This window comes from Loxodonta africana, chromosome 5, assembly GCF_030014295.1.
Source record: "Loxodonta africana isolate mLoxAfr1 chromosome 5, mLoxAfr1.hap2, whole genome shotgun sequence".
Taxonomy (NCBI): domain Eukaryota; kingdom Metazoa; phylum Chordata; class Mammalia; order Proboscidea; family Elephantidae; genus Loxodonta; species Loxodonta africana.
In genome coordinates, this window is record NC_087346.1 from 52108854 (window position 1) to 52180942 (window position 72089).

The 72089-nt window shown below is 37.1% G+C and overlaps 1 protein-coding gene across 1 annotated transcript; it reads left to right on the forward strand.

Moving 5' to 3' along the window:
* Positions 1 to 7291: 7291 nt before the first annotated feature.
* Positions 7292 to 52406, forward strand: EIF4E (eukaryotic translation initiation factor 4E). Its single transcript, XM_010590459.3, has 7 exons — positions 7292 to 7384; positions 33639 to 33745; positions 40494 to 40589; positions 45757 to 45820; positions 46734 to 46847; positions 47747 to 47886; positions 50147 to 52406. The coding sequence occupies exons 1-7, from the start codon at positions 7367 to 7369 to the stop codon at positions 50259 to 50261; spliced, it is 654 nt and encodes a 217-aa protein (XP_010588761.1). The 5' UTR covers positions 7292 to 7366; the 3' UTR covers positions 50262 to 52406.
* Positions 52407 to 72089: the final 19683 nt, after the last annotated feature.

Here is a 72089-nt window from a genome sequence, read left to right on the forward strand (position 1 = left end):
TTACAATGATTACTGATATTTTCCAAGTTCCTATGTGTTTCCAAAATTCTCTTTCGAATGCTCTCATTAAAGACTATATTTAGTCACCCGGCCATCTTATTTTACTGTAAAATGAAACAGCTACCATATTTAACTCATCTGAATATTCTCTTGACTTTCAAGACTATAGGGCCGAACTATTAAGTGAGTTTTTTTTTTAAGGTGACATTTCTATAAATTGCCTTGCATTTAAACCAACAGTTTGTTTCATAAGCCTGCCCAGCATTGTTTTTCAACCTATTTCAAAAGTCCATTTTTATAAGCTAAACACACCCAGTCTGATAATATACATATCTGAATCAAATCCTTCCCCCTTTTCCAAGCCAATTATGTATAATCTCCGGTGTCGATATGATAAAGTATGGACCCTGACTCCTAATTTTACATTTCAGACCTTTGAATGCTGTTGGTTCATTTCAACTTAATACATCCAAGAGCTGACAAACGTTCTCACCAGATTGCAAGTCTTTAATACAGATATCTCATTATTCTCAAAAGATGTAAGTAGCTCTCTTGGAGTATTATTACCATTACTTTATTATCTATTTTTTATAAAACAATACCATGGTTTTTCATTACCTATCTGTTACGGATTAAACTCTGTCCCCCCAAAATCTGTGTTATAAATTCCAATCCTTGTGGTTATAGTTCCATTTGGGAATGGGTTTTCTTTGTTATGTTAGTGTTGCAGTATTGGTGTAGGGTGTGCTTAAATCAATCTCTTTTGAGATATAAAGGAAGAGATTAAGCCAGCAAGCAATCAAGCAAGCCAGGTTCAGGGAAGACTGATGCCAAGCCGCATGAGATCTCCAAGGAACCAAGAAACAAGATGAAAAGAGATAAGGACCTTCTCCCAGAGCCTACAGATAGAAAGTCTTCTCTTAGAGCTAGTGCCCTGAATTCAGACCTCTAGCCTCCTGAACTGTGAGAAAACGAATTTCTGTTTGTTAAAGCTATCCACTTTTGGTATTTGTTACAGCAGCACTAGATAATTAAGACATTACCGAATCCTCTTTTCTCTCTGAAACACATAGGGTCATATCTGAGAATTTTTGTGCATCCCATGTTTTTAAGCAATGTGCTGAATAGACACATGAGGGCTGGTGTCTCTTCAAACTCTAAAATTAAAATAAGGGATTAGAGACTGATGAATCAAGAATTTCTAATTCACAGGTCTCCAACAATGCAGTAGAAATAGAAAGGCATCTGACAAGTCCTGGAGGAAGCTGATTGGCCACACAGACAATCTCTACCACATGGCATTTCCTCAGAGAATCACCATAATCTGAGGCCACAGAGAAAATCCAGTCCTCAGGGGTTTCCCTTAGCCAAACTCATAGAGGATAACTGACACAAACAAAAATGCCTAATGCCATTTTAAAAACTGATGCTGAGTAATATAACCACTGTGGTTTAGATATTCATGTTTCCCGATCAGACTTATATACAAATCAATCTGAAAAGATACATTTCTCATATGTTTGCTTGGTAAGCCTGGAATCAAAATGAGGAAAGTAAGGCATCAATAATTCGTGTCCTCAAGCCACCATCCCCAATTAGGGCCAATGGATCACAAATTCCTATTTTTGTGTTAGGACATCTTGTCCTCTGAACAATGCTGGAAATACATCACCAAATATAGCCATTCTGGATTTCTCTTTTATAAATGGCAAGTAGGCCAACTCCCACACATTAACATATTAACAACATAGGCACTTCCTCATGTATGTAGCAATCAAAATCCAGTCTGAAGTTACACCCAAACCTCTGACATCTGGGTGTCTACAATCCTGTGAGTTATTTCTAAAGACTATTTATCATATCTCATACATTTTAATTTTTTCCTAATTTCAATTTTACAAGGTAAATTTAGTTGGAAAATGTCTTATTGTTGGCCCAGCATACTACTTACATGGATTTTTCACATACTCTTATCAGATTATTACTGACTCTCTCATTGTTTTGGACAATGACATTCCTTATTTGGCTACACCACTTATAATCTTGTTACTGTTGTTGTTAGTTACTCTTGAGTAGATTCCAATTCATGAGACCCCATGAGTGCCAGAGTAGAACACTGATCCATAGAGTTTTCAAGGTTGTTACCGTTCAGAAACGGAGCAACAGGCCTGTCTTCAGAGCAGGGTTTTCAACCGGTTCATTTTTGTTCGAACTCCTGCTGAGAATCTGTATTTCCACCAAATGTAGTGAATCAGAACCTACATTTTAATAAGATCCCCTGGTGATTCTTATGCATGATAAATTTTGAGAATCACTGCTCAACTAGTAGGTCTCAGAATTGGTCCCTAACCAGCTGTATTAGCACTGTCTGGGAACTTATTAGAAACGCAAATTCTTAGCAGGGGTTGGAACCAATGAACCAGGTTTGAGTTTCAGGCACCTCTACAAACAACAACAACCCATTGCATTCAAGTTGATTCTGACTCATAGCAACCCTAAAGGACAGAGTAGAACTGCCCCATACTGTTTCCAAGGAGCATCTGGTGGATTCGAACTTCTGACCTTTTGGTTAGCACCCATAGCTCTTAATCACTACACCACCAGGGCTTCCTAGGCACCTCTGAGTGGTTTCAAACTAACGGCCTTTTGGCTAGTCGAGTAGTCGAGTGCTTAACCATTTGCACCCCCTGGGTACTCCATACTTACAGTCTAGTCAATATCATATAAAGGTTAAGAGCCCTGAAACCAGATTTGGTTCTGTGTTTACTAGTTGAGAGATCTTGGGTAAATTGTTTAACCTAAGCCTTAATTTCCTTATCTGAAAAATGGGGATACCTACCCCACAATGGTGTATTGAAAATAAAATGAGATACTATAAATACATGTAAACTGCTTAACACAGTGCCTGGCATGTAGTAAATTCTTCCCATTAGTTACATTATTATTCCTCAAGTTAGAGCTTAGTTATTGTGCTTAGACTTTGGGCTTTTCCAAATATCCACAATCTACCTACAAATCATCAAGGAGGTAATATTTTAATGATGGAGACAATACACAATTAATTAAATAATGTTTAATACATCATCAGATTTAGAGCTAAGACTATAAAGTGGTCCAAAGAAAAATAAAGCCAGGAAAGAGGACAGAGAGTAGCTGGAATACTAATTTAGACAGGGTGGGCAAGGAAGGCTTCCCTCAGAAGATTACATTTGAGTGGAGACCTGAGTGGAATAAGGGAAGCTAGAACTATGTGACTGTCTCATTATGTGAATGAGTACTCATTATGGTGCTTGCTTAGATGCATCCTTTTGGTTCTTAGTCACGCTTCTTTATATGGGTACTGAACTATTTATATTTCTATGACTTAGTAAGCCAACCAGATTTTACAGTCCAACAGGGAAGTGCCTGTGCTTCCTGTGTCCTTTAAATATCCTTCAGTGACCACACGTTTGCCATTAGTAACTTAATATTTCTTGAACGGTTTCTTGTCAGTTTTGAAGACGAACTTAGAATTAAAAGTCCTTTGAGGAGAAAGAGGAGTTCTGCAAGAACCTATCAGAGGGAAGCAACTATGGTATGGAGGAAGGAAGGAATCTTGGAATCAAGAGAATTGTGTTTGAATGCAGACTTGGATGTCTCTTCTAACTTTACTAAATCTGTTTCTTTATGTATAAAGTGGGGATGATAGTGATTAATTCACATAATTGCTATAAAGATCAGATGAGGTAATTAATACAGAAAATACTTGGTATGTTATCATCAATAAAAGTTAGTTGACTTTCAACATTTGAAAGCCTGGAATACCCTCAAAGATCATGAGTTGGTGTTAGTTCTCAGAATAAAAGAATCCATAATTATATTCCACTGTATTAAAAAACAGAGATAAGAAATCTGTGTCAACATAATAGTTGTTGCTGTTAGATGCCGTTCAGTCAGTTCTATACAATAGTACATCATACTAATGAAATAGGTAATATTCAATATTTACTATGTGTTAAGAACCATTCTAAGCATGTTATATGAATTAACTCATTTATTTCTTACACTAGCCATCTAAGATTGGTACAATTATTGTGCCCCTCTAACTCATTAAGAAAAAGCAGACAAACAACAATAACAAAAAAGAGGTACAAAGAGAGTAAGTAACATGCCTAAAGTCATACAGTAAATGTGGAGTTGGCATTATGAACCAAGATAGGCTGACACCAGAGCTCATGCTCTTAACCACTAAACTATACAATTGTAATTTAAAACACTATTTATCCTATTAGAGTCCATTATGTTGGGTCTTTCTGAGTGATTTTCCTATAAAAATAATAATTAAAAAAATAGAACATGAAATAAAGTAGCAAGTTTGACCAATTTAGAAAAAAAGCTGAACAAGGTTTAAAGAAAGGAATGTCAGATTAGTGTTAACTAAGGGTTGGTTTAGACTATCTCTAAAGTTACTAACATTACAGTAATAACGTTCACTTATTTATTACGTAATTTCATATTTTCTATCTCAAAATCCACTCATTTTAAGAAAAATGACGGCTCTGTACTGTTCATAGACTAAGAAAGGTATTTAATCTAAACAGAATGTCTAAAATTACAAAGTCTGTCTTTAAAAGGAAAAAAGCCCTAGACAGTGCAGCAATAATATTTCTGAGGGACATACTGTAGTAATTTGAAACACAGTTGAAAAGCCTAGCAAAACAGTGACTTCGGTTATCTGCCAACCCTAAATAAAGCTCCAATGACAAAAAGGTAAATACGTAATAAAAACAACTGATGTGTTCCATCAAATTATTTAAAGGCATTTCCTATGAGTTAAATCTATTAAGACAAGTTATATACCAGTTTGAGAAACATATTATGCAGAAAAAAGATCATGATTATTTACAGATGCTAATTGATAACCGATCATCCCAGGCTTATGAATAATAGTTACCATGATACTATGTTGGGAAATAAGTAGTTATGTATAAGCTAGATAATTTGATCAAATAGAATAGTATTCTAATATTATATTCTATTTCATAAATCTAAGCTTCGATTAACCTTTCTTTTCCCTAACTCTAATCATAAATAGGGTAGTAAGGTAACAAATGTAATTTGTTACGGATTAATAGACAAAGTATAAAAGTTCTTCTCTGTATATTTCACATCAGCAAAAACAACACAAAACTTCCACATACACATACTCTTACATAAAAACCTAATCACAATGATAGGGTAGAATGAACGTGCCGTAAAACCCATGAATAAAGCATATACAAAATGAAGAGAAATTACGTTATAAAATATAGGAGCACAAGTAAGTGTTCTAAAAGATCTAGGATGTTTACTAAGAGTGGGGAGTTTTGGGCCAAAGTTTGGGAGCCATTGTTCTAAAAAAAAGAAAAAAAAAGTTTTAAAACATCACTGGCTTTCATTTCCATCTGGGTACTTCCTTGTCAGCCTCCTTGATTCTTTTGTTATCTAGCACATCTATGCCTTCTCTTCGAAGAAGATAACCAGATACTACTTTTAACCAACAGAAAACGCCATTAAGATCAACTGAAAATACTTAAGACAGTTTAAATAACAGAAGGTAGTCTTTAAGTAGGAATTCATTTAGACTTTTATTTTTTAGATTCTATCTACTTTAGGACCTACTTGAGCGAACCTGACTGTACAAAAGTTTTCATGAATCATTTCTGACATCCAGGTAAACCAAAACATACTAACAGGCAATGACTTTGAGTTCTTAAACATCCTCAATTATGTTAGTCAACTCAAGCATCCATTATGTACTCAACAATAGGTGTGACACAGCTCTGGACATCAGCAACACTACAAGCAGGCAGACACTGGCAGCTTGCTTACACTGATTTTCCTGGTGTTAACATTCTTAAGAAGCCTGGGAAATAGTCACGAGATAGTGTCTTTCTCATTAAAGCCTTACGGTAACTAGATTTATTTCTTTGTAGTAAGAGCCAGGCTGTGCAGAACAACACCATCTTGAGAATTAACAGCTGGGAAAGTTACCTTAGAAGGAAAGGAAATGTAGGATGCTAGTGCGGGGACAAATTTCTAATCGCCAGTGATTGTTGTGAACATCATAATATTTTCCTGAACATCAAAGCCTCCATCAAAGGCACTACAGTTACAAGGAAAAAAACATTCTTCAAACTTTAAAACTGCATTGATGTACATCACAATGTAATAAAGTAAACAAAAAAAAAAAGAAAAACGTTAAAAAAAAAAACAACAGGGGAAGCAGCTGATCCTTAGAAAGTCACGCGGCTGCTTATTCTGAGGCGTTTATAGTCTGATGCCTTTTCAAAGCTGGTTATAGTCATTACCATAGCATACTCTTGTGAGGTAAGTGTATTACCACCTTTGGTTCATAAATGAAAAAGCCGAGGCACTCAATGCTTAAGTCACTAGCCTAAGGAGAAACCAGTCAATGTCAAGAGTTAAGAGTTGACCCGCCTAACGACTCCTGACGGTCAGTCCAGGGCTTAGTCAGCGGGGCCCAGAGTGGTTCCCTGGCTGGCACCTGGACTAGGCTATTTTCATTCACGTTCAAGCAGAATAGTGGAACCGAAAGGGCAGAGCTTCCAAATAATTTTTTACTTCCTGGAAGGATTTAGCCCTGAAGTCTTAATCTCAGGATTTGGGACAGGAAAAGCTGTAGGGTCCACTCCACCTCCCCCCCAATCAGTAGCAAGTGGGTATTGCGGGCGGTTCCGTCCATCCCTTTTCGCAATGATGGCAAAGAATGCTCACCAGCGTTAGCGGAGCGGGGGACAGGAGAGGATTGATTGCTTAAACAACGACTTTCCATCGCCGCCTCTTTTTGAAACTAAGAGAGAAAATGGTGGGAGGTCAAAAGAAAACGAAATAAACACACAGGCCAACTTGTCCTAGGACCTCACCTAAGCAAATGAAGCCTTATTGTGCGTATTGAGTCTGCAGTTCCAACCTTCAGGGGAAGATGGGAGGAAAGGGCGACAAAGGGTACTGCAGGAATGCCTAGCAGTGAGTGCGACAGCAACTATCCAGGCGGAAGAACAGAAGACTGAAAACGACACACTAGCACGCTAGTGTCCGCGGCGCAAAGAACAGCGCACCCACCCATAGACCACGTGACCAGCCTTTTTTTTTTCCCTTAAATGCTTCTTTGCCCTTAAAAAAAAAAGGGCGGGGGGGGGAGGAGGGAAGACTCCACTTCCCAGAAGCCTCTCGTTACACACGCAGCCGCAGTCTTGCGCAGGCGCCGCCGGGGCCAAACGGACACGTTCGTCACGTGGACAGTAGCCGGCCAATCCGGTTTGAACCTCATTTTTTTCCTCTCACCCCCCCTTCAGGAGCGGTTGTGCGATCAGATCGATCTAAGATGGCGACTGTGGAACCGGTGAGTATTGCCTTTGGCCCCCACCCCCACCGGTCCCCGCGCTCCGTCTCCCCTCCGACTGGGGGACCCCGCGGGACGACGTTCCCGGCGCGCTCGCTACCCCTTACCGCCCCCTCCCCCTCTCCTTGGGCTTGACCTCCCCGCGGGCAACTTGGGGGCGCCCCGGAGACTGGCCGCGGCAGCGTGTAGCTCACACGTTCTGGTGGGGGCCAGAGCGCTGGGGGAGAGAACTGGGGGAGGGGCGGCGCGGCGCCTCCTGTGGAGCCGCGAGGTGTCTGCAAAGGTGGAGGGTGATCCAGGTCCTGGGATAGGTGTGTAGGGATTGTGTCCTCGGGTTAGGAGGGCCGGCTTCGAGCAGGCGTCGGAATCGCGGGGAGGGTGGGCGGCGAGCCGGCCTGGAATGAGGTGGAGGAGGGAGCCCCGGGGCAGCCTTTTCCTCTCTCTCTCGAGCCTTGGGTCGGGGGCGCGCGCGAGTCTTCCTTCACTAGACCGGTGGGCTTGGGAAGCCGGTGGGCGTGCGTTGCCGGTGAGTGGGTTGGGCGGGAGTGGTGCCGCGGCACGCGCGGGGTAGGTTCGATTTCGCCGGGGGTAGTGCAGAGGGGCGAGCGCGTGTTCTCTGGCGTGCCCGAGAGTTGCCAGGCTTGGTGGCTGGGGAGGAGAGACGGATTTGGGGTGGGGAGGAAAGCCTGGTGCCGCGCGGTGGAGCCTTCCTAATAGGATGAGGGTTTGCGGCGGTGAGAAGGGGGACCACATTGTCTTCGCCCCTCCATGCTTGAGACTGGGCTGTCATGGAGGAGGGAAAGGGGAGGAGCGAGGCCTAGTGATGGTTGCTGCTGATCCAGTTGCCGGCCGGACCTGCTGCATTTCACACGCGCCTCACTTCCATTCATTCATCCTTTCCGCGCAGAGCGCACGCCTCAAGAGAATGCGGATGAGTTTAGATCCGTCTGCTGTCCCGAGTCTTTATCGTCTGGAATATTTCTAAGGAACAACTTACTGGGAATAGGAACTTAGCTTTTCAAGTTAATTTTCCATTTGGTACTTTTAAGCGTTCACAAAGGCTCTCTGCTTAATTTAGGCACCATTTTAAACTTAGTCGAAGCAAGCTGATTCTATGGCAAAGAGTTGGTAGTTAGCCACCAAAGGAGAGGGTATCTTTATCGATTTGGGTTTGCCACCTCTAGCTCACTTGAACTTCTTAGGCCTCCGTTGCTGTCTTAGAAATGTGACACCGAAGTGAAAATGTTTTCGGGGAATAATGTGAGTATAATTAATAAACAGCTAGAAAACTTTTGACACTTGAACCAGTTCAAGACCTTGTTTGTCAAATTTTTGTTTATCTTTCATGGTAGTTAGTGATTTTGGTAATGATTTGCCAATTTGTTTTGACTTTTTAAGAATTTTTATAACTTTAAAAAATTCTAGTTGGGGAAAGGCCTATAGAATACAAAAAGGCTACTTTTCATTACATTGATGTAAACTTTTCTTGTTGCCAAAATTTAAGGCATTTCTTCTGCTTGGTTACTTGTTATTTCACTGGCACCAGTTTTCATTTCTGTTTCTGGAAATTTGGTTGACTGCGAAACTGTCCCTTAAGTTGCTAATAACGATTAATTGACTTTAGCACACTAATGTTACATAAATAAAGAAGTAGGATAAATACGTAAAATTTTAACTGAATACTCCTTTTAAGAGGCTCCCATGTCCACTTTTGACACCATCCGTTCTCATATCTGTATTATCAGTGTCCTACACAGTAAAACCCTGGTGGCATAGTGGTTAAGTGCTACAGCTGCTAACCAAAAGATCTGTAGCTTGAATCCACTAGGTGCACCCAGAAAACTCTATGGGGCAGTTCTATTCTGTTCTATAGCATCACTGTGAGTCAGAACTGACTCGATGGCAGCGGGTTTGGTTTTTTTTTTTTTGTTGTTGTTTCAACAATAAAACAATATATTCTCTGAAGTTTTAGTAGCATTTCGGTCCTTTAGACCTTGCAGCGCTAAGCAGTTTTGTTTCCACAGTGCAAAACCACAAAGTAATGGACTGTTTTGAGTCAAATGTTCATAAAAAAAAGAAAACTCTCTCTTTTTTTTTTTTTTTTTTGCCATTAATGTATTTAGTTGTATCAAGTGTACTTTAGGATACAAGGTTATACAATATGTGATTCTTCAATGTAAACTCTTAAGGAGCTTAATTCCAAGTCGTGTGGTTAGTGACACAATATAGTATTTATTCCAGTGCTGACCCTGAGGAAATTTGAATATCCATTGCCTTGGAGTCAGTTCTGACTCATAGTGACCCTGTGGGACAGAAAAGAACTGCCCCATAGGGTTTCCAAGGCTGTAAATCTTTACAGAAGCAGACTGTCACATCTTCACCTGGGGAAGTGGCTGGTGGGTTTGATCTGCAGAACTTTCCATTAGCATCCAAGCACTTAATCACTGGGCCACCAGGGCTGCTCGAAATTTGGATAGTACATTTAAATTTCGGGAGTAAACCAAAAAAAACCCAAACCCGCTGCTGTCTAGTCGATTCCGACTCATAGCGACCCTATAGGACAGAGTAGAACTGCTCCATAGAGTTTACAAGGAGCGCCTGGTGGATTTGAATTGCCACCGTCTTGGTTAGCAGCCATAGCACTTAACCACTACACCACCAGGGTTTCTTTGGGGAGTAAAGGAACCTAAAAACCTAAAGTGTGTGTGTGGAGGTAGAAGCCAGATTGAAACTACAGCAGTTAGAAAATGTATGTTGAATAGTATTGAAGGCTTCATTTTTAATGAGAAATGCAAATTTTTAGTAATCTTAAAGCACCCTTGTTCACAGCCTAGTCAATTAGAATTCTTTTGACGATTTTAAATAGTGGGTTTTTTGTTTTTTTTAATCAACTGATTAGTATTGTCTTGCAATTGAAGTAACCATGCTGAAACCTGCAAAATCTTCATTTGCTGTTTCAGCTAGCTTGTGAGTTTCATTTTTGCTCTTTTACTGGGCATTATCCTAAGCACTTCAAGAGCCATGAGTTTTCCTGTTTGTTCTACCTTTGATAGGAATTTGTGCAGTCTTATTCTATGGACATTACATAAAACAGAGTCATATTCAATTTGATATCAAGTGATTTACCCTCAAGTGTGTATGTGTGTGTGAGTGTGAGCTCGGTTACATAAGGCCATGGCTTTCATTTGTTAAGCTCGATGGGGCAGATTAAGGGAAGGGGGAGCATTTTATCTCTTTACAGGTAATATGGCAAAATTTTGAACTTTGGGGCAAATGATACTCCGTTTATCCTATTGGCATTTGAATTGTGGCTAGGTTTAAGTTAGATTTAACATCAGTTTGTGAAAGATGGCAAGGCACTTTCTTCAGGCCTTCTTACCTCCAATTGGATATGTTTGTTTGTAGCTTTATGTTCTCTGAGTCCCATGTGCATTTTGTTGGATCTTTTTTTTTTTTTAACTTGTAAGTAAATTTTGGTTTCTTTAAACTGAAGATATGTGATTTTACTTATTCTTACATTGTATCTCTTGAATTTTATAAACTGTATATAATTTCATAAGTGAAATCAACTAGGATGGTCAGCTAATGTAATTTTTCCTTTTTTATTTAGAAACATGTTTGCATTGTAAAGAGTTTATTAGAGAAAATAAGGCTCAAATGTTGACAGATATTTAACAAATATGTTGTTGCATAATTCAGGTTTTTTCTTTGTTAACCCACGGACTGATTGACACCATTCTTAGAAGTGGGTGTTTTTGCTTTAATGAGAGAACCCAATATGTTAAAGTTCACTCATAAACTAAATAAGTTTGGTTCTGGTGTTTATATTACAAATTTTATTTCATTTATACTCTGAATTAATACTATGCATGGTTATTTGACTTAGAGAAACTCAGTTTAGACCCAAACACAGTTTATACACTAGTTGCAGAGAATAATATGTAAAACGAATTATGTCAGCTTAATCCAATTTGGACAGAAAATTCTAGGCAAGAAACATTTTTATAAAATAGTCTGTTTATTTTATTCAAGGTTATTTTTGGTGAGAATATGATAAATGTACTGGCAGTCCTGGACCTGTGAATTAATAGTTATTTTAGTAGTGGGAATTTATATCTTTTCTTTCTCTGCTTCTGGAAATTTCCTTGCTCTTCTGGTAACTGTGAGTTCCCTCCATCTTTGTTACAGACTTTTTCGAAAAGTGGGAATGAGTATAGATTTTAGTCTCATTTTAGTATGTGTGGGACCCTGAAGACTGAAATTTCTAACTTTACAGTTGAAAAAATGGAATAATAAATATCTTACAGTGATTTTGATGTTCAAATGCATTATGAAAAATGATAATTTGTCATTTAACAAGTCCCACATAAAGTTACTATTCCATGAATGTGTTATGTGCAGGTGTATCCATGCATATACTCATCCTTCCCCCTCTTTTTTTGGAAAGTTCATGTGGCTGCCTTTTACCAATCCTTGGCCATCAGCAAGAAATATAAAGCTTATACTCTACAATTCTCAGATACCCTTCCTGCTCCCATCCCGATGATAAACATCAGTAGTGTTCCTTCAAAAATCCCTATTTGTGTCTAGAGAAAAAAGGATACCTTTTATAGTAAGTGGTAATTTCTAGATTTCTCCAGACCTGAGAATGTGGTTAGAAAAAGTAAGATTTTTTTCCCCAGTCGTAACTTTTGATCTTTTATTCCATAGAAACAATGGGAAGCTGTGGTTTAGCACATTGTGTTCAGTACATTTCTGTGGAGCAATGACATGTCTAAGCAGCATGAGATTTCCAGGCATATGGAACTGATTTTAGAAAATGACCTTCAAACACAATCTGTTTGTTACACAGTGCTTTTTGCTGTAGACAGTACACCTACTCCTCACTTGTTGACTATCTCGTTATCCAACATTTTGCATTTACAACAAGAGTAAAAAACCTACTATCCCTCTATTTTGCACGTTAATGACATACATCTGGCAGTAATGAAGGCAGAGGTGCAAGACAAGACTAATTCTGGCTGTGATGGTTAAGGCTATGTGTCAACTTGACTGGGCCAAGATTCTCAGTGGTTCATCAGTTATATAATGAGGTAATTTGGCAGTTGTGAATGATTTAGTCATCCTTCATTTGTGATCTGATGTGATCATCCTCCATTTTCGCATAACTGCAACTTTTGCATAATGACCCAGTCTTTGAAACCTAACTGTCGATAAGTGAGGGGTGGGTATATAGATGTTTATTTCTTAATAATAGCTAATAGTAGCACTTGCTATGTGTCAGGCACTAAACTCAGTGATTTACATATATTAATTCATTTAATCCTTACAGTGGCCCTATGAGGTAGGTATTATTCTTTTACAGATGAGGAGACCAAGGCAGACAGAGATTGAATAACTGTATGTCGCTAACTTGCCCAAGATCACACCTATTAAGTGGAGGATGGATTTCAAACCACAGCATGCACGTTTCAGTGTGTTTAATTATGACACTGTCTTTGCTATAGGCATGAAACATGCTTTCCTTGGGTAACACCAGAAGGGGGGATTAATTTTGATAAAAGTTACTAGATATTTTGTTATAATTATAAAAGAAAATGTGTGGAATTTGTTTTTAACTACTATTGTACTCTTATGCTTGATAACCAGAGTAAAGAGTCTTAAAAAAATAGTGCCTAGATACCTGAACCTGAGGACCAAATACTGGTCATGTTTTAATGACTGGTCCAGTAGTTGGTGGGTAGATTTCTAAAAAAAAAAAAGTGAACGGTCACTTATCTTCTCTCCTTTCTCCATTGATTTCTGGCATTTGTTCAGATGATTGTCAGTTATTTTGGTTGTAAAAACAGTTCTACTAGTAAGATTTTTTAATTTGTGAATAATTTTGGTGAAAAGTCTGGCAAAGAGTTATAGAGTTGCTTTGAAAAAGTTTCAGTTAAAATACGTTGCTAGTCTTCTATGAACTTTTACCTAAAGCACAGTTTAAAAAAATTTTAACTGACAGAACAGATAACATTTATTGAATGCTTCCTGGGATCTAGGTGTTGTGCTGAACATCTTACATATCAGTTAAGTCTCTTATCAGCCCTTCGTGGTTAGTACTATTACATTTCCCACATGATAATGAAGAAACGTGTAGTACGATTAAATAACTTACCCATGGTCACACATGGGAGGAGGTAGAATTCACCACTGTCTATTTAACTTTGAGCCCAATGTATTACTTTATTTTACTGCATCTCAGTTGTACACAGTTTTAGTCACTTCTGGCTCAGTGTCTAAAAGGCATTAAAGAGTTTGCCTTGAACGTTGTACTCTTTTAAAGAATCATCTATACGTGATCAGATTGACAACAGCAACTCCACAGGTTAGATATGAAGCTTCGGGGGCACTGAGTTTATGCTAAAAATGTACAATTTGAAGAATGTAATCTTGTCACTGAATTGTACATGCAGACATTGTTGAACTGGTATATGTTTTGCTGTGTATGTTTTCATCAAAAATAAATACATATGTAAAATAAAAATAATAAAAAGCATTAAAGGAAAAGATATGTTGCTACTCCTAAAAACTAAATTATTTCGGGGTTATGGTAATACGACCATAAGATTTCTCCAAGATTTATGGCTTTACAGTAATCTCTGAAGCCAAAATGCACAATTACATGTTCTTAATGGTATATTTTAAACTCATTATTATAAAGTGTTATATAAAAGCTAGTTACTATTTCCTTCTGTACTCATGGTACTATTTGTATGTTTCAACTAATTTTAGTATTATAAAAATGCAGTATTGTTATATTAGTATTGTGCCATATATCTATTATTAATATCGTTATGGGGTCTTACATGGTCACCTTAGGGCAACAGCCTATTGTAACCACAAAGTCTGGTAATTTTAGCATTAACTGATGCGAGAAAATCTGATATCTTAATGGTACAGTGTAACATACTTTTTTCCTTTAAGTTTTTCAAATCCTCATAATGTTTTGGGGTATATACATTTTATGTATACCCCATGAGGAATTAATATTTAAAGTGTTTTTTTCCCCCCATCCTATCAAGGATGCATAATTCCGAAGAGAGCTAGAACTCAAACCCAGGTCTTGGCCTCAAGTATTACAACCAAAAGTAAAAAGGCCAAATATTTTCTTTAAGTAAAGCTCCTGCCTTAGGGATAAAATTGATGCATGGGTCATTATTATACACAAATACATTGAACATAGAATCTTAACGAGTAAGTTAAATATGATGTAAGTTAAAAATTATCACTGTACACAAATAAGTTAAACATAAACCCAGATGTTTTATAGGTGGTGGGGTTAGGAGTGATATATCTTTTTTCTTCATTTTAACTAGATTTTTTTATGTTGAGGATTATAAATTCTCTTTTTGAATTTTGGTTTATAGGTAACGGTATTTGTTTTTTTCTTTAGTAAATTATTTTTTGAATTAGTAATGCTTACAGCACAGAATTCACACGGATCCCTTCGGTGGTCTGGCGAAGCCTGTGGCCTCATTCTCAGAATGTTTTAAAATGCGTTAAGTAAAATATATACGTTACCAAGGAAGTCAATTATATTGAAATACAGTAAGATTAAGTGAGTTAATGTGAAAAATATTAAGGACATTTCCTGGCACAGACTAAGTCCTCCCTCCCACTTATCTTCCCAGCCACTTAGTTCCCCTCTCTAAAACATCGTTGTTACCATTTCTTTGTGTGTGTGTGTGTGTGTGTGTGTGTGTGTGTGTGCGCATGCGCGCTTTAGGTGAAAGTTTACAGAGCAAATGAGTTTCTCATTAAACGATTAATACACAAATTGTTTTGTGACTTTGATTGCCTACCTCGAGATGTGGCAACACTCTCTCCTTTTTCCACCCTGGGTTCTCTGTTTCCATTCTTTCAGATTCTCTGTCCCTTCCTGCCTTTTCATCTTTGCTTTTGGGCTCGTGTGTCCATTTAGTCTCGTATACATGATTAAACTAGGGAGCATATTCCTTAGGTGTGTTATTGTTTGCCGTAAAGACCTATCTAATCTTTGGGTGAAGACCTATCTAATCGGGGGTGACTTCGGTTCTGGGATAAAAGGGCCTCCGCGGGGCAATACTCTTGCGGTTTCTCCAGTCTCTGTCAGACCAGCAAGCCTGGTCTTTTTCTTCTTTTTGGCGGGGGGTGGGGAGGTGGGATTTGAATTTTATTCTACATTTTTCTCCTGCTCTGTCCAGGACCCTCTACTGTGATCCCTGTCAGAGCAGTTGGTAGTGGTAGCCAGGCATCATCTAGTTGTTCTGGCTCAGGCTGGTGGAGGTTGTGGTCGTTGTGGTCCTTTAGTCGTTTGGAATAATCTTTCCCTTGTGTCTTCGGTTTTTTCATCGTCCCTTGCTCAGCCAGGATGGGAATGGGACCAGTAGATGCATCTTAGATAGCTGCTCAGGCTTTTAAGACCCCAGATGCTATTCACCACAGTCAGATGTAGAACATTTTTTTAATAAACTATGTTACGCCAGTTGAGCTGCATGTTCCCTGGGACCATGGTCACCATCCCTGAGCCCAGTAAGTCAGTCCCTCGCGGAGAGTTACCAGTTTTTTGAAGATCCTTCTAGAAAAATGCAGTCCAAGAGAGCTTTTTGTGATGAAGGAAATACTTTATATCTGTGCCGTCCAATGTGATACCACTAGCAGCATGTGCTGTGAGCACTTGAAATGTGGCTGGTGGAACCAAGGAACTGAATTTTAAATTCTGTTTAACTTTAATTAATTTATATTTAATTAGCCACATATAGCTAGTGACCACTTGATTGGACAGTGCACTTGTAAAATCTAAACATGTTCTAGCGTGTGTATATAAACGTACATATTGTATTTATCTTTGTAAGCTGCTTCTGGAAATGACCAGTTTGGGTGAATGAATTACTGTTTAATTTTAGCTTAGAAAACTTTCTCTTCTCTATATGTTATACTTTCAAAGATAATTATTTGGTCTTGTATGGAAATAAAATTGTTCTGTGGTCTTCTGTGTTTTTGCTATTTTTATTAAACATGGATATGCAGTATTGTACATGGTTCGAAACTCATCTGTTATACAAAAGAGTGTATACTGACGTCTCCTCATGCTGATTCCTCACCCAGGAAGATGGCCTCTTAAGGCATGCGGCATTGTCATTCCATAGGGATTTATGTATATACAAGGAAATACCGTATATATTCATTTGTTTTAAAATATGGTAGCCAGCTCTATACACTGTTAGGCACACTGTTTTTCATTTAATAATGTGCCTCCGAAAACATTGCATACCACTACATAAAGCTTTTACATCTTTATTTTCTCCGGTGGTTTGTATTACACGTTATGCTCCTAACATAATTACTTCTATGTTGATCAACATTTAGATTGTTTCCCACCATTAGCTGTTTCAGCCCGTGCTGGTTAAATAACCCTTTTACCTATATCATTCCGTATGTGAGCAAGTATATCTGAAAGGTGAATGTTTGGGCAACAGATTAAAAATTTAAAAATTCTCCTGGTCAGATAAAACATCTCAGTGCTCACTTCAGTAGCACATATATAGTTAAAACACTTCAGCGACTATAGTTGAGTATCAGGCTGTAATTTTCTTTTTAGAGCTTTCCATCTTTCTCTAAAATTGTGAAGTGTTTATATGTAGAAAAGAGGTATAAAGTATTTGTATAAGTAATAAATTGAAGATCCGTGTACCTGCCTATTACCAAGGTTAAGAAATAGAGTATCATCAGCACCTCAAATTTTTTTATGTTGTTTTAGTTGTTGAGTTGATGCTGATTCATGGCAACCCCACGTGTGTAGAGTAGAAGCACTCCCCAGATCACCAGGCCTGTCTCCGAGATGCCTCTGGGTGGGTTCTAACCACCAACCTTTTGGCTGGTAGTGGAGTGCTTGTTACTTTTTTGTTTACCCCACGTAGGGATCCTAGCTTTCTTTATACCTTTATACCTTCTCTTTTCTTTCGCCCCATCCCTCACCCACTATCCTGACTTTTGTGTTAATCATTCTTTTTTTTTTAACCTAATTATTTTATTGTTTAATTTAGAGTGTGTGTGTTTTTCAGCTATGGTATTGTTTAGTTTTGAAAAACTAAAAACCCAGATGATGTGTAAGGAAAGGACAGTACTGCCAGTGTTGAATGAAGACTCCTAAGAGAAGATAAACTGAACGGTTGTAAGAGTAGGTTAAAGTCGAACTCTCCTGGCATGAAATTCTTAGCTGATAACAGCAAGTATGACATGTAGGAGAGAAACATTAACACATAGTGAAGCTGAGTTAAGAATAGGTGAAAGTCTGGACCAAACATACCTGGTCATTTTGTGTGTTTTTAAAGGTAGAATAATAGGCATCTTGGTCATAACAGCAATCAAATGAAATTCACCTAAATTATACTGTTCCAGTCTGGACTGTTACTTTCTGTATATATGCATACCTGTTTTCCTCAGGGCTCTGAATGCTACCGATTCTCTCTCATCTGAGACCTTGCATATTGGACAGTATCATAACTTGGACGGGTGTAGAAGTCTTCTGGATTACTTTTTTTCAGACTTTTAAGTCATCATTCCATGGTCATCTTCTGTTACAGCTACTAGGAAGGAATTATTTGATGGCTGATTTTTTTTTTTTTAACATGTGACTGATTCCCCTCCCACTCCTACTTCTTGGAAATTTGTAGAATCATTGTATGCCCCACTTAAGAGTGACATGCTTTAGTGTGTGTATCTATATTCACCCATTTTGCTGGGTACTCATTTTTAACATGGCATCTCATATTCTTCACTTCTGGCAAATTTTTTGCTGACTTTTCTCTCTTTCCCCCTCTTTTCGTTGAAACAGTTATTATTCAGATAGCGGAGCTCCTGAACTGGTTCTATGACTTTTTTGTTTTAAATCTTTTCCACCTTTTTGCTCCGGAAAATTTCATTTATTTTCCAACCCTTCTTTTCTGCCTCATATTTTTAATTTCTTGATATTTTTTTTGGAGGGTCTTCTGAATGTTCGCTTTTATAGCTTCCTGTAATTGTCTTATGTGTGCAAAATCTTAATTTATCCCTTCGAATACTTAATGATATGTTTTTTAAAGGCATTTTCTTTTCCCTACCTGATCAGTTCCCTCCAAGTTGCTTTTTTTCCTGTTTATATTTGAACTTTCCTTCAAAGTTAAAGGCCTTTCCCATGCGTGTGGTCATCCTTAGATTTCTGCTCATGACTAAGGGCTGGAAAATATGAAGTTGATTGGAATCACTGAGCCCGCAGACGGATCCTGTTAACTGAATTTTATCTGGCTGAGCCATTTACTTAAGGCACTGCAAGTGTCCTTATTTTCAGGTTTTTCTTTTTGGCTGGTCAGATTCTAGACACTGTTTTACCTTTTCTGGAGAATAAATCACTAAGGGAGTAAGAATGGCAGCAATCCTAGTGGCTTGGGGTAGGGGAGGGTTTGAGGGATCTGGCTGCTTCTCAGACAGCTTCACTCCCAGTTCCAAAGGTTCTGCCAGCTTCTGACACCAAGGATCTTTCTGTGTCACTTGGTCACTTACCACTTGTCCATCTATTTTCCACCTTTCCTTTTTTTCCCCATGCTTGTCCCATACTTGGTGAATTTTTGGGGGGGAAGAGAGAGCAAAATTATATTAATTTGTTTATTCAAACATTTGAGTGCCTGTATGTTCCAGGCACTTTTCAGTATTTAACCTAGCACTCTTTTGACTTCTAATGTACTGAATTACTAAATGGGGGTGGGGGGGGCAAAATAACACCTTGACATCTTAAAGTGACTTATGGTGCCTTGTGATTATAAAGTACAGTGTTAAATTTTTGTATAACATTGGCAAAAATAGCGTCCTTTCTGAAGCGCCCAGTAATAAATTTAACAAGTTGCAGAATGCCTGACTAAAGCTGTACAACTCTATTGAGTAATACAAAGGAGGAATTTAATGAATGCATTATAGTTTGCTTTTGAAAAAGATTTAATAATGAAAAGATGTTAATTATCCCTGAATTTAATATGTAAATTCAGTATAAACTGAATCAAAATGTCAGAATCTTTGTGGGTAGAGTAGGAAGCTGTGCTTTATGTAAGGGTCCACAAATGGGCTTGTGCCTCTGTGTTGACTCCTAAATTAGGAATGGTTTGTATGTTTTAAAGTTTGTTAAAAATAAAATGAAACAAAGGATGTGTAACAGAGAGATGACAAATCTAAAATATTTATTACTGACACTTTATAGAGAAACTTCACCAACTACAGGTTTATAAAATGATTGTGAAGTTTGTTTGAAAGAATAAGCGAGAACTGGTGGTAAATTTTTGAAAAGGAAGAGGAAAGGATAATGGAGTGCTTATAGGGTCGCCATGAGTTGGAATCGACTTGACAGTGATGGGTTTGGGTTTGCTTTTGGTTACCTTCCCAGAAGGAAAAAAAAATATTGGGCAGAGGTAAATTTTTAAAATATGGTATTGGTATAGGAAGATACTGTCAGATCACTGGAACAGACTGAGTAGTCCAGAAATAGACTCAAGTATATATTTGGGTTTTATTATAAATCTTGTTAAAATAAATCTGGAAAAGTTAGACCGATGTAAAGAAAATAAAAATAACCTGTAATTCCAACAGCTAGATGTTCTTTGGAAATATAGTGGTTCACTTGTCTGTGGACTTCTTAAATAAATTAAAAATAAAATGTTTTTAGTATTTATAAGATTCTGTACTCTGCTTGGAAACCCTGGTGGCATAGCGGTTAAGAGCTACAGCTCCTAACCAAAAGGTTGGCAGTTCAAATCCACCAGACGCTCCTTGGAAACTCTGTGGGACAGTTCTACTCTGTCCCGTAGGGTTGCTATGAGTTGGAACTGACTCGACAGCAGTGGGTTTGGTTTTGGCTTGGTACTCTGCTTTCGCACATTTATATTAGCATTTTAAAGTAATTTTTCCAGACATTACATTCGGTGCCTGTGTAGTGGATACTATAATTTAACTACTTGTTACCTTTTTGTTGTGTCTATTGAATATCGTTTCTACTTTATTTACTAATATAAAAAAATATAAAGCTGCCAGTGTTCTGACAGTTTCTTTCAAAAACTCCTAGAAGTCTAGTTACTGGATTGAAGGATATGGATCTTTTCGTATTTGAAAGCTTGATAGTTCATTAACTTAAGCCCAGTAAGTAGAATGATGTAACCTACTCTATGAACCTGGAAATTTTCGAAACAAGTGACTATGCCTACTTTTCTAATTTTTTGAAGACATGTAGATAAATTTATTTTAAAAGGTGATTTAAATACTTCGGAGTATGAAAGGACAGGTCTTAATTTCCTTATTAAAACCACTATTTCGAAATGATAACCTTCAACTTTTAACGTTATAAAGCTGTTCTAAAAAACACATAATTTAGAAAGAATTCAGCTGCTTTTTTGTTTAAACTGTGATGTATAAATTGATTTTAAAAAGCTAACATTTAATGAGTATTATTTAATTTTAGTCACTATGCCTTTCAAAGTTTTAAAAGGTACAAACTTAAAAAGAAGCAACAGTTAAATTCTCCTCAAAAAGGTTTGCCTTACAAGTTGGAATGTAAATTTACGTTTATTGGGGCAACATAGTTTTGTACCATATGAATACGTGTCCTAATGCTATTTAGTGTTTATATATTGAAGTGTTTTTTGATTTTCTGTAATGTTGAACTTATGTAAATGTTTCCATAGTTAATTTTAGGAGTCCCTGGGTGCTGCAAACAGGCAGTTTACTGCTAACTGAAAGATTGAGAGTCCAAATGCACCCAGAGGTGCCTTGGAAGAAAGGCCTGGCCATCTGCTTGTGAAAGGTTGCAGTCTTGAAAATTCTATGGAGCGCAGTTTTACTCTGAACACACGGGGTCACCATGAGTTGGAATCAACTTGATGGCAACTGATTTTATTTTTATAATGTTCAACTTATGTAAATGTTTTCGTAGTTAACTTTAAATGTGAATCTTAATGGTAGCCTTTGGTTTAAGTAGCAGCAACATCTAAATTTTATTTTTCTCATTCTAGATCACACATCTGTTTGGCATTTATTACTGTGTTTTCGTTCTCATGTCTTTATCACATTTCCCCTCCCCCAATCTGAATTTATAATTTTGTCCTAAGGAATATAAGATGTGCAGAGTAATTTGGTTGACCGATATTAGTGTTCCCTTAGGAATTAGTTTGTTTTAAAATGTTACTGTTGTCATTAGCTGCCACTGAGTTGGCCCCTGAGCCATGGCGACCCCCCGCACAACAGAAATAAATGCTGCCTGGTACTGTACTATCCTCATGGTTGGTTGTAGATCTGACCATTGTGATCCACAGGGTTTTCATTGGCTGATTTTCAGAAGTAGATCAGCAGGCCTTTCTTCCTACTTCATCTTAGGAAGAACCGCTGAGTCCTGTTCAGCATCACAGCAACATGCAAGGGTCTACTAATAGGTGGGTGGTGGTGACAGCCGAGTGGCATTGGCTGGGAATTCAATCTGGATATCCTGCACGGAAGGCAAGATTTCTCCCACTGAACCACCACTGTTCTCTCAAAATGTAACTACCCGTAAAACCGATCGCAACTTACGCTGACCGTGTAGGACAGAGTAGAACTGCCCCATGAGGTTTCCAAGTCTATAAATCTTTACAGAAGCAGACTGCCACATCTTCCTTGTATGAAGCAGCTGGTGGGGTCATTTATGTTTATATATTGAAGTGTTTTTTGGTTAGCACCTGAGTGCTTAACCACTGTACCACTAGGGCTTCCAAAATGTAACTAGATGGCCACAAGTCTTTCTAATCATTAATAGTTAAGGTTTCGTGTATCCAAGTTCTTAAAATTGTATTCTAGAAGATCAGAAATTCAGGTGTGGGCTGCAGTGATTTTTTTTTTAATTAATGTGATTAAGTACACATGTTGACTGTCCAGAAATGTAAATTCTTAGTTATAGCCCAGCAAACTTAATAAATCCTGTTCATTTATAAATCTAGCGTTGGCCATTAATTTTGATCAGGTAATTAAATTACTGTTACTTAGATTGAACAGCTATTGGATTTTGAAATATTTTTAGACACAATACAATTTATATAAATCACAGCTTTTCCCTGCTGTACCCCCAGCTTCCATATTTTTTGTTGTTGCTTGGATGTCATTTTACATTAACTGAAAAAATATTAAAAAGTGCTATAAATTTCTCCATTTGAGTAGCCGTTTAAATTTAAAAAGACTTGTTATTTTACTTAATCTGCATTTGTTGCTTTTCTACATCAGTCTTTATAGGCTAGGGCAGGAACATAAAGGTCACAATTTTGACCCTTTATTACAGACAAGGAAGAAGACCTGCAAAGTCCACAGCCCCAGTTCCCTGATGAGTGATGCCAAAGTAGCTGATATTCCTTTACCGTGAATAAAATATTTGAAAACTAAAAACCAAAACAATTGCTTTATTTTTGGCAGGTTTTCAGAATTTACACCAGACTTTTAATTCCTTTTCAGGCAAATAGTGAGATTCTGCTTGTTGTTCTGTACTAGCTAATCCATTACACTAATTTATGTGGGCGTGCTCCTGGGGGAAATGTGCAGATTGCTAACAAGTGACCGGGGAACCTAGTGTTCGAATACTAGAAGGAAGAGGAAAGTATCATGAAGTCTATTTGCATATATGACCTATGTAATTTTCACATTAGAGTTATTTGTAAATGTAAAGGGAGGTTTTTATTTATACTTACTTAGCTGTATATACCACATAAACCAAAAAACCAAACTGCTTGCTGTTGATTCGAACCCATAGCGACCCTATATGCCACATAGGCGTGTAATATGCTATCTTGCATAGTAGTTTAAGCTCACTTAAATGTTGGCATTTGCTTGTGTTTTTTCCTAACTGTAATTTTGTGTGTGTCTGTTGGGTGGGGATGGGGTTACAGTTTAACATTCATGCCTTTTTACTGATTGGTTTTGGGCAGTGGCATGCACTTGCAAGATGAGTAAAGTTGACCCTGAGGCTCTGAAGCAAAGCAGCATACATACGGTGGGGTTATGTTGCCTGGAAAGAGCACCTTGGTAACCTTATTATGATCTATTGTGCAATCCTGGGTACTACTGAGAGCAAACGAGGATTCTAGTAATCATAATCATGTTGAAATAACAAGCTAAACAGACGACCAGGTAGAAGTAGGACATGGGGTATCCCTAGCCATAAACTGTCAGACCCGGATTTAAATGTAGACTACAACTATAACCATTGCTGTTGAGTCAACTTCAACCCACAGCCACCCTGTAGGACAGAGTAGACCTGCTCCATAGGGTTTTCCAAGGCTGTAAAGCTTTACAGAAGCAGACTGCCACATCTTTATTCCATGAAGTGGCTGGTGAGTTCGAACTGCCAACCATTTGATTGGTAGCCGAGTGCTTTGACCAGTGTGCTACCAGGGCTCCCTAGACTACACCTGTGAAGGGTTTTTTGACTTTCTAGGGCTTACATTTGTTTGTCTGAAGAGTGGAGAGAATACTAATTTCACAGTGTTGTGAAAATTGAATTTATTGACATAATGCATATAAAAATACGTAGCACATTGCCTGAAACATATTAACTGCTTTGTAAATGTTACCTGTAAATTAAAAAAATTATACTGTTTGCATAATGGTGAGAGGGTTGATGTTACCACTCACTATTTTGCCTACCCGTTATTCCATACCTTTATTTAATATAGTACCTTCAATTTGCTGAAATGTCGGGGTAGTAATCAGTAGGGATAATTACAGCTATCATTGCTATAATACCCTTTGCATTTCTGATATGGCCACGGATGGTCTTTCCAGTTCAATTAAAGAGTGATGTAAGGAAAGGAAAATTTAAGGAAGCACTACTGGAAATGGTTTACCAATCATGCTGTTATCCATCATTCGATGCTGTGACACTGAACTTGCACATTTATCATGTGTCATCAGGGAGTGTTGGTATCAGAATCAATGGAGTGTGGTAACAGATTCACCCAGTTCTTTACCTTTCTGTATCCACACATTGTGTATGTGGGGTGGGGCTGGTGGTGTTTAAGAAGTAAGTGTAAATGACAGAAGTTATTGGGTAGGCACTAATTTAGAGGGTACACTCCAGGCAGTTTAGGTTACCACTCCCTCTCCAATATATAACTTGTATATAAGTGTTACTGATAAAATTCTTATTGTTAATTTTTTTTCTCTACTATCCTTAAAATTTAGAGTGCTCAAACCTCCCCACATTCTAGCCATTCATTAATTCTTTGAGGCCAAAAATATGGGGAGCAGGACTGCTGTTACACTAGCTGATGCCTTGCCTTCAGTACAGGAAAGAGGAAATGTGATATTTGAGAGGACCTTTAGAAGTGGTGTAAATGGGCTTCCCCACTTGAATCTTCCTTCAAAATGACCTTACACTGCCATAGGTTGCAGCTCTAGGGGAAGAAGGTACCTTATATCTAACAGAAGTATCAGATAGAAATAATTTAGGGAATAGCAGTTAGGGCTGTTTATAACAAATTGTAGGGAAAAAAGTTGTTCACAGAATCAAATGGCATACCTCACACAGTGTCTGGCCATACAGTATGCCTTGAATAAATATTTTCTGAATGGGAAGCCAAGCAACTGTACAGTTAGTGTTTAGGCACTCTTTTTAAAGCCATTTATTTTGTGCTTGCCATGTGCAAGACGCAATTTTATGTAGTTTGTTTGCATTTATTTGTTTAATCTTCACAACAGTCCTGTGAAGTAGATGCTACGGTGTCTATTTTACACATAAAGAAACCGAAGCCCAGGAGAAAAATGACGGTGCCTTAGGGTCTGATATCTGACTTCACAAGGGGCAGGGGCGGGGGTGGTGGAGAAGCAGCAGCAGCCTGAGGCTGATTCGTATGAAGAGGAGGTCAGACATCTCCACTGTCCAGCCTTTTTAGCAGTTCTGACACCAGCCGTCCCTCCTATACTACTCTCTACTTCTCCTTTGGATTTGATAAGTCATTGCATTGGCTACACAGAACTCACAGACCATACTCACAGTTATGGGGTTTGTTTAGGGAGTAACAGGTTAAAACTGGACATCAGGATCAGAAAGCATGTTGGCAAAGCCTCCCTTCTTCAGTGCAGGACAGCTCTCTCAGGTCTTCTCAGCTGTGCAGGGCTACTCAAGGCTCCGTCAGGATAGGTTCCCCTCAGTCTTTTTAGGACAGGCCTCCCCTCTCTGCCTTTGGCCCTCAGCCCTTGGCTCTGCTCGGGCCTGGCTTCTGACCTGCTTGGGCAAGTGTTAAGAAGCTCTTTACATCTCCCTGTAAGTTCCCAGAGGCACTCCACTCTGCCAGAAGCCTCCTGCCTGAAGGCTTTGAGCTCTCTTGCTCTAGGTTGGCATGTCCACTATACCCGCCTTGCTCCATGGGCGGGGAAACCCACTGCGCCATCTTCTGGTTCTGCTGTTACCATTTCTCTGACACTGCTTCTTGCCGTCTCATGCCATCTCTGGTTTTACAGCTTTCTCTCTCTGTCTCCTGGGTCCAAAGGATGCACTCTACTCCTGGTTCTTTCTTGATGGCAGCGAGGTCCCCCTTTTCCTGCCTCTGTGATGGCTCATTTTAAGCCTAGCAGGATGGCAAAACTGACCAATCCCCTCATTAAGGTTCCATGCACAATGATTGTGTGGGAGTTACAATACCATGTATGGCTGAAAGGGGCATATTAAGTAATTCACTGCATTGCACCCAGAGAGGTTAAGTTGCTTGCTCAAAATTTATACAACCTGTGAATGGCAGAGCTGAGATTTCAACCTGAGTAACATAGCTCTAGAGTGTTTGGCATGAACCAATGCTTCTCATACTTTCTGTGTTGAAAAGTCTGTTTTTAAAAAGTTCTGATCTAATATGCTTGAAAAATGACAAGTGGATTACTAGAGAAATAAGATAAAAAATGCATATAAAATGTAAGCTTCATTTTCCATTTCTATGTTTATCTGATTGTAGGTCAGTAACCAGTTTGTGGACCAGTAGCAGTCTGTGGATGACACTTTGAGTTGCTGCTCTAAAACATTGTTAATACCTGATTAACTATTTATTGTTGCATACTTTAAAGGGTAGGTGATGTCTTCATATTTAGGGAGGAAAATAAAAAGCCTCGAAGTTGTGAGGAGTATTTATTGACGTAATGGAGGGTAAGGCTTATCGTTATTTCCAGAAGAGATAGTTTGTATGTGTGTTTGGATTAAGAATTGGCGAGAAATCTTGAATTCAAAATCATAGGAAAACGCACCACGGTTTTGGAATATAAGTAATGCAGATTTTGAACATGGGCGGTAGGAGAAATCTAAAATTTAGTCATATACTAGAGAAAACCCCCACAAAAATGGTACTGCATCTGGGAACTGTCTGGTTTTATAATATTAGAAATGTTCTACGTGGTTCATATTATGCCTGATACATGTTGTAGTTTACAGAGTGTGGTATAGAGCTACCTGAAATTCTTTGCATCTAATTGTTAGACTTGTCCAACCCTTGGGTGCTGTCCAGTCCATTTCGACTCATAGAGACCCTGTAGGAGAGAGTAGAACTGCCCCACAAGGTTTCCAAGGCTGTGATGTTTATGGAAGCTGGCTGATGCCACATCCTTCTCTTGTGTTGCATCCTTGCTCAGCTTTTTTTTTTCTTTCCTTTCAACTTCTATTGCTTAAAAAAAAAAAAAAAACTACTAAATTATAATAGCGTACATTTTTATTTGGATCTTATAAACTCAGCATATCCAAAACCAGGTTTAATTAAACCTAGCACTTAAACTGGTTGTCTTTTCTATTTCCTTACTTGGCATCAGTTTACCTGCCATTTAATGGCTTTCGTTGCCCACAAGATGAAAGGTTAACGCTTTTAGCCGGACCTTGGAGGCCTTTTGCAATCTCCCTCTAAACTACCATTCTAATTCTTTGGTTTTCTGAACCCTCCCTTTCAGCCACACCATCTTCTAAACACTGCACTACATCCCATAACTTTGCTTTCACCATTCTAGCCACCTGAAATGTGTTTATCTAAGGCAGATTATCTTTTAGGTTAAAAATATATTTGTTTACTTTGAGAGTAGTTAAAATCTGTTAAATTAACCTTTTCTTAATCCATGTAACATTTTTAAACCTAGAAATATTGGTAGAACGTGGATATTTAAGATATAATTTCCAATGAAATTTTGCTTATGGGGAGACCATCAGGTTGAGGGCGTAGAGAGGGAGGGATGTGGTGGAGTCTTTGTAGTAAAGCGTTTTGTTTTTAAACTGAATCCAAATTTACAACTGTTTTTTACTGTCTGCTCTTTAGGAAGGAACCATAAAAATGACAAGTTTGTGATCTTTCACAGTAGAACTTGTTCTTTGAAGTCCGTATTTTAGTTCCCATACAGATCAATAGTGATAATCATACTTGTTTGTTCAATTGCTTGCACAATTAAAACATATTTGATTAAAACAATTTTAAGACGTATCTCATTAAAATACCTGTTATGGTATTTTTAGAGAGAATTTTGTGAAATTGGTGTTTAAGCGTCACATAGCCCTGCTGTACCTATTTCATGGTTATTCCTGAATCCCAGATACCTCAGTGGTTGAATTGCTTTACAAAGAACTTTAAGAGGAGGTTCATATTTTAAAATATTTTATTTCCGCATTCAGTTCATATTAAAAACACTTGGAAATTTAAAACTAATAATACATTGGAGATTTGTTATAGTTAAATTGAAGTTTATGTTTAACTGAGTGACCTGAAAGTATTTTTACATGGTTCTTTTCAAAATACAGTTGTGTGTTTCTTTGTTCTGATATGGCATTTGCCCATAGTTACAGTTTTTTGACTGAAGAATACAGAATGGCCATCATTCTGCACTATTAGTTCTCATTGTAATAATGCCATAGAGTCCCCATAAAATTGTACCATCACTATAGAATCAGCCTGAAAGCTTTTAAAGACATTCCATATGGATATTTGTTTTAAGTTGCATATAGGCAAGGAAAAAAGTCCTGGTTGTTTGAATCCAAGTTTCAAGAGGCTTTATAGCAAAAGAAATAATAAGTCAAAATAAATTAAGAAATTAACATGATTTATAGTTAAGCATGTCTCATGGAACAGTCTCTTAAACAAAAATTTTTTTCCTTCCCAGTAATTTAGAAAATAATTGCAAATCAAGAAGCTTATGGAATGAATTATTAATATTGAGCTTTTTGGTTTAAATCGCTGCTGATTAAGAATACATTGTTGAGGTAAATAAATGGTCATAGCAAAATGTAGCCCTGAGAAAGTTTGTGCTGAGAAAAGATGTCCATTTATATATATATATATATATATGGATTTTTTTTATTAACTTTTATTAAGCTTCAAGTGAAAGTTTACAAATCCAATCAGTCTGTCACATATAAGTTTACATACATCTTACTCCGTACTCCCACTTGCTCTTCCCCTATTGAGTCAGCCCTTTCAGTCTCTCCTTTCGTGACAATTTTGCCAGCTTCCCTCTCTCTCTATCCTCCCATCCCCCCTCCAGACAAGAGTTGCCAATACACTCTCAAGTGTCCACCTGATATAATTAGCTCACTCTTCATCAGCATCTCTCTCCTACCCGCTGACCAATCCCTTTCATGTCTGATGAGTTGTCTTCGGGGATGGTTCCTGTCCTGTGCCGACAGAAGGTCTGGGGAGCATGGCCGCCAGGATTCCTCTAGTCTCAGTCAGACCATTAAGTTTGGTCTTTTTATGAGAATTTGGGGTCTGCATCCCACTGATCTCCTGTTCCCTCAGGAGTTCTCTGTTGTGCTCCCTGTCAGGGCAGTCATCGATTGTGGCCGGGCACCAACTAGTTCTTCTGTTCTCAGGATGATGTAGGTCTCTGGTTCATGTGGCCCTTTCTGTCTCTTGGGCTCTTGGTTGTCGTGTGACCTTGGTGTTCTTCATTTTCCTTTGCTCCAGGTGGGTTGAGACCAATTGATGCATCTTAGATGGCCGCTTGTTAGCGTTTAAGACCCCAGACGCCACATTTCAAAATGGGATGCAGAATGTTTTCATAATAGAATTATTTTGCCAATTGACTTAGAAGTCCCCTCAAACCATGTTCCCCAGAACCCCGCCCCTGCTCCACTGACCTTTGAAGCATTCATTTTATCCCGGAAACTTCTTTGCTTTTGGTCCAGTCCAATTGAGCTGACCTTCCATGAATTGAGTGTTGTCTTTCCCTTCACCCAAAGCAGTTCTTATCTACTGATTAATCAATAAAAAACCCTCTCCCTCCCTCCCCCCCTCGTAACCGCAAAAGTATGTGTTCTCAGTTTTTACTATTTCTCAAGATCTTATAATAGTGGTCTTATACAATATTTGTCCTTTTGCCTCTGACTAATTTCGCTCAGCATAATGCCTTCCAGGTTCCTCCATGTTATGAAATGTTTCACAGATTCGTCACTGTTCTTTATCGATGCGTAGTATTCCATTGTGTGAATATACCACAATTTATTTACCCATTCATCCGTTGACGGACACCTTGGTTGCTTCCAGCTTTCTGCTATTGTAAACAGAGCTGCAATAAACATGGGTGTGCATATATCTGTTTGTGTGAAGGCTCTTGTATCTCTAGGGTATATTCCGAGGAGTGGGATTTCTGGGTTGTATGGTAGTTATATATGGATTTTAAGATTAATGCTTTCACAAGTAATTTACACCATCAAGTGACTTCTAAATATTTTTGTTAAATTTGATCTATGCCGCGTGAACAAGTATATTGGGAGGGAATTTATGTATTTGTTTTCTGCCTTGGAAACAATTGGCTATTAAAACCACTTTTACTTTATTAAAAGGATGTCTTAGTCATCTAGTGCTGCTATAACAGAAATACCACAAGTGGATGGCTTTAACAAAGAGAAGTTTATTCTCTCACAGTCCGGTAGGCTAGAAGTCAGGATTCAGGGCTCAGGCTCCAGGGGAAGGCTTTCTTTCTTTGTCAGCTCTCGTGGAAGGTCCCTGTCATCAGCCTTCCCTTGGTCTGGGAGCATCTCAGCACAGGAACCTCAGGTCTGATGGACGTGCTCTGCTCCCGGTGCTGCTTTCTTGGTGGTATGAGGTCCCCATGTCTCCCTAATCTTCTCTCTTTTATATCTCAAAACAGATTAGCTTAAGATATTATCTAATCTTGTAGATCTAATCAATATAACTGTCACTAATCCATCTCATTACTTCATAGTGATAGGATTTACAACACAGAGGAATCACATCAGATGATAAAATGATAGACATTCACACAGTACTGGGAATCATGACCTAGTCAAGTTGACAGATATTTTCAGGGGACACAGTTCAGTCCAGAACAGAGGATAAGAGAAATTCATGTAAGCTTAAAAATTTGAACATGAGACTAATAAAATGTAGATAGTAATTTAAAAGGCTAAAGGAAGCATCAATGAAATATTTACATTTTAAAAAGTTTCAAATGCTGAAAAGATTGTTTATGGCCAGCCTTTTTTTTTTTCAGGGTATTTCAAATCTAGTGTATTTAGTTGTATAATATTAGAGGTGAATATTGAAATATTTTAAGTTAGCATGCTTGTTGACCCATACATCCACACAGATAAGTAGCTATTAAAAAAAGTAGCTATTAGTGACAGAAAAAGCCCAAAACTATGTGTTGTTTTTAGTATTAATACTAAAATGTCAATTACTTAAAATTTTTATTTTAAACCAAAAGAACTGTTTTTTTTTAATTCTAGGAGCTCAACAGATTCTCTTTCCTAAGTGATTACCTGATTTTCATGTGTCCAGAGATTTTTTGATACCATCTAAGTCTTCTATCATTCTATTAGTGAAAAGAATTGAATGACTAAAAAAAAAAAAAAGTACAGAGTGAGTTAGAGGGTGACATGTTTGTACTCCATGAAACTTCTGATTACTTAAATTGTTATTACTCAATTGTCTATTATGTGCTGCTCAGGTAAAAAGTTTAAATAAATTTTGTAGAGGTATGGTTTATAATGAGGATTTTGGATTTACGAGTGAATTTTATTTATCCTTTGTTTCTTAATGTAGATAAACAAGAAAATTTAGAGTACTTCCTAACTTTAGGGAGGATTAACTTCTACTGGCACATCCAACCTCACAAACCCACATACCATAGTAATTATTGTTAAGTACTTGTCTGCTAACTGTATTATCTGGATCATCTGTGTCTCCTTTATGGATTATTTCATCTCTTGATTATCACTCCTTTTTTTTCTTTGCATATCTAGTTCATGTTTGATTGTGTGCTAAATGTTGTAAATAATATTTATAGAGGCTCAGGATTGTGTTATCTTCCTGCAAAGAGTACTGAGTTTGGTTCTTGAGGCAGTTAATTTATAGGTGGGTTGTCTTGATCCTGTCAAGGCTTGGTTTTAGGATTTTTAGGTAGGTGTATTTCAGTTCTCCCCGTACTCCTGGGCTTAAACCTTGTTCCTAAAGGCATAATCCTTATTCCTAGGGCATGACCTTTCTAGGATTTTATGTGAAAGGTGAGAGTTTTTCACTCACCGAGTCTGGCTGGATCTGAACTCAAGTCTCCCTAATGCTATGCAGCCTGCGAAGTCTTGGCTTAGCTGTTCATTTGCACTTGGACATGCCAGTTTAGTAGTAGTCAGCCAAGGAGCTTTGGGGGAGTTTTACATAGAACTCTGGAGCTCACCTTGCAGCTCACTTTTCTGTGGTACCCTCTTTCCAAAAGCCTACCTGCCTTTTGAGTCCCAAATTCTGTTCTCTGTTTTCACTATCCATTCAGACTGCCACTCTGTTCTGGAAACCATCATTAATTTTAAGCTAGTTGGGTAAGAAATGGCATTCATAAATTATTTGTTTAAAGACAAATTGACTGATAGAAAAAAGCTGGCTAAAATGATTGGTGATTTTAAAGCATAGACTGAGTCAAACCCGTTGCAGTCAAGTTGATTCTGGCTCAGTGACCCTGTGGGACAGAATAGACCTGTCTCATAGGGTTGCCAAGGAGCGGCTGATGGATTTGAACTTCTGACCTTTTGGTTAGTGAGCTCTTAACCATTGCACCATCAGGGCTCTTGGCATAGACTACTGTGTGTAAATTTTAGAGCATTAACTATGTAGACATTTAAATTTATTCAATTAATTGAGCAAATAATAAAATCTTGTTTTGTTAAGTATTGCGATAGACATTGGCAATACAATTGTGAGCAAAATTAAGACATCGTAACCCCACCCCCCCCCACCGTGTGACTTTATAGACTAGTATAAAGAAGTTCTTGGGCATTATGTCACATGTTGATAAGAAAAATATTATTTAAAATGAATGCTATTATCCATTTTAACCTATCTCTTCCGAGGTCTTTTAGATCATATGTCTTTGATTTACTTATTATGTAAACATCTCTGAGTATTTTGTTGGTTCATTTGAAATCTGGTACCTAACTACTTGTTGCAGTGCTATCACTTTTGTTTCAGCTTTTGGTGGTTTTCCTTGGCTATATGTTTCCTTGAAACTAGTTTAATAATAGTGTGAAAAGCTACATGGAAGAATATGATGACCAGCTGCCTTAAATTATTATCCCCACACTTCTTATATTCTGACATTTTTAGATGTAAATATTCCTTATGCTTAGCCTAAAAGAAGATTTAGGTTCAAGCTAGTATCTAACCTCTTCGCTTAGGGCCAGTTGAAAATAATAGAAGTTACTGAGCTTTCAAGTTCCTGTAGGGTAAATAAATAGTATGACTTGAAGGCATTGGCTTGATTGTTTTTAAAGCTTTTTTCTCCATCATGATACGTAGTTATTATACTCTCCAGACTTTTGGTTGTACTGTTTTTTTGTTCCTCTCTAATACCATAAGCAGTACTTTAATGTAATAATAAAGATAGCTGATTTTCCCAACTTTGTTCTATGGCCTATGACTGTCTTCCTGATATAAAAAATGAGCAAGTGGGACGATAACTATCATTTCTATGTGTGTGTATGTATACACATATATGTTCATATATACATATGTATATAAAAGAATATTGTATTTATAAATTTGAGAAACCCATTGCTCTTAGAGACATACTAGAATAGTGAATCTGGTGCCTTTCCTAGAGGTTAGTCCATGGTCTATTTTGTGTAATGACTGTGCTCTAATTCCTTCCCCTTAAAAAGTTAATATTGGCATATTGGTTTAGCTTTATTTATTGTTGTCATAGTTAAGTAATTTTTTTTTTTTTTTTTAACTAGGAAACCACCCCTACCCCAAATCCCCTGCCTACAGAAGAAGAGAAGACAGAATCTAATCAGGAGGTTGCTAACCCAGAACACTATATTAAACATCCACTACAGAACAGGTAAGCCTTTATGCCCTCCCTTTTTAACCTGTTAAGGTCACCCCTTTGATTATTAATATAATAATATTATATTGGCATCGGGTCAGTTCCAACTCATAGGAACCATATAGAATAGAGTAGAACTGCCCCATAGGGCTTCCAAGGAGCAGTTGGTGGATTCGAATTGCCGACCTTTTGGTTAGCAGTCATAGCTCTTAACCACTGTGCCACCAGGGCTCTGTTATTAATACAGGGGCAAAAAGTCTTCAAGAATTTTTGGTATCTATACTTTAAAGGATAAATCAGTCACTGGCTTGCTTGATTTTCAGCTGACTTAATTATTCTTTGTTTTGCATGCATAATTTGTACCTCTGTGAGCACATACTTTACCAGTTGCTATTCCAGGTGCTAGGAACACAGTAGGTACCAAAGATACAGACCCTGCCCTAAAAAGAGCTTAATTCAGATGCGAGAGACAGCTTAATAAAAAGTGTATGATGTACTTAGAAAAGAAGTATTTAAACCAGTTAAGGTCATAGAAGAGGTGGTACAGAGGTAGATGCCAGGGCAAGTTTCCTGGAAGAGATAAGGGCTAGGCTGGACTTGTAGGACAGGTGTGGATTGACTAGGTGGATGATAAAGTGTAGGAGAGCATTTCATGTTTTCAGAGGGGAGAGTAAAGTATGGAGTGTTATGAGACTCTGTGGTTCAATATGTAAGGACCATGTTGTTGTCGCGTGCCATCGTCGAGTTGATTCTGACTCAAAGAAACCCTATGTGACAAAGTAGAACTGCCCTATAGGGTTCCCCAGGTTGTAACCTTAACTTGAAAGAAGTACAACCAGAATGCTCCTTCAAAGCAAGGATGGCGAGACTACATCTCACATACTTTGGACGTGTCAGGAGGGATCAATCCCTGCAGAAGGACATCATGCTTGATAAAGTAGAGGGTCAGCAAAAAAGGAAGACCCTCAACGAGCTGAATTGACACAGTGGCTGCAACTGTGGGCTCAAGCATAGCAACAACTGTGAGAATGGCACAGGACTGGGCAGTGTTTAGTTCTGTCGTGCATGGGGTCGCTATGAGTCGGAACCGACTCAACAGCACCTGACAACAGCACCAACCTTTATGGGAGCAGATTTGCAAGTCTGTTCTCCTACAGAGCTGCTGGGTGGGTTCAAACCTCCTACCTGTCTGTTCACACCCAAGCACTTAACCATTGTGCCACCAGGGCTCCTCATACGGACCATACAAAGAGCCAGATTTGTTGTTTCGAGTTGATTCCAGTTCATAGCGACCCTACAGATTACAGGAAATTAGAGGGAGAATGGTGAGAAGGAAGATTGTGGTATAGAAATGAGGGTGGAAATTATGCCTGGTTGGAGAGTTTGAGCCATAATTCATGATGGAATGTAGAGCCTTTGGAGTTCTATATTAATGAAGAAATTTTAGATTTTAGTTTAGAATGATCATTCTGAAAGTAGTGTGGAGAATGGATTGGGATCAGAGGAAATAGTTTGGAGGCTCTTTGAGTGTTCTAGGCAAAAGATGATGGTGATCTGAACTAAAGTGGAGATGGTAGTAGTGGAAAAAAGAAAGTTTAGAGATATTTAGGAAGGAGAAATCACTCTCTTCTTAATTTGGTGATTGAATGTGAAGGGCAAGGTATCAGAGGTGACATCTAAGTGTTCTGACTTAGGCAGCAAGATAATGGTCATAGAAAGAGGTTGGATACTAGTATTAGACAGGAAGATTGAGGATTCCGTTTGCACTTGGATGACCCATGTCTAGCAAGCAGTTGGATGTGAGTCTTGAGCTCAGAAAGGAGAACTGGGAAAGAGATTGGTTTGAAAGTCATCAGTATACTGGTGGTAATCAAAGCTGCGGTAGTAAATGGGAGTTCTCTTAAGTGAAGTTGACTCTGGACAGAGGTCTGGGACACCAGCATTTGGGAGGTTCATGTTGAAGAAGAATGTCTATGAGTGATATAAACATAAACTAGGACAGAGTGTTGTTCATGGAAGCCAAGAAAATGGTTTCTTTTAAGAGCGACGGGGTAGTCAACAAGGTCAGTGAATCTTGTAAGAGATTCCTGAGAAGTGTCCTCATCAGGGAGTACCATAAGAACTATAAGAAAGATTTAATGAATAGGGTACAGTATATAAAGTAAAAGTTCTCTACTTCCCTGAAATACCCTTTCCTATTTTATTTTTCTTTACTCCTCAATATAGTTGATGTTACGTTTAGTTTGATTCTTCCAGAAATTTTCAGTTTGTGTGTATGTACATTTTTATACAAATGACTGAACTGTTGACTTTTGTTTCTGTGTGTAGATTTTCCCTCATTATTTTAAACTACTACATAGTATTATACGAATGTACTCATGAATTTTAGCAGCTTACGTTAATGAATATATAGATTTTTTCATATTTACAAATAATGCTGCAGTGTGTATCCTTATTATTTGTGCACTATGTGAATATGTTTACAGGGTAAAATTCAGACTTCTGGGTCAGAGGCTACCCTTTAACAGTCTTTGTAGATGTCCTTACTTAACCACACCCTTGCTAACCATTATTGTCAGTCTTTTAAATTATTGCCCATCTGATCACAGTCTGGTTGGCAAAAATGTCTTTCTGTTTTTAGTTTGCATTTCTTTACTGAAGTTTTAAAACATATTATGTTGATTATTTCTGTGTTTCCTTCTCTGGAGAGTCTGTTCAGTTCTTTTGTCCGTTTTTTTTCTTTTGGGTTATCTTTTCAAGTTTATTTCCAGTCATCATATATTAGGGATGCTGGGTGTTACAAATGGGTTAACTTAGCTGCCAACCAGAAGGTTGGAGGTTCATGTCCACCCAGAGGGGCCTCAGAAGAAGATGTGATGATCTGCTTCTAAAAAACCAACCACTAAAAACCCTATGGAGCACAATTCTTTTCTTTTGGGGTCACCATGAGTCAGAATCAACTGGATGGCAACTGGTTTCTTGTTTGTTTGTTTTTCGTAACCCACCCAAGGAGAGATTAAGTTACAAATAGGTTGTCCAAATCATTTAGCTTTTAATATTGTTTATAGAATTACATACTTTATAGAGATCTTTAATTTTCCAGTAGTGAAATACTGCTTCTCTTCCATGGCTACTGGGTTTCACGTTAGTTTTAGGAAAGCTCTACCCACACAAATTTTTTTTTTAATGGACAGGATCTCAGAACACCCCTACCCTATCCCCATTTTTATTTATTTATTTATTTATTTATTTATTTACAGTGTGTTTTATGTGAAGGCTTACAGAGCAAATTAGTTTTTTATTGTTTGATGTTTTGTGACATTGGTTGCCAATCCTGTGATGTGTCAATACTCCCCCCCCGCTTTTTTTATTATTGTACTTTAGATGCAGGTTTACAGAACAAACTAGCTTCTGATTAAATAGTATACATACTGTTTTGTGACATTGGTTACCAACCCCACAACATGTCAACACTCTCCCTTCTCTTGGGTTCCTTATTATTGGCTTTCCTGTCCCCTCCTGCCTTGTATTCCCTGCCCCTAGGCTGGTGTGCCTCTTTAGTCTTGTTTTGTTTTATGGACCTGTCTAGTCTTTGGCTAAAGGGTGAACCTCAGGAATGACTTTATTCCTGTGCTAAAAGGGTGTCTGGGTGTCATACTCTAGGGGGGTTCTCCAGTCTCTGTCAGGCCAGTAAGTCTGGTCTTTTTTTTTGGTGAGTTAGAATTTTGTTCTGCTTTTCCTCCAGCTCTGTCTTGGACCCTCTATTATGATCCCTGTGAGAGCAGTCAGTGATAGTAGCCAGGCATCATCTAGTTGTGCTGGACTCAGTCTGGTGGAGGCTGTGACTGGTCCATTAGTCCTTTGGACTAATCGTTCCCTTGTGTCTTTGGTTTTCTTCATTCTTCCTTACCCCAGTGGGCTGAGACCATTGGAGTATCTGGCCACTCACAAGCTTTTAAGACCCCAGATGCTACTCACTAAAGTAGAGTGTAGAACATTTTTTTTTTTAATAAACTATGTCATGTCAGTTGAGCTAGATGTTCCCCGAATGAGACCATGGTTCCCACAGCCCTCAGCCCAGTAATTTGGTCCCTCACGGAGTTTGGATGTGTCTATGGAGCTTCCCTGACCTTGCTTTGTACAAGTTATGCTGGCTTCCCCAGTATTAACACTCTCCGTTTCTTGACCTTGGGTTCCCCATTTCCATTCGTCCAGCTTTCCTGTCCCCTCCTACCTTCTCGTCCTTACCCCTGGGCTGGTGTGCCCATTTAGTTTCATATACATGGTTGGGCTACATGTATCATAGTTTATTTTATAGGCCTTTCTAATCTCTGGCTGAAGGGTGAACCTCAGGAGTGACTTCAGCACTGAGTTAAAAGGATGTCCTGGGGTGCCGTGTTCTCAGGTGTTTCTCCAGTCTCTGTCAGACCAGTAATTGCATAGTATTCTCCTGTATGGATGTACTTACATTTTATTTAAATCAACAGTTCTCATACTTTTGGTGTAACAATTCCTTTGCACTCTTAAAAATTAAGGACTTCGGGGCTTTCTGGATTTTACCTATTGCTGTTTACTATATTAGAAAATAAGCCAGAGAATTAAAAAAAATTACTTAAATATTCATTTAAAAATGTACTACAAAAAAATTACTACATCTTAATATAAATAATATTTTTCATGAAAAAATTTTTCTTAGAAGAAAATGTATATATATATATTTGTAGTGAGAAGAAGGTACTGTTTGCAGTTTGACAAACCTTTTTAAGTCCTAGGCGTAATAGAAGTCAACTGGGATTTGGATTTCAGAGCTACTTCTGCATTCAGTCTGGTGATAATATTGTTTTGGTGAAATATGAAGAAAAAGTCTGGCCTCATACAAAGGAAGCAGAATTTTTAATAGCCTTTTAAAATAGTTATAGGTGTTTTCCAATTTCATGAAGGTTAGTTGCCTTCTGGAATCTGAAACTATATCTAAAACTTTTTTCTCCTTCCTTACATTAAAATTTGTTGGCCTATCTTATATTTGCAATGGGTCTTTTACCCATGCATTGGTCATTTGGAAAATACTGGTTCATTGAGTTGTGTAGGTCTTTCAAATGTTGAAACAGGTCGTATACAATATCAAGAAATAACAGTCAATAATATTACCACTAAACTCATCAGAGATATCTTTAACTATTAGGAAGCTGTCAAGCTCACTGTGGCAAATGCAAGCTTTCCAAAATTCTTGTTTTCTTCTGATAGGCAATAGGCTTACTTTTTTCATTTTTCAGAAAACAGCTTTGGATTGTCAATCTTCTTTGAAGTAAAAACGATCATGAAAAAAGCTACTGGTTCCCCTTCGCAATTCAAACACTTGTATAAGTGTTGTATATTGATATGCAGTAGAAGTGTTTTTCACGCACGATATGAAAAAGACTTGTGGACATGATTGAAGTTTAATGGCACTAATAATTTTACTGCTTCACCAAGGGCATTCTTAAGTGAAACTGATGTGTTACCCTGAAAGTTGATGGTATAAAGGATACAGTGACTGCTAGTTCAGTTCAGAGCCCCTTTCCTGTTTCTTGTTAAGGTACCAACCGATTTACCCACCATTACTTTTTTACCATTAGTGTGAATGTCAACAGAGTAAAAAATAAAATAACTTCTTTGCATTAGTATGAAAATAGCTTTTATCTCTTAGAGCTCCTGAAAGGATATTGGGGTATACAGATCACACTTAGATAATGCAGATTTAAATAATTCTTTGTTGACAGGCGTTTAGACTATTGCCATATTTTCCAAAATTCACATCTTTGTACAGACATTTTTGCTCAGTCACCCAGTTATTTTGCAAAGGACAAATATCGTTTAATGGGTGGTTGCAGTTTTTTATAAAATGACTGAATTATTTTTGAAAATTCAGAGTATACTACTTGACCATTTTTTAAATAGTTTTCCCTCCTTTGCTTTTTTTTTTTTTTCAATATATATAATGGTTGGCAAATGCAGACAAATTATGAAGCAAATATTGGAATGCATCTCCTTTTCTGTAAGTGGGGTGACATTAATCATAGAGTTATGAAATATATGTCCATTTGGAAACATCTTCAGACAGCATCTTTATCAATAAGAAAATGGAATTTCCTGTTGACTTACCTTTGGTATAGTAATTCAGAGAATACTGAATTTAATTCTACTAAAGATATCTTGGGATAATAACATTTAAGTGTAACTGATGATATTACATGAGTTTTTCTTCAAAGTATGAGAATAAAAAATTTGACAGATGTGTATACTATATCTAGAAATTGTCATACATTATTTCAGAGCTTAACTGTGGCAGCATTACTCAGAAAATCCCTTTATTGAATTTTATTATTTCCCCACTTGCAGGTTTGAGTAAACAGATTCACGTTTAATAGTTGCTCCCCATTTAGCATTCCCATCTCTCCCTCTTAACTCGAATACCTTTTTATTCCTCTGGAAACTTAGCGTTTGTGTTCCTCACTTTCTTAATCTGATTAAGTACCTCTGCCTTGCTTTCTTAAAGTAAGTAACCTATCTTTGATTATCTCTGTTTTAGCATTTAGTGCACTGTAGTCGTCTCTCTACTATATTTCTGTCAATTCCACTGAGGTATGAGCTTCTATGGGTCTACAGAAAATCTGTTATGTAGTAGACACAAAACACATACTTTTTAAATGAAAGAAATAGAGAAACTACTCAATTGCCACTGTAAAACAACCACTATTTTTTGACACCAACTTTTTTTTTTTAGATGGGCGCTCTGGTTTTTTAAAAATGATAAAAGCAAAACTTGGCAAGCAAACCTTCGGCTCATCTCTAAGTTTGATACTGTTGAAGATTTTTGGGCGTAAGTAACTATTTACTTTAGGATATTTGTTTTATTAGCTGTGTTATTTTCACTTTGGATGGTATAATTTCTATGCGTTGATACTTGTGAGCCTGTATCTGTTATTAATTAAAGCTACCTTATAAGTTGTATTCATAAAATGAAGGGAGATTGTGGATAGTTAACAAGTATTTTTTATAGAATTGCTTTTTTGTTCATCTCCTCACAACCGTTCAAATTGGTAATTATTCTTCATCAGTTATAGAAAGCTTCGATTTTGCCACCCTTTAGCTCTGAGTATCCTCTGTTCGTTGTCCATAAGATATCCTTCCACCAATGATATGTCAGTTTGTAGTACTGTGGAGGCTTGTGTGTTGCTGAAAGCTATGCCACTGATATTTCAAATGCCAGCAGGGTCACTCATGGTGGACAGATTTCAGCAGAGCTTCCAGACTTAAGACAGACTGGGAAGAAGGACTTGGCGATCTATTTCTAAAAAAGTTGGCCCGTGAAAACGTTATGAACAGCAGCAGAACATTATAAAGTACGACCTTGAGTATATCTCACCAGAATTTAGAGACTGTCTTAAGAATAGATTTGATGCATTTGAACACTAATAACCAAAGACTGAAGGCCATCATACGTGAAGAAAGCAAAAGGTCATTAAAAAGACAGGAAAGAAAAGAAAGACCAAAATGGACGTCAGAAGAGACTCTGAAACTTGCTCTTGAACATAGAGTAGCTAAAGATAATGGCAAAAATGATGAAGTAAAAGAGTTGAACAGAAGATTTCAAAGGGCGGCTCGAGAAGACAAAGTATTATGATGACATATGCAAAGACCTAAAGTTAGAAAACCAAAAGGGAAGAACACACTTAGTGTTTCTCAAGGCAAAAGAACTGAAGAAAAAATTCAGGTCTCGAGTTGCAGTATTGAAGGATTCTGTGGGCAAAATATTGAACAACATAGGAAGCATCAAAAGCAGATGGAAGAAATACACAGAGTCAGTTACCAAAAAGAAATGGTTGATGTTCAACCATTTAAGGAGGTAGCATATGGTAAAGAACTGATAGTATTGAAGGAAGAAGTCCAAGCTGTACTGAAGGCATTGGTGGAAAATAAAGCTTCAGGAATTGAGGAAGTACCGATTGAGATATTTCAACAAATGGATGCAGTGCTGGAAGTGGACACTTGTCTATGCCAAGAAATTTGGAAGACAGCTACCTGGCCAACTGACTAGAAGAAGTCCATATTTTGCGCATTCCAAAAAAAGTTGGTCCAACAGAATGTGGAAGTTATTGAACAGTATTATAAATACCATCATATAAGGTCGCTATGAGTTGTAATTGACTTGACAGCAATGTTTTGTGATATCAGTAATGTCACATGCAAGTAAAATTTTGCTGAAGATAATGCAAAAATGGTTGCAGCAGTACATCAACAAGGAACTGACAGAAATTCAAGCCAAATTCAGAAGAGTAGGTGGAACCAAGGATATCATTGCTGAAGTCAGATGGATCTTGGCTGAAAGCAGAGTATACCAGATAAATGTTTACCTGTGTTTTTTTGACTATGTAAAGGTGTTTGACTATGTGGATCACAACAAATTATGGATAACATTGTGAAGAATGGGAACTGTGCTTATGCAGAACCTATACGTAGATCAAAGGGGAGTCGTTAAAACAGAAGAAGGGGATACTGCATGGTTTAAAGTAGGAGAGGTATGTATCAGGGTTGTATCCTTTCACCATATTTATTCAGTCTGTACACTGAGCAAATAACCTGAGAAACTGTACTACATGAAGAAGAATGAGGCATCAGGATTGTAGGAAGACTTCCTTAACAACCTGTGATGTGCAGATGCCACAACCTTGCTTGCTGGAAGTGAAGAGGATTTAAAGCACTTACTGATGAAGATCAAAGACTACAGCCTTCAGTATGGATTATACTTCAACATAAAGAAAACAAAAATCCTCACAACTGGACCAATAAGCAACATCATGATAAATGGAGAAGATATTGAAGTTGTCAAGGATTTCATTGTACTTGGATCCACAATCAACGCCCATGGAAGCAGCAGTCAGGAAATCAAAGGATGTATTGCATTGGGCAAATCTGCTTTAAAAAAACCTCTTTAAAGTGTTAAAAAGCAAATACGTCACTTTGAAAACTAAGGTGCGCCTGACCCAAGCCATGGTATTTTCAGTTGCCTCATAGCATGCGAAAGCTGGACAGTGAATAAGGAAGACCAAAGAAGAATCGATGAATTTGAATTATGGTATTGGCAAAGAATATTGAATATACCATGCACTGCCAGAAGAATGAACAAATCTGTCTCAGAAGAGGTACAGCCAGAGTGCTCCTTAGAAGCGAGGATGGTGAGACTTCATCTCACCTATTTTGGACATGTTATCAGGAGGGGCCAGTCCCTGGAGAAGGACATCATGCTTGGTAAAGTAGAGGGTCATCGAAAAAGAGGAAGACCCTCCATGAGATGGATTGACCCAGTGGCTTCAACAGTGGGCATAAACTTAGCAAGGACTGTGAGGATGGCGAAGGGCCGGGCAGCGTTTTGTTCTCTTTTACATAGGATCACTGTGAGTCGTCAACAACAAGTTATCCTTCATTTGAGAGCCCTTTATACTTCTAGAACTTTTGAAACTGGTTGAAACTTGCCCTTTTTGTGGTTGCTTGGATACATTTGCCTCATAACTGAGTTTTCTGGAACCTTGTTAGGACTCAGTGTCTAGTGAAATGCGGGACTTCCTATGGCAGGGATTCTAAGACATTGAAGGCTGAAATTCTCAAAATCTAGTGCTTGTCAAGAGAATGACAGTATCTGTGACCATAATTTATTAATTTCTTTATACTTTGTGTCAGTTTTAGGAAGGATAGTTGAAATATTTTTGAGATTTCATATCAGATTTAGCTAAAATTTAAAAAACTATAAAATCTGTTTCAAGAAGTTTTAGAATATTGGTTCTCTGTAAACGAAGTTAATTTGCGTCCTTGTTGAATGTACATAGAGAAACTATTAGAGAACTTGAAAGAAAACTTGTTAAAATCTTTTTAAGAGCTTTAAATTACCTAGCAATTAACCTAGATACTGTAATTTGTACGTCTAGTTTATTTTAGCATCATATACTGAGTCAGTGATGCTACTCTTATGCTTTAATGTATCCCTTGAGTATGTTATGCTGTCATGAAATAAATAAATGGATTGTGGTCAGAAAATTCATTGATGCCCACTTCCTCAAGGACAAAAACCATATTCTCTGTTGTCTCCAGTGCTTGGCCCAGAGTACATATTTAATATACATTTTGATTCTTGAACGGTGCGAAGCATAAAGTACAAATTGTGAGTGAACCATTTTGAAAGTGGTTAGTTTTTATTTAAAGTGTTGGCCTTTTTTTTTAATGTAATAGAACTCCACTTAAGCCCCACTAATTCATAGGTCTAATTGTCTAGTCAGACTGGAGTTATTGCTTTGTCCTTGACCCAAACATCAAGTATTTTTTCTCTAATTTGTGTTTATTCAAGTGTCCTCTAAAACATAAAAACATAGTAGTCTCCTGTGGAGGGTGAGGAGAAAGAGTCTTGATCTATTTTCCTACTCTGAATCAGCTTTGTATTTACCTAGTTTGTTTAGACTTATGAAGGAATCCTTCACCTTTTAAAAAATTTCTAAATCACTTCTTAATTTCTCATTGTTTTGTAACAAAATTAGTAGCAAACAACCACTGAGCCCTATAGAGTTTATCCACTCTGTAGTTTTAGGGTTCTGTTGAAATGTGCCATTACAAATTCTTATTACAGACTTAACGTAAAGATACCTTAGAACATCTTGAGGGATAAAGGAGGCATCAGAAAGGAGCATTAGTCTTTTCTACCTTGGATGCCATTGAAGAAGGTCACTCCTTTGTTGCCTAGTGGAAACTTTCAGTGATTATGTAGGTTGGCAAAAGTGCCCATTATTTAGAATGATTCAACAAACATTATTTGGTTTTTGGCTGTCTCATACAAACTGGATTTGTGTGTCATCCTGTGGAATATGATTTTGAAACTCTGCTTGAAATATTCCTAGATGGGTTAAAATAAGGATTAAAAAAAATAAAAACCTGGTCAAGGGTGAGGGAATCATCCATGGTCTGTAGCCATACAGTTAAGCTCATGATTTCTGCCATTTAGGATTGTAGACAGGCAAAGCATTCTTACCTTGTGGACGATTTTAAGATTGTTTTGCTGTATAGTCGCTGTGAGTTGGAATCGACTCGACGGCACTGGGTTTGGGTTTAGGGAATATCTAAGTCATTCCAAATGTTACTTTGTTACATTGATACTTGGGAAATAGTTTAAATATACAGATTCCAGGGTTCTATCCCATATTTGGAAACCCTGGTGGCGTAGTGGTTAAGTGCTATGGCTGCTTACCAAGAGGTTGGCAGTTTGAATCCGCCAGGCGCTCCTTGGAAACTATGGGGCAGTTCTACTCTGTCCTTATAGGGTTGCTGTGAGTCAGAATCGGCTTGACGACAATGGGTTTGGTTTGGGGGGGTTTTTATCCCATATTTAAGGAACCAAAATCTCAAGGGGTACAGCCTGGTAGTATGTTATGTAAAAAAAAAAAAAAAAGCTCTCCAAGTCATATTGTGTCAACAGACCATTAACAGCCTGTGGTGTTTGGGAACCATTGGTCTGTTGTAAATACTCTTAGATACCTCCAAGAATAATAATGTTAATTTATTTCAGTCACATAGTCCTGATGGTCTGGAAGTTCATCTTGCTCGATGTTTTTTTTTGTGTGTATGCAAACAAACAAAAGTGCTTATAATAGCTTCATATATTTTTTCAGCCACTTGAAGTCACCTCATACTTCTTTTCTCAGTTTCTTATATATGCATGTATATATATATATACATTGAATTAACTACATTAAAATTTTTTTTGTTAAGTTAAACTCATTAAAAATCTTTTCTTGAGAATAATACATAGCATCAGAAACTGATTCTTGAACTGTTAAGATCTGTTTTGCCCATTTCAGAAATTGACTTTGTAGAAAAACAAGTAAACATTAACTTTTTACTTTTATCTGTGTTCATTTTTCATTATATTCTCTAAATGTGTATGTAAGCATTTAAATTCTGCATTACATATTCTATGTTTATAATTGTCCTTTTCTTTTACCTAGTCTGTACAACCATATCCAGTTGTCTAGTAATTTAATGCCTGGCTGTGACTACTCGCTTTTTAAGGTATGCCTAATTGGTGATTTTGTATATTTATTATAGAATTGAACCATTCAGGTATTCATTAAGAAATCTTGCCACATACTTAAGAGTAATCACTACTGTGTCAAGTGGGCTAATAATTAAGTTGGCTTCACTAGGCTTTAACATAAATATATTTTGCCCTACTTATTTATAGTACAAATAGACATTAAGTGAGAGTCTTACCCTGTGGACACATAGTATGCTTGATTTTGAAAAGAATTTGATTATCCAGTCCAATCCTTTTTTTATATATTTGAGGACACTGAAGCCCACAGTTTGTCAAGGATTTTTAACCTGGGGTGCATCGGTCCTTGAGAGAGTTCATGAATGGGCTTTGTCAGGGATAGGTGGATGGGGTGTTCATTAACTCTGAAATTGCACAGTTTTGCAGGTATTTTTCTGGATATAAAAGTATACCACCACTGCTACAAACATCACTACTGTTGAGTTAATTGTGACTCATGGCAACTCCATGTGTGTCATAGTAGAGCTGTGCTCCACAGGGTTTTTAGTGGCTGATTTTTTGGAAGTGTGTTGCCAGGCCTTTCTTCTGAGGCACCTCTGGGTGGACTTGAATCTCAGTCTTTTGGTTAGCAGCCCTGTTTGTACCATCCAGGGACTCTGTAAAAGTATGTAGCTTCTCAAAGGCATCCATTACTCAAAAAGTTATTAAGAACTTGGAACTCAAGGTGTGATAATACGTGATAAAGCCACAGCACTAAATTCTGCAACCCTATGCTTTTGGCTTTAAGTCATTTGTCCTTTTTTTTTTCCCAGTATAGTTATGGGGAATAAAGTAAAAAGTTAACAGAGTTGTTATTTGCTCTTTCTAATGATTCTCTCTCAAAGGCAGGGTAACAGTATTGTCTAGTATTATTCTCTCTTAACTCTGTAGGATGGTATTGAACCCATGTGGGAAGATGAGAAAAACAAACGAGGAGGACGATGGCTAATTACATTGAACAAACAGCAGAGACGAAGTGACCTCGACCGCTTTTGGCTTGAGACAGTAAGGTTTTAAAATCATGAGACAGTTTTGGAATGCTGAAACTTAACTTGCATTGTATTTTATGTTGGCTACTTAAAAGATAAAGATGCTCATTCTACACTTGATCTTAGCCAAAAGGCTGAGAAGCGATGGGATGCTCACTTTAGAAAATATAAGGCAGCATTTTTTGTTGTTGTTGTTCTGTCATGTGAATTTGTACATTTTATGTACTAGTACAGTGAACCAACCTCCCACTACCACCACTGCCACACCACAAATCAGATATACGGTGATTGACAATTGACTCTTTCCTTCTACAAACTCACCCTGGTCATTTTGTTAAGAATTACAGATCCCCATTGACGCAGACCATGAAATTGTTACTTGACATACCATTCAATTTACATGTGACGTAGTCCGGAATTTTGGCTTCATGGGAAAATATTAAACATGAGATAATGGGCATTTTCTGTAGTCAGAGATGCCATACTGCAGGATTTTAGGAACAGGATTCATAATTTATTCTTCCTTGAATCCCTCGCACTTGGCGTAGTGTCTGATGTATAGTTAGCACTTAATAAATATTTGATGAATGTTTTTTTTTTTAAAGACAAGACTTAATTTTGCTTTTGAGAGATGTTATCAATAAATGATGCTTTAGAATTCCATTTTAAAAAACCAGGCCAAAGAACTATATAAATAAATAAAATTAGACATTTTAAAAATCAACTCTAGTTAAAAAGTTGGGGAAAATAGAACAACTAAAATGGGGTAAGTTCAGATTTATAAAACAAAATCAGTCAAGATTAATGAAGAATAATAATGTCCCCAATGTAGAAGAAAATCTTTTTGTTTTTAGTTTTGTTTATAAGAGACATGAGCAGTTTTGTAATTTGGGATTTTTTTTTTTTTTTTTAAAGCTGCTGTGCCTTATTGGAGAATCTTTTGATGACTATAGTGATGATGTATGTGGAGCTGTTGTTAATGTTAGAGCTAAAGGTGATAAAATAGCAATATGGACTACTGAATGTGAAAACAGAGATGCGGTTACACATATAGGGTAAGTTTTACTTTTAACAATGTTAAGATATCTAAAAATAGAAGGAATTTTATTTAGAGGTTTAGAAATATTTTCTGTGTATTGTTTGCATGTACACTTTTATAATTTTGAACTGCTCTATTGGCGTTTAATGTCTTGTTCATATCTGTAAAATTACTCTCTATTTTGGCATGTAGGATTTTACTCATTTACTGGGTGAGAATATGATTCTTCGTACTTTGAAATTGTAGCACTAATGTACAATACTCATAAATCAGTGAGTATTGGCAAATGGTTTATGTGTGTTTTGTTTGTGTGTGTGCACATACATACTTTTTACTGAAATTTAAGTGACATCTCTTGGTTTTGTGTATATTTAAAAGAGATAATACTTAAGTAATTCTCTTTTTCTGAAACATTTTTGTACTTTTATTTTAGATTTTATTCTTTGCAAAAATGATCACCTGTTTTCTGTTGTCTTTTTCCTCCAACATTAGTGTTAACTAGAATTTTCATTTAAATTAGTAAAATGACTAAATTTTATGCTAATATTAAGTATTGGTCATAGGTGACAAAATGTTTGATTTTGGCCCTTATTGTTTGATTTTTCAAACATTATAAATTCTCATATGAATATAATTCCTCTCCAAAACAAAAGATAAAGGAATTTTCCAGGTTTTCATTTACATGTGTTCTGTTGTTAAAAAAAATAAGAAAAATTGTAGATAATGTCATTGTATTCCTAATCTTTTTTGTCAGCTTCAAAACTTGTTAATTGTGGGGTTTCACGTTTCTTTGAAAATGAGAGTTAAAGAAATTAAGTATGGTTTCCTCTGAAAGTTTTGTATTTGTGTCAGCATTAAAAAGTTTTGACTTCAGTTTTTAAAGGAAAGATTTTTTTACCCTCCCCAGTTTGTATGGCTCATTATTCTTGCTTTCAGACATTTTTAATGGATTAAGTATAATTGAAAGGAATGCATTATATCATAACCCAGGAATTGTAAATCTGACAGTAATTAAAATTTTAGTTGTAGAATAATTTTTCCACAGTTTACCGGGGGAGGGTAGTAAGAGCTTCCGGAAGGTAGAGGTCATGATTGAAAAAATTATGTTATCATGTTGGGAGACTTTAGCTCCATGAAAGCGTTTCCCTTTGTTTTTGATTCTATCATTTTTTTCTTAAATTTTGCCATTTTTTCTTAAAGATCTCAATTCCTAAGGTGATCTGTTGCCCTCTGTCATCTGTCCTGAGATACCCCGTTATCCTTATCCCTCGTATCACCTTCTTTATGAGTGTACCACCACAGCCTCATGTTTGTTCCTCAGCCTTTCGATGTGCTTTTTCTTTTGGCATTATACTTTTGACCTCATGACTTTCCTAGAAGAACTTCCTCTAATTTTCTAGATGAGATTAGGTCCTTCCTGTTCGACAGTGTCACAACCCCAGTTCTTACCCTTTTTGGCGCTCATCATAATTTGTTTTACAATAAAGTAACATCCTACTTGAAAATTAGGTTCCAGAGTCAGTCAGTGTGCAAGGCTTTATGTGTTCTGAATTACCATGAAAATGTCATAAATCACCCTCAAAGTGTTTTTCTGTCTGCACAATCTTGTCAGTGATAGGTGGAGTAAATATAATTATATATTAATATATAGCATTTACTAGGATTCATATATAAAATATAAAGGAGCCCTGGTGGTGTAATGGCCTAGAGCTCAGCTGTTAACTGAAAGGTTAGTGGTTTGAACCCACCAGCAGCTCTACAGGAGAAAGACCTAGCCAGCATGGGAAACCCTGTGGAGCAGTTCTTCTTTGTCCTATAGGATCGCTGTGAGTCCGAATTGACTTGATGGCATACAACAACAGGAACATATAAAAAATATAACTATAATATTTTAGATCATATAGCAGATCAAAGAATGAGCATAGACATGTGCATGTAATTGATTTTGTGTAATTTAACTATGTATGTGATACAGCTTCACTGTATGTATTTCTAATGATTTAATTGTATTTTCCCTACTAGACTACAGACACCACAAGGCCAGGAATTGTCCCTGCTTTGTACACTATTGTTTTATCAATATTGTCAAGTCCCTGATATATAATGGGCTCTCAAATATTAAGTGATTAACCAAGATTGTTGTGAAAATGAAGAGTAAATTGTGCTGATAGGCAAAGAATATGCAGTTTCTCAAGTCCAGGTATCATATAAAGACAAACGCCTATTTTTAGAGAATTGAGTAATAAGTAATGGCTACTTTTCTTTTCTTCTTCTAGGAGGGTATACAAGGAAAGGTTAGGACTTCCTCCAAAGATAGTGATTGGTTATCAGTCCCATGCAGACACAGCTACTAAGAGCGGCTCCACTACTAAAAATAGGTTTGTTGTTTAAGAAGACACCTTCTGAGTATTCTCATAGGAGACTGCGTCAAGCAATCGAGATTTGGGAGCTGAACCAAAGCCTCTTCAAAAGCAGAGTGGACTGCATTTAAATTTGATTTCCATCTAAATGTTGCTAAGATATAAGAGACGTCTCAATCGCCTTTGTCTTGTACTTCTGTGTTCATTTTTTTTTTTTTTTTAATTTTGGCTAGAGTATCCACTATCCCAATCAAAGATTTGCAGTACACATCATCCCCAGAATCCATAAATGTGTTCCTGGCCCACTCTGTAATAGCTTAGTAGAATTCACATTACAAAATATTTACTCATCCACAATATTCAAAAAAGAACTTACATTTCTATACCTTACAGGAAAAAAAGTCATTTATGTACCATTGTACGCAGGAGCATATTTTGCTGGTTTGAAAGACTATGATGCATACAGTTTTCTAGCAATTTTCTTTGTTTCTTTTTACAGCATTGTTTTTGCTGTACTCTTGCTGATGGCTGCTAGATTTTAATTTATTTGTTTCCCTACTTGATAACATTAGTGATTCTGATTTCAGTTTTTCATTTTGTTTTGCTTTTGTTTTTTTTTCTCATGTAAGTTTGGTGAAGGATCCAGGAATATGACACAAAGGTGGAATAAACATTAATTTTGTGCATTCTTTGGTAATTTTTTTGTTTTTTTGTAACTACAAAGCTTTGCTACAAATTTATGCATTTCATTCAAATCAGTGATCTATGTTTGTGTGATTTCCTAAACATAATTGTGGATTTTTAAAAATGTAACATCATAATTACATTCCTAACTAGAATTAGTATGTCTGTTTTTGTATCTTTATGCTGTATTTTAACACTTTGTATTACTTAGGTTATTTTGCTTTGGTTAAAATGGCTCAAGTAGAAAAGCGGTCCCATTCATGTTAAGACAGTGTACAAAACTGTAAATAAAATGTGTACAGTGAATTGTCTTTTAGACAACTAGATTTGTCCTTTTATTTCCCCATCTCTATAGAAGCAATTGTACTCCTGTTGCGAGGCAGTCTCTGTTGTGTCTTCTTTTTGTCGTGTCTTCCACGTGAACACCTTAAGTTTGGAGCACTAGTTTGATTATTATGTTTATTAAAATTTTTAATAAATTTAGTAGGGAGCATTATATATATGGAACTAAATTGATGTGGCTATCTTTGTTTTTTATAAACTAAGGCACAGTCCTTTAGTCTTAGGTAAATAATGTAGTACTCTCAGTATGTTAAAGTAAGAATTGGTCTCTTGGTGTATCACCATTTGATTAGCAGGAACAGTGGTTTTAAAACTTGGTTGCTGAATAGAGATGCTCTTCTGTGTCAAAATGCTAGCACAGGGGAAGAGGACAGGTGGTGGGGGCATATGCACTAAGAATTTGGTTAGTGTTGTCTAATAGAATGGAATAAACGGGTATGAAGATGTATTTATATTGGTAAATTGGTGTAGTATGGTTTCGTATAAACTTGAAAACTTGATCTACTCTTTGTAGACAACATTTGAAAACAAACTTGAAAAAATTTTGTCTATTATACATAAGTGTATAATTCAGATCCTGTGAAATAAAAAATGACTAGCATATACAAAAGGGTAAGCTGAACTATAGCAGAATGAAAATCATTAGTTAAGGAAAATTTATTTTTAAATGGTGATTGTGAATTGATTGATCATTTTAAAACTGATAAACTTGATGAAAATTCTCCATAAACATGAAATTGGTAGCATTGATTTCATTGCAGAATTTTAAAACAGTTTAAAGGGTACCAGAGGCTACCATCTGGGTACTTTCAGTGCCACAAAATCCTCTTGTTCAGTATTTTGGAAATAGTGACTCTTTTGTGTTTATAATCTCAATATACCTAATATCTGCTGTCTAAGCTTGGGTGGTTAGTTCAGCTGATTTATTGTCTATGTTGATATGTATAATTGTGAGCACTTCAAGAGTTTGCTTAAAAGAGAACACGGTGGTTTGTGTTGGCAATGGGTGGAATTGGAGTAGTATGTCTTTTAGAAATTAATTCTGAGATGCTGTCCAGTTTTAAGAAGCATTAGCTTTTGGGGGCAGAGGAGGGATATTAAATGTACACAGTTTCAAAATTAAAAAAAAAAAAAAAAAATCTTGATAGCATGCAATTAGCCATACCATTACTTACCATTTTAGAATCACAATCAAAGTTTTATTTTAAACCTTTTTCCCAGGGAGTGAGGGAGGATTATAAATTAACTCTGAATTGCTTTTGGCAATTGTCACATATATCACAGTGACTTGTACCTTTTCACAACATATTTAATATCTTTTCTAAAAATTAAAATTAGACTACATTTAAAAAAAAAAACTTTTTTTCTCTTCTGTCCCAACTGGATATTATGAATAAATATATTTTCATATCAGAGAATTGAAAGAATTTCTAATGGATGAATAGTATTTCATTGTAGAGATGGGACACTTCATTTAACCAATTTTATTGTTTATTTCCCAATTCTACAAAAAGATTTGAAGCAGATTATATAAGAATTAAATAATTATAACACTTAACATAGTGCTTACTTTGTGCCAGGCAGTGTTCTAAGCACTTTACATGCACATTAACCTGCCCAGTAACCCTTTCAGGTGTAGGTGCCATTGGCTCCATTTTACAGATGAAGAAACAAAAGCATTAACAATTTAAGGTCACAGCTTGTAAGTGGCAAAGTGTGAGTTTGAATCCTGGAAATTTGGTTCTAGAGACCCTAAACCACGTTATACTGACTCAGTGAGATATGACCGTTCTGATAGGCTACAGTAAATCAAATCAGATTGCGGTCAATTTAAGCCAGGCATATAAACATTTATTCATTTGATTTCCTTTGGTAATGAAGCTTTTAATAGATGGAGATTTACCTAGTTTCCGTTAACAACAAATTAGTCATTTGGGGAGTTTTGAGAACATGTAGGCAAAGGAATAGGAGTTTATAGAGTATAGGTTAAGTGACTATTTTCACATACAATTTTAAGTATCTATATCCTAAGTTATCTTCTAAGATAAATAGCAAAAGAAAGCAGAATTTTCAAGTTGATAGTTGAAATTCTCATTGGCTGAAATTGCGTTTAGAAGGATAATTTTAATAAATTTAGTGAAGCATTGTGTCAATGAAATGTTTTACATTTTGAAATTAAAACAAATTAATAAGTCTCTATGCTACCTTTTGTCTCTAGTTGTTTCTGTGGGTTATCTTCATTCTTGAATGGGGTGGGGAAAACACCTAGATTTTCTTGGAGTCAGACCCTCTTTAGGCGGACTCAAGATTTTTAGGTCAGATTTACATTAAACGAAATTGGGTCAATGCTACTCAAAAGTGGATCTGTGGAGTAGTGTACTGCAATTTAATATTGCTACGATGTTAAAGTATGTGATCATTTTTCTAGTAAAAAAAAACTTTAATGTCTGACAGAATGGCAGTTTGGAGGTTTAAACTGGTTCTTAACGTACAGTTTGAGAAGCACTACTCTTAAGGTTACCTTCCTCAGTAACCAAAGCTAGCTCATATCCATCAATCCCTAAACTAATTAGGTTTGTTCTCTCTCCACTCCGCTCCTCACAGCCAATGAATTTGATATCGAAACTTCAAGTCCTGTAGCATCTTTTGGTAATATATTTTTATTACTGTGAATTCCAAAGTAGACATTAGGCAGTCCAAGTGCCTTCTAGACTTTAGTATTCTTGTGCCTTTATTTCTTATACTGAAGAAAGCAATTTTAGGCACGTGCTCACATGTGACACTGTCTTTTCCAATCCAGAGGAACCAGCTTTCACATTTTAATCTTGCCCCCTTTTTCTTTAACTCAGAATTTATGATTATTCATAGTTTTGCACAGAAGTTGGCTTCCCTCCCTTCTCCAAAAATATGTATGGAGCACCTCCTTCCACTAGGCACTAGGTGCTGTGCATACAGCAGAGAACAAAGCGAACTCTGCCCCTCTTCTGAAGAAGTTTATGGTATTTTTAAAAGGCTTATATTCAGAATAGTTCATATGTTTCTACAAGTTACTGAAATAGAACTGGAGTTTTTATTACTGGAGTTACATAGTCTAGAGGTAAATATAAAATGAGGTTGTGCGCTCTGAAGACCTCTCTAGCCCTAAGAGCCAGTCTAAACGTTTATCACACCACAGGATTGTTTGAGCAAACCCTCACGTGCAAAACAAGGGTTTGTGCAAGACTTAATTTCTCCTTTGTATTACCGAACTCTGTATGATTGTCCAAGTAAAGTTTTATGACTCTTTTTGATGATGTGATTGCAATTTTTTAAAAAAAATGTTGCCCTTCATTTAATATACCATTTGAGTACGTTGAAGAAGCATTTCAAATATGATTGTGTCTGCATTGCTATGGTTTTAGAGACTGCAGTCCTCTCCAGCAACTATCCCAAAATACTGATCCGTGATTTTTTTCTTTAATGTTCCATGGAACATAATATATGTTTATTTTGTTTTCTTTCTCTCTGCAGTTTTGTGTGTGTGTGCTTTAGGTGAAAGTTTACAGTGCAAATTAGCTTCTCTTTAAATATTTATACACAAATTGTTTTGTGACATTGGTTGCAATCCCCACAATGTGTCAGCACTCTCCCCCTTTCCCTTTGCACTCTAGGTTTCTCATGTCTATTTTGTCCAGTTTTCCCATTCCTTCCTGCCTTCTCGTCTTTGCTTTTGGGCAGGTGTTGCCCATTTGGTTTCATATACTTGATTGAACTAAGAAGCGGGTTCCTCATGTATGTTATTGTTTGTTTTCTAGGTCTGTCTAATCTTTGGCTGAAAGGGGACTTGGGGAGTGGTTCCAGTTTAGAGTTAACAGGGTGTGGTCTGGTAGCCATGGTCTGGGTTTTTTGTTTTTTTTTTAAACTGCAGAAGGGTGAGATGAAAATTTCCTGACTCCTTCCATCCCACTCTTCTTTCTCAAGGTAACCCTCAAATTTCTTGTAACTTTTCCCTTTAGACACAATGGAATGTATTATTATTTTTTCACTTCATCCTGCGATTTTCTGCTTGTCGTGGTACATATAGAACTCATTTTTATTCTAGTATTTTGGATGTAGGAATACTTCATTGGGCTTTTTTTTTTTTTTTTAATAATACTTGCCTTACAGACCTCCAGTGTAAATTGTAGTCTGTCTTTTGTATACTGTAGAAAGCAGTTTATTTTTCTTCAGCCGTAGTAATGGCACTTATTCTTCTCCCTTCGACACCCAGAGCACTCTGATGTTCATACAGGACATCAGTGTACTTGTCAGTGTTCCTCAGTGCCCTTTTGCAGTTTTGGTCCTCGTATTTTTCTGATTGGTTTTTAATTTCTTTATCTTCTTGTAATGAATCAACGTTGTTATAAATACAAGTAAAATAGTTTACTTGCTAGATTGCTCTTTTTGCCCCAAAACAGGCAGTGAGCCAGGAGCCACTTCCATTTTGGACCTGTAAATTTGAAAACATTTTAATTACTACAGTGATATTGGGCCTAGTTTTGTCTTTAAGCTTTATAACGAATTTAACTTCACAATTTTTGAAATGAGAGCATTTGCTAGGTACATCTTGTTAGAGGCACTTTCCTTTGGCATTTGTTTTTAAGGATATTATTTCTTTGCTTCCACCTCCCCCCTCCCAACCGTTGACTCAGTTTTTGGTGACTGGTTTCTACGTGATGCCTGACTTTATGTATTGGTGTGTGGAATACTCCATAGGGCATAAGATTTGTCTCAAGTTTACCCTGTTTTGTATTAAGTGCTTGATGTGTCAGTGTTAAACACACTGTGTTCACATTTGGAGCTCTTCCTTTGTTTTAGTTAGCCACTGCCTTTTAGATAGTAAAAAAAAAAAATTTTGTGGTTAAATATTGTAATGTCCTGCATGAGGGATTTGTAATTGAGCCAGAATTATATCTAAGGGAATCATAAATTCCCATTTCACACACCTTTTTTTTTTTTTCAGTAAACCACTCAAAAAAATACTGTCTTCCAATGTTCATATCTTCTATTTTTACTGTCTTTGGGTTATCCATCGTGGCACTTCCAAATATCTGTCTTTTTGACACCCCCCCCCATACATCAGATCCATGTTTTTGTCTACTGGACATCATGCTTGGTAAGGCAGAGGGTCAGCAAAAAGGAGGAAGACCCTCGATGAGATGGATTGGCACAGTGGCTTCAACAATGGGCGCAAACATAGCAGTGACTGTGAGCATGGCTCATCGTTCTGTTGTACATAGGGTCGCTGTGAGCCGGCACAGACTCAACGGCACCTACTAACAGCAACACTGGACCTCAGAGTCAGGGGTCAGTAAACTACAACCCACAGGCCAAATCTGGTCTGTCACTTGTTTCTGTAAATAAAAATGCATTGGCAGGTGATCTCACCCATTGTTCACATATATCTATGACTATTTTTTGTGCTACAATGGCAGAGATGGTTAATTGTGCCAGAAACTGGCCCTTTACAGAAAATGTTTGCCAATCCTTACTCTAATGTTTTGTAGTGACAGTTTGTTGGCAAAAACCAGTTTACCCTCCTTTTAATTTCACTTCTAAGAAGCCCGTATCCTGACCTGATGACTTTATCAATTCCATCACATAAGCCTGATTTACACGCTTATCTACTCTCACCTTTTACTTAGACTTGGCCCCTGAGGTCACTGAAATTTTTAAAATTTATCTCCACACGATTGTCCCTTTTAGTTTCTGGATTCTTATCCTAAATGATCTCCTTACTTTTTGCCCCTACCCCATGCCCTCATGTGCACATTGTTTTTTCTGAATGTTAGAAGAATTCTTTTACAACTCTATAGAAGGTAGCCAAAGTAATTAAGGTTCTCTCAAACTGGAAAGTATTAGTGCTACTGTACTTGTTACCACAGTAGTAGCTGGTGTTTTTAATTTCAAGAATTGGTTGCAAAGTTCATCCAGTGCAGCTTGTTGTAATTCTGTAGGACTGTCTCATATATGGAAACCCTGGTGGCGTAGTGGATAAGTGCTGCCAGCTGCTAACCAAAAGGTCAGCAGTTCGAATCCACCAGGTGCTTCTTGGAAACTATGGGGCAGTTCTACTTTGTCCTGTAGGGTCACTATGAGTCGGAATCGACTCGACGGCAATGGGCTTGGTCTGGTTTTTGGTCTCATATATTTCCAGCATTACCTAAAATAGCATGGGATATGCATTTATTTGTTCATTGTTTATTACAGGTAGTAGGAAAAAAATGAGGGGAAAATGTGAGAAAAGATTGAGCCAAAAGTGTGGTTAGCATTCCAGGTTCATACCATAAAGCCCATTCTAATGATGAAAGAGAAGCAGGTCACTCAAAGATGTTTAAGTCCTGCTTGGGCAGCTGCCATTTGTGAGATGCAGGTTTTGCCGTAAGTAATCTAGAAGGCTACACCAAGTGAGAAAGGCTGCAAAGGGTATTTCACAGAAAGATTAAAGTAAAAACAGCCACTTGGTCCAGAACAGTGCGTACATGCTTTGGAGTCAAACACCCTAAGTTCAAATTCTGGTTCTGCCATCTATTAGTTTTATAAACTTAGTCAAGTTAATTGAACTCTGTAAGCCAATTCCATCAGTTTTGGAACAGGTGATATGCCTACAACATAAGGCAGTTGTGCAAATTAAATGAGGTCATATGCATACAGTCCTAGTGCAGTGCCTGGTATATAGCAAATATTCAAGGAAAATCTTCCATGGATCTTCATAAAAGAAGACCTATAGTGTAAGTAGTGACTGACAGTAATTCTAAGCTTTATGGGAGTGCTTTTTTTAAAAGTTCATCAATGTAGACTGATGGAATGATACAAATTGCCATTCCATGAATGTAATTGGGTGGGGAGTGGACTCCTGATTTGTAATCCAGCCTAGATTGTAGAGTCTCCGGGCCTAAAGCAGGATTTAATGCAATGGTGGTTAATGTATTTTTGATAGAATAAAGTTATCTCCCCTTCCTCCATAAACAAAATAAAAAAACCTGTTGCAGTCGAGTTGATTCTGATTCATATTGACCCTATAGGACAGAGTATAACTGCCCTGCAGAGTTTCCAAGGAGCGCCTGGTGCCCGGTAGATTCAAAATGCCAACTTTCTGGCTAGCAGCTGCAGCTCCTAACCACTATGCCACCAGGGTTTACTCTGTGTGTGTGTGTGTAAATTGTGTGTATTTAGGGGTTCCATAGAGCTGAAGGCACTCCATGGATTCCTTAAGCTGAGTGTCCTTGTATGCCTAAATTAAGGTCCCCTGATCTAGAGGAATGGAGCCCTGATGGCACAGTGCTTAAGAGCTCAGCTACTTAACCAGAAGGTAGGCAGTTTGAATCCACCAGCTGCTTCTCAGAAACCCTTTGGGGGGCAGTTCTGCTCTGCCCTGTAGGGTCGCTATGAGTCAGAATCCACTCTGTGGCAGTGGGTTTGGGTTTTTTTTTTTTTTTTTTTAATCTAGAGGAATGGTAATGAGCACATAAATTTTTAAGTTAAAACACCAAATCTGTTGCCATCTGTTGATTCCTACTCAGTGACCCTATAGGCAGGGTAGAACCGCCCTATAGGGTTTCCAAGGCTGTAAATCTTTACAAAAGCAGGCTGCCACATCTTTCTCCCACGGAGTGGCTGGTGGATTCAAACCACCAAACTTTAGATTACCTGCCAGGCACTTAACCACTGTGCCACCAGGGCTCCTTATCTTTAAGTTACTGGTTCTTAATTCTGTCAGACCCAGCACCCCCTATGTAAAATCAAATACATTGCACCTTCTATTACCCAGAAGTGAAATTTGTGGGTGATATAACTTGCTTACCCAGTTTTTGAGGAAAAAGAGAAGTACCCTAACTATATTATAGAGAAGAGAAATAAGCAAGTAATTTTTAATATATTTTAGCTCAAGCAACTTCATAATATAGTCTGATGCTTGAACTTATTCTGTACCTAGATCACTGTGATTGTGACAACTAAATGCGAGCTGTTAGTTACTCTGAAATAGTGAACAGTGCTTAGTAAAGTTCTGGACAAAAAGTATAATCTCAATTTACACATTATATTCCAGGAAAATTCACAATATATTAAAATTTTGCAAAAAACAAACTGGGCATTAATATGTAAAATGAAATCTAGATTCAGAGTTTCACAGTTGATGACTGGCAGGATATTTGAATGTCTTTTGAGACATTAATAATTCTTAGGTGTGTAAATCAGTTCTGTGCATTGTTCTTCCCTAAAAAATGCCACAAACACTCTGGCAGTAATTGTTAAAACCAAAAAAAAAAAAACAAACAAACCCAAACCCGTTGCTTTCACATCAATTTTGACCCTATATATAGGACAATGTAGAACTGCCCCATAGGGTTTCTAAGAAGTGGCTGGTAGATTCTGTCAACCTTTTGGTTAGCTCCTGATCTTTAACCGCTGCGCCACTATGGCTCTTGTTGCAACCAAAGTGCCCCACAAATTTCCAAAATACTCTCTGGGGGGTGGTACTGTCCGCATTGAGAACTAGTCCTCTCATTTTGGATTCAGAGCTTTTTTAATTTCAGTATGCACATGAATCACCAGGCTCCAGCTGATTCATTACCCCTGGAGCTAGGCCTGTGATTCTGAATTTTGAAGACGCTCCCAAGTGATGATGATTCTTGTGATCCATGTAGCACACTTTGAAAATAGACACAGTGCTTTATATCTGTGTGGTCAAAATTGGAAACCACTAGCCACATATGGCTATTTAAGTTTAATTAAATAATTCAGTTCCTCATTGATAACCAGATTGCAAATGCTCAATAGCCACACGTGGCTGTGTTGTTAGTTGCCTTTGAATGGAGACACTATGTGCAGCAGTCAAACATTGCCCATTCCTGTGCCATCTTCATTATATTGGCATGTTTGAGTTCATTGTTGCAGCCACTGTGCTTCCAACCTAGGGGGCTCATCTTCCAGCCCTATATCAGACAATATTCTGTTGTGATCCGTAGCCTTTCTTCCCAGTATGTTTTAGTGTGGAAGTTTCACTGAAACCTGTCCACGGGTGACCCTGCTGGTATTTAAAATATCGGTGGCATAGCTTCCAGCATTATAGCAACATGCAAGCCACCACAGTACCACAAACTGACAGACAGGTGGTAGCACCTGTGGCTAGCAGTTACTATTTTGGACAGCACAGATGAAGGACAAAGTTCTGTTGAACAGTGGTGCTGTATACATGGTTTCTCAAGTGAGTTTTTAGTAAGCTTCAAACAGCAGTGAGGTTGACTTTTTGACCAAGTATCTGAAGAGCTAATTATGTGTGAAAGCATATGCTTTAAGAGCCAAACTTAGAATGAAATTGTCATCCTTTTTATGAAACTCAAACTGGATAAAAACATGGACCTGAGTGAAATGCCACCAAATCTACATAAATGTGGTTCTAGCTTCTACTTAAAAGATTCCTATAGCATAGAACAGTGATTTTTCAAAATGTTTCTTACTGCAACCCACAATAAGAAATACATTTTATATCATGCTCAGTTTATGTATATATGTATATAGCAAAACAAAAGTTTCACTAAGCTGTATTCAACTTCAGATGCATTCTGAGAATTTGTATTCTAGACCTTTTTTTTTATTTGAATATTCGTCTTCACTGTCTTCATCTAGTCAGCCATGACCTGTGGTTTGAAAAATTGCCATAAAATATCCTTGGTAATGTGAACCTATGAAAATTACAGTTTATAGCAGTTGGCTATCTTGACTATAAAAATTCTCTGTGTAGTCTGTTTGTTTACAACTTGCAGTTATACTGAAAGATAAACACAAAATTTGTAGATAACTGGATGAGTTACCTTGCCACATGGCACTGCTAAGTGTTAATCAGTTATACAAATATATGCCATGAGTGGTACTGTTGATTTTATATAGGTACTCTGGAATTTTTTTTGAGAGGGAAGACATTACATTGCAAGACGAGTCTATTTAAGGCCACTCAATTCATGGCAATAAAACATGTCATCTGCAATAACATGAATACTTATCCTTGTTTTGTATAACAGAAGGGCCTACATTCAAATTGGCCAAGTGTGTATCACGTTATTAAGTTACAAATTAAAAATAAGGTGAAGGGAATATGCACATCCCTCTTTAGTCTTGCTGGGATTCTGATCCATTCATTAAAAGATGTTTTTTAATACCCAATCTCCCACAAGTATTAAAGAACATACTATTCAGCTATTTAACAAATATTTATTGAGTAGCTGTTACAAGTGCCCGCTATTGTTAAGTGTTCAATGGACCAAACCAAAAAAAAAAAAACACCTGTTGCCATCCAGTCAATTCTGACTCATAGTGACCAATGGACAGTGGAGAACAAAATAGACATGGTTCCACTTTCATGATGATTACAATCTGAAAGCTACATAGTGTAAGTATTGAAATCTCTAATACGTTCACTAAATGACTACTAAATGCAAAACATTCTTAAATGCTCGTTTACACTAATAAAAGAGAAAAATCTCTCATAAAGCTTTTGTTCTAGTGGATTTGTAGATATGCTCGTTTTCTCTTGTATTCCTAATAGTTTTCACCTTATACAATTTAATGCAAAGTTATTTGATGCAAAAAGATGAGAGTTTTTCTTGTTCGTTGTATGTTTTATCAGTATAAAATGGCTGATACTTCCCCACTGCAGCAGACATCACTGATAATTGTCTGCCCTAGTATTACCTGCCCTGAACTCCTCCCCCTGGGAACTATTGCTTCTCCCTGCCTCCTCAAATTGATATTGCTTTAATGTATATTAGAATTTTAAATGGGTAGGTTTTACTTCAGATCAAGTGAATTAGAATATTTATCTGTGAACCCCAAACCAAGTATATTTTTAACTTTTTATTTTGACATAATTTTAAAGTTACAGAAACATTACCAGAACAATACAAAGACTTTCCACATGCTCTTACCCAGATTCATCAAATACATTTTACTCCATTTAAATTTTTTTCTGAATCACTTGAGAGTAAGTTGTTAGTATAATGTTCCTTTAGCCTTAAGTACTTAATTATGTATTTCCTAAAAACGTTAGTGTGTATTTCTTAAAAGCAAGGACATTCTCTTGCATAACCACAGTGCAATGATCAAAATCAGAAAATTAACATTAATATAAATTATTAGCATCAAGTTGTACACTTTTAGCAAGAATACCACAGAAGTGTTTTTCTCAGGGCATCATACTGGGGGCACATGATATCAATTTGTCCCTATTACTGTTGATGTCTACTTTGGTCACTTGATTAAACTGGTGTCTATGGGTTTCTCCTATAAACTTACTAGTTTTCCCTTTGTAATTAGTATCTTGTAGCAGAACTTTGAGACGATGTAAATATTCTGTTTCTCCTCAAAACTTTCATCACATAGTTTTTGTACCCATTGATGGTTCTTGCCTGAATCAGTTGTTACGATGATTGTCAAGTCATAATCCTTCTGTATTTATTGGCATCCTACTTTAAAAAAAACACATTTACCTTATTTCAATGTGAATTTGTGGTTTTAGTTTTATTCTATTGATAATAATCCTTCATTTATTTTGATGATCAAATTGTCCCAGATTTGGCCAGTGGGAGCACCTTCAAGTGGACACTTTTGCCCTTTTGACATGTTTGTATCATTCTTTGAGCAGAATTTACTTTCTGGCACAAAAAGATGTCCCAGGTTCACCTTGATTTCTTATACTTACCCTGCTCCAGCCTTGAAATTGGCCATTTTTCCATAGATCCTTGATTCCTTTAGTGGAGAATGGTATTTACTAAGCATGATCTGGGTACTAGGTGTGCTCATTTCTACTGGGGCATCATTGCTCTTACAGCAGACAGCTAGGAAATAGATGCATGAGTGCATACCCATACACATCTCTATTTCTATAGCCATTTATACATATACCAAACAAAAAACCAAACCCATTGCCATCGAGTCAATGCTGACTCATAGCGACCCTATAGGACAGTAGAACTGCCCCATAGAGTTTCCAAGGAGCACCTGGTGAATTTGAACTGCTGACCTTTTGGTTAGCAGCTGTAGCACTTAACCACTACACCACCAGGGTTTCCATTTATACATATATGTCTTAAAAACCATGAGTTCATCAGTATTCCAATCCAACAGCACAGGGTTCTTTCTGTTTTCCCTTTCTGTATTTATTATTTTCTGCTTACTGTGAGAAAACAGGCTCCCATCATCTCCAGCATATTTATTTGTTCAATTCTATAATACACAGAAAATAGTTTCAGAATTACTAGCCTGCTCCTTCGCAAAAAGGAGACCTACTTAAATAGAATTCAGTATTTGTTTAGAGTTCATTTTATCTTTAGCTTTAGGGCATAGAGTGTTCAAAATGCTGTGTTCAAAACCTTAGTTCTCCCACCCACTTCTCCTTACGGTGTGGTGATGTTTTCAGTTTGAAATACCATTGGATCATTCATTTCTGTATGTATTCCGTTTTAGGAACCCCTGCCTCCATCTTGTTTCTCTCTTTTTTTCTTTCCTTCCTTGTGTCCTTTCCTTCCCAGTTTATTCAACCATTCTCTTATGTATTATCATATACATTCCAATATATGCAATTATAAGCACTGCTGCAATGTATAACCTTGTGCGGATATATCTTCCATACTCCAGGGTAAGTTCTTAGAGATGGGATTGTAGAGTTAAAAGTGTTCATGTGGTTTTGTTATTTTCTTAAGGTTTGCATCAATGTGCATTCTCTGGATGCGTATTTGTAGTGTATGAGAGTCCCTGTTTCTCCACAGCCTCACCAACAAAGTGTGTTAATGTTTTAATTTTTGCCAATGGAAAATGAGAAATGGTATTTTGATGTAGTTTCAATTTTCTCTTATTTTAAGGTCCATTTGTATGTGTGCGTTTAAGTTGCCTGTTAATGTCTCTTGCCCATTTCACTGTCAGGTTTTTCCATTTTGCTATTTTTGACAGATCCTCAGATAATTACTCGGTAATCAAATGTACAACTAGAGTGAAAATTGCTGCTGTAGTGACAGCTGCTCTGTTCTTATAAAGCATCTCCACATTTAGAGTCCTTTCCCAAGGAATTTTTTTTTTTTTTAGTGCCAGAATTGAGAATTGATGTTTTGGGTCCCTAGTTCTAGTTGTTCCTGAAGCCTAGCCAATTTAATTCCCTACTCTTCCTATTTTTCAATGATTTCTGCATTCTCTGAGCCAACAAATTACTCCCCATACCTCTTTTTAATTTTAGTTAGTTGCATTTGAGTTGCTTGCTACCAAAAGAGCCTGATGAAAATAATCATTTTATTCCTTTTGACGGTAATTTTGTTATATTCTCTGTTGAGTATTCATCTGTTGCTAAGTTTTGCTGCTTTTTCACTTTATTTCTGATAGTATTTTTGATTTGCCTATCTTTTTTAAGGCTATTTATTGGATGAGTTGGAATTTAAATGTACCTTTCTGGCATTTTGTAAAATTTTCTGTTGCTGGGACTTCTTCATACTGTCTAAGCTTTTCATTTTTCTTTTGCCTCTGTCAGCCCTTAGCCCTTCTTATTCCAGTTCTTAAACTAGTTATTTCAAACAAGCTAGTGCTGTCTGAGATCCGCTGGGCTGTCTCTTCGTTTCTTCTGCATGATCTCTCAGGTGCTTATGGCAGTACTTACTGTTTTGAATTATGTTTTTTCTGTGTTTCATTAATAAAAATTACTGATTCCCTCCCTCCCATGTTTTTGTCCCATTTCCAGGAGGAGAAAGACAAAGGTGCTGATTTGTAGAGCTGTTTCACATCAGAAATCCTTATTCTTCTTCATTATTTCTTTACGATTTTGCGAAGGAAAAGATAAACTTATCCTCAGTCTATTACTTGGAAGTGGAAATCAGATTTTGGTCATTTTTAATCCTTTCTGACATTATCTGCCCTTAATATAGGAGATTAATTTACCTTTATTGTTATAATTGATATCTTCGATTATAGGTATTTTTTAGTTTTTTTTTTTTGCTTGATTCTTTTCTTAGTATTTAGGTTTAAACATTTTTTGCTTTTTGTCTTTCTAAAATACGTGTTTAATTTTGATTCTCGAGGTGGATGTTTAAAATTTTCAAAGTATTCTTTAAGCTATGGGGCCCTGGGTTGTGCAAACCATTAATGTGCTCAGCTAACTAAAAGTTGGAAGTTCGAGTCCACCCAGAGGTATCTCAAAAGAAAGATCTGGTGATCTACTTCTGAAAAATCAGCCATTGAAAACCCTATGGAGCGCAGTTCTACTCTGACACACAAGTGGTGCCACGAGTCAGAATCGCGTCAATGGCAACTGGTTGATATTCTTTGTGTTCTTTAGTTGTCAGTGTCAATCATGAAATGTAATCTTTTCAGTGCCACTTATTTAAGAAAATGGAGCCCTGGTGGCACAGTGGTTAAGAGCTCATCTGCTAACCAAAATGGCAGCAGTTCAAATCCACCAGCCACTCCTTAGAAACCCTATGGGGCAGTTCTACTCCATCCTGTAGGGTCGCTATAAATCAGAATTGACTTGACACCAATGCGTTTGGATTTTTTGAGTTTTATTTAAGAAAATGCTTTAACTTTTAAACTTCTCAATCTTTTTTTTAATACCAGATTTTTTAATAACTCTCTTTTTTCACTGTGTAGTAATTTTTGAAAATTTGCATCCTACTTTGTAACCACATACGTCTGTTTTAATATCTACTGCCTGATCTTGATGTCATCATTTTTTAAAACAATGAAATCAGCTTTACTAGTTTTATCTGACTATATAAATGATATTTACTCATTTAGAAAATTCAAGGAATTTATAAAAGTATGGAGATTAAGTAAAAGTTACCTAGAATTTCCTCCTTTTCCCCTGCCCCATGATAATTACTGTTAATATTTTGGGTTGTCAGATTTTCATGTGATCATAATATCTACATAAGCACAGTATTAGCTAAGATATTGGGCTACAGTTAACGCGCATATGTGATTGAAAGTAGTATAAATAAGCAATAACCAAACTAAACCCGTTGCCATTGAGCTGATTCTGACTCATAGTGACCCTGTAGGACAGAGTAGAACTGCCCATAGAGTTTCCAAGGAGCACCTGGTGGATTCAAACCACCAACCTTTTGTTTAGCAGCCAGAGCACTTAACCACTATACTACCAGGGCTTCCATATCAACGACGGGAGTTCATTATTAAATATATATAACATATAATAAGAAAGCTGGACATTGGCAATTTTAGGATTTATAGCAGCTTAGCTGCGTCAAGACTTTGGATTGGCTTCTTTTGGTTTTCGTGAATTCACTGTCATACTCACAAGCTGAATCTCACAACTCCAGCCATAACTTCGTCAGATACACCCAGAACAAACCCAGTGCCATCGAGTCGATTCCAACTCATAGCGACCCTATAGGCCAGGGCAGAACTGCCCCATAGAGTTTCCAAGGAGCACCTGGGGGATTCGAACTGCCAACCCTTTGGTTAGCAGCCATAGCATTTAACCTTATGTTCAAAAGCAGGAAGCAGGGAAATAAGCTGCTGCTTCTTGTGTCTCTTCAAGGAGAACAGAAATCTTTACTAGGAAACACTAGCATATTTTTACTTCCACTGGTCAGATCATATGGTCACACCTCAACAGCCAAAGAGGCTGTGAAAGAGTGCTTTTGGCATAAACCGTGGTTGCATAGTGGTTAAGAGCTTGGCTGCTAACCAAAAGGTCAGCAGTTCGAATCCTCCAGGCACTCCCTGGAAACCCTATGAGGCATTTCTACCAGTCCTGTAGGGTTGCTGTGAGTCAGAATTGGCTTTTAAAAAAATTTTTTTTTATTGAAAGGTAGACTTTGCTCCCAAAAAAAGGGTGGGATGTGGCCATTGGATAGATAAACTATAGTATCTGCCACACAGGTATAATTGTACATAGTAGTTAATTGTCATTTGTGTTAATTTTGGTGTGGACATTTTTCAAGAGGTTTTTTGTTTGTTGCATAACCCTCTGTTCTTACCGTGTCAAAACTCTAGGCAATCCTTATTAACAGCTTTCACTATGCTCATATATACACATACATAGAGTGGAGGTTTAGTTATAAAATGGGCTCACATAAACACTACCTTAATCCTGCTTTTCTTGCTTAATGTATAGTGCAGAGCCTTCATAATCTATGCTGTGTATATACCACATTTTATTCAACCATATACTTAGTGATAAGATGTTAACTGATAACTCTTAATTCTTGACAATCTGATTAATGTAAAATGTTATATCATTGTTAATTTATGTTTGTATGTATACAGGAAACCCTGGTGGTGTAGCGGTTAAGTGCTGCAGCTGCTAACCAAGAGGTCGGCAGTTCAAATCCACCAGGCGCTCCTTGGAAACTCCATGGGGCAGTTCTACTCTGTCCTATAGGGTCACTATGAGTCAGAATCGACTCGACAGCAGTGGATTTTTGTTTTTTTTTTAATACAGTCATGTAGTCCGTAATGTCTGTTTGGGCAACGTCCGACCACATATACATTCATGGTCCTGTAAGGTTATAATAGAGTTCAGAAATCTTGGGTGGAGAACAGGATGTAGCAGATGTAACCAGACATAGTGAAAGCAACAGTTCCCTCACACAGCACGTGTATCTCATGTCTGTTGTATACAAAGTGATTGTGCTGCCAGGCATATGATGGCACAGTACATACATAACCTATAATACATATGTCTTGGCGGTCATAATAAACCCCTACGTTACTGGCTTATGTATATACTGTACTATACTTTCTATCGTTATTTTAATGTGAACTTTCCTATTTAAAAATAAAAAGTTTACCGTGTAACAGAGTATGCTTCAAATTGTAGGCAGCAGCATCCAATCCTGTGTATTGCACATATCTTGAGTGTTGTAACCTCATGTCTCTGTTTAATTTTCTTTGGAATACATTACTGTGAAGTGCAACAGGGCTCCCAAATGCAGCAAAACTAGTGCTAGTGATTGCAGCAGCAAGAGGCAGAGGAGGAGTATCAATTTGGAAGTGAAACAAAAGGTTATCAACACTAAGGTGGAAAATCAATGACTTACTGCTTACGATTTAGGTATGTTCACACAACATCCAAATCACATAACATCCTATTTCACAGAATGTGTCATGGATATTAAACAATGCGTGACTCTAGTACTGTTTTGAACATTTTCATATTATTTGAACTTTTCTAAAAGTAAATATTAATATATTTAGTAATCTGTATATTTATATACTTTGTCCATGTTTCTGTTGAGTTGCCTTCTGCTATTCTTTAAGAGCTACTTAACTTTTTTTTGCATTATAAATACTTTTGCAAATATCATTTATGGAATTTAGTTATACTTTTCTCATCCACAAACTGATGTGTTTTTGTAGTCAGATATATTTAAGTATGTTGTTGGTGCATACTGGTTTATGAATACTGTGTCTGCATGAATTGCTTTTTTCATTCTATGATGTTTTTCAGCTTATAGCTTTTGATATTATATCGCACATTGGCTGATATTAGCTGAGAGAAAAGTTTTTGCTACTGTCTTGGTTTTCTAGTGCTGCCATAACGGAAATACCACAAGGGGACGGCTTTAACAAAGAGAAATTTATTTTCTCACAGTCTAGTAGGTTACAAGTCCAAATTCAGGGTGTCGGCTCCAGGGGAAGGCTTTCTCCCTCTGTTGGCTCTGGAAGAAGGTCTTTGTCTTCAATCTTCCCCTGGTCGAGGAGCTTCTCACGCGCAGGGACTCCGTGTCCGAAGGACACGCTCTGCTCCTAGTGCTGCTTTCTTGGTGGTATGAGGTCCCCAACTCTCTGCTTGCTTCCCTTTGCTTTTATCTCTTGAGACATAAAAGGTGGTATAGGCCACAACCCAGGGAAATTCCCTTTACATTGGATCAGGGAGGTGACCTGAGTAAGGATGGTGTTACAATCCCACCCTAATCCTCTTAACATAAAATTAAAAAAAAAAAATTACAGTCACAAGATGGAGGACAATCACACGTGGCCTAGCCAAGTTGATACACAGATAATTTGGGCGGACGTAATTCAATCCATGACAGCTACTTACTGGCTTGTGACTTTGGGCAAGTTCCTTAACCTCTGTACATCTGTTCTTCATCTGCGAACTGGGAATTATAACAGCGCCTACCTCGTGGGGAAGTTTTGAGGATTACAAGGCTTAACATTTCTAAAGTGCTTAGAACAGTGCGTGGCACATTTTAATTTCTGTACAAGCATCTGTTACATAAAGAATCCCATACCCAGCCGAGACATCCGTTACCTGTTGTGTGAAAAAAGATACTTCCAGGCATGAAATCATTCAGAAACTATACTACACACTTATATTATCTCAGCGAAATACTCAAGAAAGGACTCAAACTTAAGAAACTGAAGTGATTTTACTTTGTGGTGTTAATATATTAAAAAAAAAAAATCCAATGCCAATATTTTTGGAGGAAGATGTGATGATTCTTTTCCTCTTTCTTCCTCAATCTTCAGAATAGAAGCTTGTTTGTATGCTTTTATTATTGGCATTCAGAGTTATAGAAGCTACGTCTAGGTACGTTTATTTTTTCCAACGATTCTAACTGGGACTTGGTGGGCCCCTTCAATCTACAGACTTTTCTTTTATTAATTTGTTTAACTATTGCCTTTCCTTCATCTGTATTCCTTTAACGTCTCCTGCAACTCCTGTTATTTTCATCAGAGATGTCCTTGAATCTGTCTTCTGCAGTTATCTTTTCTTTCATAAAGTGTATTCTGATGCTGAGTATTTTGAGATAGGTCTTCTATTTGACCTTTAAATCTGCTAATTGAGGTGTAAACAGTAACCTTTCTGTGCTTCAATTTATGTACTTAATTTTTAAATTTAAATCCTGTGGTTATGATTTGTAATCAAATTTCCTTAAGCAATTTCATTCTGTATGTTTAAAGTGACTTCTTTGTCCTCTAATAGTTCTGTTTCAGTAGGTAATATCAGTTCTGGGTATTCTACTTGTTTTTCCTCACTCTGCTAGTTTAGAGGCATTGTTATTTTCTTTCGCCTCTTTGTGACTCCTTTATCACTCAGGGCTCAAGTCCTGCTGCTGGTTTATCTCAAGTGGAACTTCATGCATTATCTGTCTGTGGCCTGCTGGTATACTAGCCAGGGTGTTGTTTATCCCCGATTGAGGACTTTTTACTCCCTTAAGTCCTCTGATTCTGGGGCAAGAAGGACTCAGTCAATCTGTCACATCTCTGTTGGTCCCCAAGGGTCAGGGATGCTAACAGAAATATTCCTGAGGTCTGGTATGATTATATATCTGTGACTTTTTGACAATCATCCCAGGGCACTTTCTCTTTCCTACAAATCCAGCTTTCATCTGGCCTAAAGCAGAAAGTCCCTGAGTTCACTCTTGAAGAGATCTGAGGAGGCTTGAGGTTTAGCTCATAAACTCTTATCTGCTTACATGGAGGAAAGTACTGTTATTTAGACTGGAGTTGAGAAAGTTGAGCAGCAGGAATACATTCATACTGCCATCTTCCCAGAAATTTCCCAATCTTGAGCCCTTAATTTTGGATTGCTTGCTTGGTGGACATCCTTAAATAGCTTTCTCAACAAGGATTTATATTTTCACAACCTTTGTGTATTTGAAATGATCTTTTTGTTTCTTTTACATGTGAAATGTAACTTGAATAGGTGTGAATGACTTAACATCCTTGGGTTGCAATATTTTTCCTTCAAAACTTTACAGATATTGCTTAGTCTTTCTTGGCATTTAAAACTGTAATCAGGCCCACCCCTAATGTTTTCAGGGCTCAAAGCAAGAGTTCAAATGGAGATCCACATGCAATATGCCTAACTATTTAAAATTTTTGAATCAAGCTGACAGACTTAAGATGTTCCATCCTCTTGCCTTGACAAATAAATTATTACAGCCACATTGAAAAAGTTTTGTAAGACTGGATTTTATAGACAAAAGCAAAATGTTAAAGATAACTGAATTTAGTTATGGTGCAGATCTGGTTGTTTACCAGCAATGTTTGGGTAAGTGATAAAGACATATATCTTTTGCTCTTCTGCCCCTTCAGGAACCCTGCTTATTTTGAGTTGTTCTCTGCTCTTTTTTTGTTTACTACTCTCCCAATGCTTTTAATCTCTTCTTGTCTTTTCAAATTTTTATTCTGGGGAAATTTTTTAAGTGTCTTGCCTTAATTTTAACAAATTATTAGTTACATTCTTATAATAGCGATTTTCTCATAATTTGTATTCTCTTGGCAGTAATATAAAGTACAAAAAATGTATTCCAAGTATACAATATTTGAATATTTTTCATAAAAAATGAAAAATTAAATATTAAAAATTATTTTAAGTTTTCAAAAAGTTATCTTTTAAAATATTCAAAATTATTTATTAAAGTTAAAAGGCAAAATACAAATATAATTAATGGTTCAATTTTCAATAAAAATTTAAATAGAAAAAGTTTAATTTTTTAAAATTTTAACGAAATGTTATTATATAATGGCTTATATAAATAAAACTTTTTGCAATTCTAGTGTTCAATGTGCATCTTGTTGCCAATGTAAAGAATCAATAACACACTTCACACGTGTTACTTCTACAACTATTTATACATCCTTAGAAGCAAAGATGACAAGACTTCATCTCATATACTTTGGACATATTATCAGGAAAGATCAGTCCCTGAAGAAGGACATCATGCTTGGTAAAGTAGAGGGTCAGCAAAAAAGAGGAAGGCCCTCAACAAGGTGGATTGACACAGCGGCTGCAACAATGGGCTCAAGCATAGCAACGATGGTGAAGATGGTGCAGGACCAGGCAGTGTTTCGTTCTGTTGTG

Excerpts from the sequence above, each read along its gene's own strand:
- EIF4E (XM_010590459.3), top strand. Across the intron at positions 40,590-45,756 it reads ACTGTTGAAGATTTTTGGGC|TCTGTACAACCATATCCAGT; the intron begins GTAAGTAACTAT and ends TCTTTTACCTAG. Across the intron at positions 47,887-50,146 it reads GATGCGGTTACACATATAGG|GAGGGTATACAAGGAAAGGT; the intron begins GTAAGTTTTACT and ends TTCTTCTTCTAG.